We start from the raw sequence: 60948 nt of genomic DNA, 5'->3' as shown, positions 1-60948 counted from the left end.
GAACATATAAGATGATGATATGTCAAAAATATTATTTTAGGGAACAGCCATCACAAACCTCAAAACAGTGACTGACCAGGTGAGATACCTGGCATTATATAGTTTATATTCAAGGTTAACAATTTGGATATTTGCAATATAGTGACAACATTGTTGTTGTAGGGTGCATGTCACAAAACTATGGCTTTTACGAATGTCTGACAGTATGTAGCTTAAACTTAATGTCCATATGACAAGACCCAAACCACGTTGGGTTTTACGTCTGTAAACAGATAGTTTTTATAGTTTTTCCAATGCGAAAAGCTAGTTGTACCGTTAGTTTGATCAGGGTCGATGAATTGAACCTATTGGAAAGATAAAAGTGTTTCTCGGTGGTGCAGAAGTAAGAGAAAACGCGACCACCTGCGTGCACAACTGTGGTTTTCGATTAAAACCGTCTTCGATTCGACTTGAAACCGATCGTTTCTCACCCAGAGACGCAGCAAGTCAAAAATAACAAAACCAACATTCAAGTCTTGTACGTACCGTCAAAATAGAAAAACGTATGGCAGGACGTCGAAGAGATCGGACGAGAAAGTCGGGCCCGAGTCCGACAAACCCACACGCTGACGAATCTGCTTAAAAGGAAATACTGGTCTCCCCCACCAGGCCATCTAGAAGAAAAAAGACTGGAAACAACCTCCGTCCAGACTTTTCTACCTTTAACAAAACGAGGATTGTGTCATCGTCTCTGCCAGTGGGAAGTCCCGATGGTAATCCTTTAAAAGCCCCCACTTACGAGCCGAACGATACCAATTAAATAATACCTATTAGTCAGGCCGAGGGGAAAAAAGAAGTCTTTCGCGTTTCAAGTGGGGACAAGGTTTGATCGTTCTTGAAAATGAGGTCATTTACCTTATCGAAGAAATCCCTCCTTGATACGAATACTAATCTAAAAATCAAAATTCATACAAGAAGTTTCACAAAGGAAAAATACATTTTTTAATTGTCAAAACTTATTTTCAAACTGACATTTTGGACGTTCCGTTTTTATCAGAAAACGAGGTTTCAACTGTCAACAGTCGTTTTTCGAATGGTAACCGTCTCGTCGACTCCCGCCGCTCGTGTTCGGCATTGTTGACTTTCACTTGTAAACAGACCAAGCAGACTGTTTCCAACTTTACATGCTGGAACGTCGAAAATGTACGAAGACAGGAAGGCTTACCTCAGAGATGTGGCCCATAACGTTGCTGTATGCAGAAACAAACTGGACAGCATACTGAAAGCGATCGGCTGGACGCACTCCAGTCTTCAAGTCCAGGTAAATTAAAGAAATTAATCTTTTTAACTAGCTACAAACAGGTGTAAGATTTAAAAGATAATTTACTTAATGATATTACATATATCATTTATTATATATAATCATATATTATATACACTGACATGCAAAAATTTCCACCCACTTGTAATATAATTTGATTTATATATGATTTTAACAAAAGTGTAAATTGCTAAGGAAAATGAAAAATAAAAAAGAGATGGACAGATAAAATGTGTTTTAATACAGGTACTTAGGAATTAGTATTACACCTAATATGTGTCCCTATAATTTAGGGATGCATTTTAAAGAAAAAATTAGTTGTGCTAAATCGGCAGTTAATAGCACCTGGAAAAGGGTAATAATGAATAGGAATATATCTCTTGATAAAAAATAAGCATTTTTAACAGTACAATACGATCCATTGTTTGTTTTGGGGCGCAGATCTGGGGCTTCTTAAATATGAAGGAAGTAGAGATGATTCAGAAATATTTTATCAAAAAGTTGTTTTACCTTCCAGATAACACTCCAGATTATATGATTTATATTGAGACTTCAATCACTCCGCTGTATATTCATACAATGAACCTGCATTTACAGTACAGTAGCAAGATCTTAATCGCTCACCAAGTAGATTAACACATTTCCTAGCCAATGAGATAATAACAAAACAAATATCATGGTTTAAATATCTGTCAGAAATAGAAAGGCAGAACAGTATTGAAATAAATAGAAGCACTCTAATGACGCTCAGTTGTACAAATTTGCTAAACAATCTAGAGGTGAAACTAAGGAATGATATAGTGACTAAGGCTAGGGATAATGTTTACCATAGATTAAGACCAAGGTAACAATATATAAACAAAAATATAAATATTTATGGCAAGTCATTACTGTTTAGAGTGAGGGGAGAACTCTTGCAACTGAACTGCCAGCCTTGGAGGAGCGATTTGAATTTTACTTGCTCAATGTGCAATCTCAATGTTCCGGAGGACACTATGCACTTTTTGGGTAAATGTCCAGTGTTGGGCGAGTTCAGGAAAATATATATAGGGAAAGTACAATTAGATAAGAAGAAGAAGAAAAATAACTTTATTCTGGGACTGGTGTCCCCTAAGAATAATTTACATGAAATAAATAAAGGAAGTTCCTTCTATGAAGTTAAAAGTAAAAAAAAGATAGAAATCCTGGCACAATGTATACCAATAAGGCAGGACAGAAGAAAAAATTACGAGAATATTAAACAAAAATAACAAATGTTAATGTGAGGTCTCTGCTTGGAGGGAGAGGAGGTGATTGTGCAGGTGGGATTTAAAGGAGGAAAAGGAGGCAGCATGATGAATAGAAAGGGGAAGGAAGTTCCAGAGTTTAGCGGCACGGATCAGAATGGATCTTTCGAAGGTATGGGTTGCATGTTGCGGAAGGATAAGGTCGATTGGGGATGAGCGGGTCTTACGAGTGAGATGTGAGGAGTTGAATTGGAGGGATTGGATGATGTAAGGAGGATGACGAGTGTGGATGGACTGGAAAAGAAAGCAACCTAGGAAATACTGTGCACGGAAGGAGGGGAATAGCCAGGAAAGTTGAAAATACAACCCCGACACCCGGGATCCCCGTGGGGTGCCGTACACAAATCTTACGCAACAATTCATAATACGCTTCAATCGCGCGTTCTCTCCTTCCGAGAGACCACCGTATGCCAAACAGCTATAAGCGAAGAAGGGAAGTATAAGGGAAGATACAAGGAGTTTGCGGGTGGAGAAAGGTGAGAAAAGCCAGGACCGACGAAACAGGCTGAGGGAGGCAATGAAATGGCGGGAAATTTGGGAAATGTGAGAATGCCAGGAAAGGTTTTGGTCAAAGACTACTCCTAGGTTTTTACCGAAGAGCAGAAGGGGATGGGATGGTTATTTAGCATGAGAGGTGGGATGCTGGGGAGGGAATTGAGGAGTTGCCTGGACCCAATAATTATGGCGGTGGATTTGGACGGATTGAGGACTAGGGAATTTTTATGGGCCCATTCGTTGATGGAGTTTAGGTCTTTTTGGATCTTGAGAGTTGTCGAGTGAAGATCGGAATGGTGGAAGGATATGTATATTTGGGAGTCATCGGCATATAGGTGATAGTTACAGGACTGGATGGAGTCGGGCAGATCATTGATGTAAATGGAAAAAAAGGATAGGAGAGATGCTAGAGCCTTGGGGCACCCCAGATTTTAGAGGGAGGAAGGACGGGGTAAGGCCATTGGGAAGGGAGACAGCTTGGTGGCAATTGGTAAGGTAGGAGTGGAACCAACGGATGGTGCTGGCGGAGAAGGAAAATGATTCGAGTTTAGAGAAGAGAAAAGAGTAAGGGACAGAATCAAAAGCTTTAGAAAAATCAAGAAGGACAAGTATAGTAACTTTCCGTGTTGGTCCATTGCTAAGTGGAGGTCACTGGTAATTTTTATTAGTGCTGATTGGGTGGAATAACCTTGGCGGAAGCCAGATTGGAGGGGGATACAACCGAGGTAGTAAATATCCCTAATGTTGGAATTGATTGGGTTCATACAAAAAAATTTCTCGCATGAGCTTTGGAATATAGAAGATATATGATTGCAAATTTCAATTTAAAAAAAAAATCATTCATTCATTCAATCATAAAATTTGTTTTAATTTTGTTTTAGAATTTTAGTCAATATTTCAATATTCAATTCAATTTCCTTCTCTTCTGTTAATTACATCTCGAAGACAATGTAATTTTCTACCAGTCTGGAAATGTCTCTTTGCTGGAGGTTAGCCCATTCTTCACGAAGAGTCGTTAAGATCATGGAGTGTATGAGGAAGTGATGGTCATTCTCTTATTGGTCTTTTGAGGTTATCCCATAAATGCTCGATGGGTTCAAGTCTGTAGGTCGGGTTGGCCAGGCTAAGACCCTCATGTTATGCTGTTGAAGGTACATTTTTACTATGTGAGTGACATGAGGACGGGCATTATCCTGCATTAGAAGAAGGATTGTCGCTGATTTCACCGTGGATAGTCATGATATTCCAAAATTTCATCCAAATAGTGAGTGGCCGTCAAAGATCCTCCACGGACAACTACCAACTTTGGGTGATTCTCCATTGAAATTCCCGCCCATACTATCACATAGCTATGTTGAAAAGGTTGGCTCTGGGAAAAATTACAAGCTTCGTGCCTTTCATTTCACTTTCTCCACACTCTTTCATGCCCGTCTGGAGATCCCAGAGCAAATGTTCACTCTTCTGTAAAAAGTACAGCAGTCCAATGGTTGTTTTCTCGAGCAAATGGGAGCCACCATTTCACGGTGTTGGAGATTCTTCTTCACAAAGAGTCCTTTCAAAATGGTGGAGTGTATGAGGAAGCGATGGAAGTGCTCTTATTGGTTTCTTGAGGTTATCCCATAAATGCTCGTTGGGGTTCAAGTCTGTAGGACGTGCTGGCCAGGCTAAGACCTCATGTTATGCTGTTGAAGGTACATTTGTACTATGCGAGCGACATATGGATGGACAATATCGTGCATTAGAATAGGATTGTCGCTGGTTTCATCGAGGATAGGCAACGCATGATGTTCCAAAATTTCATCCACATAGTAAGTGGCCGTCGAAGACCCTCCACTAACAACCACCAACTCTGTGCGACTCCCATTGAAATTCCCGCCCATACCATCACAGAGTTACGCTGAAATGGTTGGGTCTGGGAAAAATTGCAGGCTTTGTACCTTTCATTTCGCCTTCTCCATACTCTTTCACGCCCATCTGGAAATCGTAGAGCAAATGTACACTCTTCTGTAAAAAGTACAGCAGACCAATGGTTGTTTTCTCAAGCAAATGAGAGTCGTGCAACTCTGTGTGTTCTGGTCAATTCTGGTCCTCTTACAGGGCAAAAAGCCATAGTCCATACTGATTTAATCTTTTTCGAGCAGTTCGTTCAGAAATTTGGACACCTCGAACTAACTGGAGCTGATTGCTTGCGACAAATTTGCATGCATAGTATGCTGTAACTGATATTTCTGTCCCCCCCCCCAGGTCCCAGAAAAGTGTACACTGTAAATGGTGTTAATGTAATTCCTCCATCATGGTGCTGGAGATTTTGTATTCATTAACAGATATTTATTTTATAAAAATAATATTATATATAATCAATAATATTATATATATAATATTATTTATTATATATAATATTATTTTTGTTATCCTAACACTTTCACCTTCTATTTGCACAAATATGCAAATCCATGGAGAAAATAGAAGTGATTTTAACTTCAGATACTAGGAAATCAGCAGGTCCTGGCAATATTCCTCCTATTTTTTATTTATTTATTTATTTTTTTTTTTTTTGTCATTAATGGTGTAAATGTAACTCTCTCAACAAGAGTATTTTTCCTCAGTTCTGGAAACCATCCTTTGTTATTGTAACAATCTTTATTACAGTATTTCCATAATGGATCTTGTAATAATAATGTAGGTAGTTTAGAGGACAAAAAGCTGGGGTCATTATGTTAGGATGAATCCTGTATTCGAGCAGATTGTCAAGAAAGAGAGAGAAAACAATAAAAGACTCAGGCTACAACCCTGTCTAACACCCCACTTTAAAATATTTCCAAATATCTCTTAAGTACCTCAGATTTAGTGTGTGAAAACAGTGATTTTAGTGTGGTTTCTACTGAAAAACAAAGGTTACTAATTTTAAGTATAATGTGCAATATCAGCACAATCGAAGGAAGCCTTGAAATCAACATATGAAAAAACATTACTTATAGCCATAACGTTACAAATGGTATGATTATATGACTTTTTTTTTATTATAATTTGAATTTAATTATAAAAGCTTAGAAACATTTTTTCTTCTTTTAAACAGCCAAACATTGACTGACTGTTACATTTTCTCCTCAAATTTGTACCAATTGCTGAATATTAATTGTTCATATTTATCAATTTTTTCACAGGCTTTTGGAGAATTAGGAAGCAAAACGGACACTTCTGATGAAGGTAAAATTAATATTTATGACAAACTGTAAACAATACGTTATATTAAATTAATTTATCAATTTTTTTTCCAGATCCATCAGGTGTAAAGGATGGAAATATATCCAATCAAGAACAAACACCATCTGATGAACCAAGTACTTTAATTATTTATTTTATAATACGTCACTGGTTTTTTTAAACCGGTTTAGACAAATTTAATACCATTGGAACAGTGTTGATAATATTGGTTATAATATTTCTTTTAAAATTTGCACTTCTTTGCGATGGAACCTCATTATATATTATTGTTTAGGTAAATTCAAAAAGATCTTAGTTCCAGCAGATTTATCTGCTGTTTAAAATCAGAATAATAAATATTGTTTTCTTATAGATATAGATCCTAAACATTTCGGACGTTTAAATTTAAAATATATTTATTCTCCGGAGATAAGGCTTAAAAAGTATAAAATTTATTATGATAGTTTCTAGTTCTGATTTTATGAACTGACCAATAATATTTATCCAATTCCATAATGTTTGTATATTTATATCGTCATTATTCATTTAAAAATTGTTTGTCATAAAATACTTTTAAAAATAGTGGATTTATTTAAGGGTAGTAAAGTATTTATATCAATAAAATAGATTCATTGTACTAATGGAAAATTCTATTATAGGGAAATCAAACCATCTACTATCAACAACTGATATATCCTTTGAAACTGATATCCTTTTTTTTCTTTGTTTTTTAATTTATTTTATGGTTTTAGTTTAATCAAATTATTGTTCTTGTTAATCTTGTTTATAAGCTATTTTATTGAGTTCATAAAATGTTTGTCATTTTGAAGTTAATACATCTCTAATCTATTATTTGATCCTTACCAGTTGGTCAGATGTGTTTCAACATTTTGCCATCTTCAGTGTTAGGTCTGAACGATGATTGTTTCACATGAACAAAAAAGTTATTCGCTGTATTAATTTCCATGCATAGATACACTGAAGATGGCGAAGTGATGAATCATGTCTTGACAGATCAACCCAGCGAGGGTAGGCAGACCATCATGATCGGTAAGGATCAAATCACCCCGTAGACCACAGGAGGAAAACCACGATTTAAAAAATTAACGTTTCTATTTTTCTAGAAATTTATATTCTAGAGGTCATTTAATCGTTTCATTGAGGTGTCGGTGGCCACAACGGTTTAGGCGTTGACTTGGCGCTCATCACTGTAAGGTAAACGTCCCAGGTTTGAATCTAGTGACATACTTACAAATGGGCTTGTTTTTTCAAAAACACCGACACTTCGAGGGTTGATATGACCTAAGTCTGACCTTTTTGTCCATTATTTTCTATTGTATTATCCTTAGCAGCTGAACATTAAGAAATAATATAAAATGGTTCGCTGCGATGTTATTAAGATTCCAGTAATTATAATTCAACTCAGGTGTGACAATTCATCAGTAATATTTACTGATTGCTTTTATGTTTTATTTTTTATTCTTTTGGGATCAATATTGTTTTGATTTATTTCTCAGGTTGTAGCATGCTACCTCAAAATCCTGGTAAAACTTATTCAGAGCTGGTACAGTCGTTAACGAATCTACCTAATGTGTAAGCCGCTGTTTTTCATTTGAGGATCTTAAAAATGAAAATTTAATTTTTCATTCATTTTCTTCTTTTTCTAGAAAAATTGAGAAAAAGAAAAAAGATACTGAACTAATGGTTGAAATGTTGGCAATGGAAAGAGACGCAAAACGAAGAAGAACAAGTTACAAAAACAAAGTTCATACTAAGAATAAATCTCATCTGGAGGTATTAGGCTACATTAAAATGATATTTTCCTTATTTAGAACTTTATATTAAATAATTTTTTCTAGGTTTTACGTGAAGTAGTCGAACAGCAAATGGAATTGCTGAAAGGGCCTGACGATAATGAAACGCCAGCTGAACCTGATGACAAACAAAAGGAAACCAGAGAGGACATGCTCATCGAACTCAAAGACATCAGTGGTACTGGCAACCCCTATCTAGTTTGGCAGAATGTCGAAAAATATCTTGTAAATAAAGAATCTCAGGTTCAGAATATTGCTAAGAGTGAAAAAAGTTATAAAGACAATGAAAAACATCAGCTCAGAGAAGAAAAGACAAAACGTGAAAATCACAGGAAACACAAGCATAAGAGTAGAGACCGGTCACCTAGCAGTCGCCACAGGAAAAAGGAAAGGAAAGAAAGATCTCGATCGAGACATAAACACTCTCCAAGTGCTAAACATCACAAAAGGTCGCCTTCACGTTATGAACATTCACACAGCCATTCAAAAAAGAGTAGACATTCATGATTATTGATTAACAGATATGTAAATATAGTTGCAATAAATATTTTAAACAAAATGCTAAATTATTTTAACCTTGCCATTTTTAAATTAGTTTCTTTTCTTGTTTATAAAACAATTATCAAATTAGAACAGTCGGACTTTTCGGGGAATTGTTTCTATTTCTAAAATTGTGCATGGCATGATAGCAATTTATAATTGTCACTTCTTGTGTTATTAACGGTAAATAATATTTTTTATGGGGCTCATCAGAGATATGTTTTATCCGTGAAATTTCTCTTTTGGCCGAGAGGCCAGGTGCCACACTCTTCATTTAGTAAATAAATAAAACAGGAGTCGATGACTCAAATGCTTGTTTCTAATATTGCAGATGAGAAAGATAAGTCGGATGTTTTAAATACCATGAAGGCTATAGGGAAGAAAACCTGCGTTCACTTCACACCAAAGACTCAGCTAGATTTTACTTAAATATCCATCATTCAAAAAAACAAAAGGTGTTATTCCGAATAGGTTACAGGCCTTTCCTTTTGTCAGACCATTAAAAATGCATCTGCACAAACCAGGCTGCTACCACAATGGCACAATCCAGCACAAATTTGTCCATAAACAATCTAGACCAGATAGGGATGAATATGTGTGGGACAATATGGAAGAGAGTAAAAAGTATTGAATTATAAATTTACAAACAATAGGAAAACTAAAAAGAAGTGGTTTTCAGAATATCGTAGTCAGTTTAAGAAAGGAACAATTTCTTTTAAAAATAAATAACATTAGTTATGATTACAAAAGTGTGATGCAGTATCTTAACGGAGCCTTTTGATTGGCAAAGCCATGAATGTTGCAAAGGTAATTTCTATTAATTCTTTCTTATTCCTTTTTATTAATTGTGATTTTTATTTAATTTCTTGTTTTCTTCCTTCTTGATCAGTTTATTTTCCTTTCTTTTGTGCTTTCTCCCCTTTCATAACAGTTTATTGTACTTCAGTGTTGCTTTCTTGTTCTTGTCCATTTTATTTTATATCTTCCTAGTGTACTTCTTAATCAGGTTTTTTTTAACTTTCTTGTTTCTTCTCCTTGATCAGTTTATTTTACAGTTTTGCTTTCTTCCTTGTTCTTATTAATCAGTCCATTTTATTTTATTTTTTCTTATTGTTCTTCTTAATCAAGTTTGTTTTACTTTCTTGTTTTCTTCTCTTGATCAGTTTATTTTACTCAGTTTCGCTTTCTTCCTTGTTCTTATTAATCAATCCATTTTATTTTATTTTTTCTTATTGTTTTTCTTAATCAGGTTTGTTTTACTTTCTTGTTTTATTCTTCTTGATCAATTTATTTTAATCAGTTTCGCTTTCTTCCTTGCTCTTATTAATCAGTCCAATTTATTTTATTTTTTCTTATTGTTCTTCTTAATCAAGTTTGTTTTACTTTCTTGTTTTCTTCTCTTGATCAGTTTATTTTACTCAGTTTCGCTTTCTTCCTTGTTCTTATTAATCAGTCCATTTTATTTTACTTTTTTCTTCTTGTTGTTCTTCTTTAACAGGTTTTTTTACTTTCTTGCTTTCTTCTTCTTGATCAGTTTATTTTACAGTTTCGCTTTCTTCCTTGTTCTTATTAATCAGTCCATTTTATTTTTTGTATTCTTCTTCTCAACAGTTTTTTTGTTTTTTACTTTCTTTTTTCTCCTTCTTCTTCTTGATAAATTTATTTTATATATTTTCTTTCTTGTTTTTTCCTTCCTTTTCTCAATCAGTTTATTTTACTTTATTGCCTGCCTGCTTCTCTCCTTCTTGATCAGTTTGCTTTACTTTCTTTTCCCATACTTTAACATCCCTAACCATCTTGAGAAAATAAGGATCATGTATCGCTGTTAAAAAGGGAAAACATTTGTTTAATGTATCTCTCTCACTTCATTCAAACAATTATGAAGTTGGTAGTGCTTGTTTTATTTTATTTATTTATTTATTTTTTTTGCCAGACAGTTTTATTAATTAAGAAATTTAACAGTAAACCATTTAAAAAATATATTTATTTAGTAATAACATGGCATGCATAAAACATGGTATAAATGTACAAAAATAATTCAAAACTCATCCTCCATATCACTTAATGGCTGGACAACAAACTTGTCCATAGAAGTGCAATGGTAGCTACAAAGTGCTAAAGACAATTCACAAGCTAGGACGTGACTGCATATATTTTTGACTTTGTTGTCATCTACACTTTTCCTGAATTGATCACATTTGCAGAAAGGAATATGCTTGTAAAGTGTATAATAAAATCCTTGATCTTCAACCTGAAACGGTATAAATGAGCACATTAGAGTTCGACAAACTTGTTATAAGTTACCAAAAAATATTTTCTCTGGCTGTTAGTTATTGTTATAAGTTCAATGGAATCCTTGTCTAAAAGCTCTAAAGCCTTAAAAAGAATATCACCAAATAAAGTGTAGAGCAAATTTACGTCCTCTTCTGTAACTGAACAAATGTAAACTTTTAGTTCAAAATGTTGTTTACTTTTTGATTGACATAAAATTAATTACGTGCAGTACTGTTGTTCTCCCTGATTTGGTTGCATATGACATGTAGTGAGCTTTTACACAAAAATGCTAATTCTACATTGGAAGAAGTCAAGTCCACTCCTGAAAAACGCAAGATTTATTTTCCATTTATTAAATATGAATATTTATTTCAGTCAATATGAATGAACTCCTTATCCTCACTGGAGTCTGTCAGTCATGTTGTCTGTCTCTGATCTCTCATGAGCAAATTACAGAACACAGACACACTGACAGTGCATCTGACAGATCTACCCAGCCAGAATAGGCAAACAAAGATGATAGGTAAGGCTCAAATTATAGGGTTCATCACACCCCGCAAGACACATGAGGAAATCTCAAAATGTATGAACACATTTTATTTGAAACAAAAAAAATATTTGCTGTAAGTAATAATCTTTTCAATTGAATAATTTTGAATCGTGTGCTAATGATAGAAAATACGAAAAAAATTAATTTTAATACTGCTTTTTTTAAGTTTTACCAATAATATAATAATAATGGTGGTTTATATGTCACATCTAATTTCATATAATATACATCAACAAAACAATAGTAAAAAAAAAGATTAAATTAAACTTCACTAATTTCGTGGTCCGCTTGACCAATTAATATATTATAATTAATTAAGGTTTTTAGTTGGGATAAAAAAGTCAATGACACGAGCGGGATTCGAAAAATTGAAAAATGGCAAGAAGGAGGGAAAATTCAAAAGGTGGGGTTGAGATGGGAAGTTGGTGTCCGAGTGGATCGAGGTCACGATAGCTCAAGTGGTAGAGCAGCGGCGTATCTAGCTGAAGATCGTGGGTTCGAATCCCGCTCGTGCGATTGACTTTTTTATCTCAACTAAAAACCTTAATTAATTATTAAATTAAACAATACAGAACTTTAAACAGTAAAGTCAAAAATTGAAATAAAATAGTACAACCAGTTTAATATTTAAGTTCAGTAAAAAAAATCATACCTATATTGCCAATCATGTCTGCAATATTTTGTCGGTTTTGCTGTTCAGTTCAAACTTTAGCTTGAAGAGTAATTCACTTCAAGATGGGAAACGAAGACAATTTTTTTTTTATATAGCACATTCACCGAGGAAGTTTAACACATCTTCTTGACCTTTGTGTACATAGACAGCATGAGTTGTAGGGTCATTCCATCCATATGGTATAATTTAATCCTATTTAGCTTGCACCCCGCAACTGCTGCAAAACACCCAAAATCAGATCCCAATTAAAATCAAAAACGAAGTGACAATATGGAATGGTATGATCAAGCTGAAACAGAGTACACAAATCAAAATGAAGAGTACAGAACAGAATACATCCCTAAAAAGAAAAAAAGGAAATGGGAACAAGAAAAGGAAGAGGGAAGAAAATTCATGTAATTTTTAAAAACTCAGATGGACCTGAAACAAGCCAGCAAGGAAGCAGAACGTACTTCCCAGGGAAGCAAATTCCATAGTCTTGACCCTGCAATTCTGAAGGATAAGGCTAAAGGTAGAGAAGTGATAAGCTGGATAAGGTATAAAGGAAAAAGTTGACTGATACTGAGGACATTTATTTGATTTAATTTTAAATATATGTATTAAAACTCTAAGTTTATAAGTGCTTAGAATGTTATGGTTGATGAAGACATTAATATAGGAAGAAATATGTTCCCTTGGTTTAAGATCATAACAGTATCAAAGGCAGGAATGATACGCAATTTGAAGGTGATGAGCAGATGGAGAGTCTAAGGAAAGTGAAAAAATAGTGCTACTGTCAGAAAATAAAGGAATTATTAGTTAATAAGGAGAACTCTAGTTTTCTATGGAATGAAAAAGCAAAGGTGTCGAAGAGAATAAAGGCTTGAGTAGATATTTTTAATAATAAAGCTCACATGGCCCTGCCATGTAATCTTGGAGTAAAAACCGTGATTTTTAACTTTAGGACAAAAATTAAAAGGGGAGCCATTGATATGAAAAGGAGGTAGGCAATCTGTACTAACGGGTTTGATGGAAATTAATAAGGACTGGGGATTTGTTAGGATATAAAAGAAAGCTGTTATTTCTTGACCACTGGTTAAGAGAATGAAGATCATGGTTGAGCAGAGAGATAGCTTGTAGAAAATTGAATCTAAAGCTGAGTGTCATCAGCGTAAAGATGAAATGGGGATAAATTAAGAACTAATGTTAGATCATTTATAAACATGGAAAAGAGTAAAGGTCCAGGAATAGAGCCTTGGGGTACACCAGCTGCAATGGAGAGAGAAAAAAAGATAGAATTTGAAGCTTTAACTCACCGAGTTCTGTCAGACAGATAGGAGGAAATGAGATTAGAAGCAGTAGAAGAAAAAAAGATGCGTCAGTTTCCAAATTAGAAAATTATGATTTATGGAACCGAATTGGAAAAATCATGTAGAACAACAATTTATATATATTTATAGTGCAGTTTTGGTTTGCATACCAATAGGTCCAAAGAGGCTAGTGCAATAGTCAATAGTCTCTATAAACCACATGTAAGGAAGTAAGGAGGGATGGCCAAAAAGCTTCAAATGAAAAACCTCTAGAACTTCTCTACTACGTTCTACCGCTGATAACCAACTGCTTTTAGCCAGCAAAGTGTTATGTGGATATCTGAGATTGTTAATGCTTCTTCCAGTGATTTGAAACTCCACCTTGGATTCCTCAAGCACAGTGTCACATGATAAGTTCTGCGTACAGGATGAATAGGTAAGGTGAGAGTATACAACCCTAACGTACTCCTTTTCCAATCTTAAACCAGTCCATTGTTCCATGCCCTGTTCTTACCATTGCTACCAGTCCTTATACAGATTCCTCAAGGGGCCGACAAGATGGTATACCCATACCATCAAGAACTTACCATAATTATGGTCTACACAATCAAAGGATTTAGAATAGTAAATAAAACAAATACATGTTTTTTCTTAAACTCCCTGGCTTCAGGTGTATCTCACTGTCGAAAGACCTAAAGAAACGACTCAAAAATTCTTACCACTTGATAAAATTGTCTGTAAGATCTTGCTCTTTCAAGGTTAGAAAATTGAATTCACACACTCTTTCATTTTAAAGGGAAATAAAATTTTTTTGGAAAGTTTTGATTTTGTGAAATATGCTAGTACAGTTGCTATGTTTGTTTTTCATTCAGTTGATCTTAAACTTGTAAGATTATTTTTAATAAAAAAACAATCCCACAGGGAGAAATTACGATAAAAGTGAAGACTTGTATGATAATAAATCATTTGAATTTTAACATTTTAACAATAATTGGAACTTCTAGAAATTATTCTTTTAAGAATTATAATATTATTAAAATTATATAAATAATTTAAAAACTGATTCGACACGGACCTGTTTTGAAAGATGTTATCCCTCGGCCTTCCGCTGTCAAATGTTCAGATTGGAAACAGAACCCGCCCGAGTTTAACCTACTGTTGCCAAATCTCAACCGAGTCGGCAACTCGCCTGTTAATGTTGGAAAATTCGTCAATCCCTCCGGTTTCTGAGTGCTGTCTGGCTTTGGAACTAGAGAAAATTTGGCTTTGGATTACGTTTCAGAGGAAAAAATTCCGCTAGTAAGAGGTAAGTTGTCGCCAAGGCACACTTTCCAACGGAAGCCACGTGCTTCCGGGAAAAGTTCTGTTTCCAACTCGATTGCCTTTTAATTTCACCATTCGGGATAAGTTAATATAGAAAAATTCTTCTTACTTTATCCAATAACGCTCACGTACAGTCAAATCTGTCAAATAAAAGTTTTACGCTGAAAGATCTAATAATAAATTGATTAAGTATGGTAAAGATTTTTGGCAGATTTAAAGGATTATAAATTAATCAGAATTTTCTGGTTTAGAACAACTAGATTAACTTACTGGTGTTTCAGCATTGCAGAATATGCATGTGGATTACATAATTTTACCATTGAGATATTCAAGCGTATTTTTTTTTTTTTTGAAAACGTGGCAGTTATGTGATCATTAAAGAACTATATTTGGTTTCTGGGCTAAAGGGTTTTAAAGCCCTTGGAATGACCTGCTGCGCTGATTTCAAGACAGCAAGATTCTCGGGAATATTGTTATGAAAAAACTCCCTCAATTTTTAGAGTATTTATTATTTATTATTCATGTTTGCTACAATTTGTTAGCATAACAGTTTTGCTAAGGGGCGTTGATGGCCACAATGGTTTAGGTGTTGACACGGTGCACATCACTTTAAGGTAAAGATACTGGGTTCGAATCCAGCGGCCCTGCATTTGAACTCAACATACCTACAACTGGGCTTTTTTAATGGTTGAAATGACCTCAGCTGTTGCAATCATGATCAATCTTCAACTAATTCTATTATATTCTTATACGATGAGATATTTTGTTGAATCGTGAGATTTCCTGCTGTGGACGGTGGGGTGATGAATCCATAATTTGATCCTTAATTATCATCTTAGTCTGCACATCTTTGCTGGGTTAGTCTGTAATGTTGGCATTTCATCATCTTCAGTGTAATATTAACAATACTAGGGACATCGGTGGCTGCGATGGTTTAGGCATTAACACAGCCTCATCACTGTAAGGTAAAGGTCCCAGGTTCAAATCCAGCGCCCCTACATTTGGACCCAACGTATTTACAAATGGGCATTTTTTCAATGTTTTTGGCAAAAACACCAACACCTCAAGGGTTGATATGACCTCTGCTGTTCAATCATGATCAATCTTCAACTAATTTTATTGTACTCTTATATGATGAGATATTTTGTTGAATCGTGAGATTTCCTGCTGTGGTTGGTGGGGTGATGAATCCATAATTTAGATCGGGGGCTGTGACGGTTTAGGCATTGACACAACCTCATCACTGTAAGGTAAAGGTCCCAAGTTCAAATCCAGCAGCCCTGCATTCGGACTTAAAAATGGGCATTTTTTTTTCAAAAACACCGATACCCTCAAGGTTTCATAGTACCTTGTGGTTGAAATACCGTCATTAAAAATAATGATAATAATAATTGGTACTTCATTTTTTATAATACAGTAATATAAAATAACTACACAATAAATACAGTACAGCATGAAAAATTCTCTCTGCCAGAGGTGAATGAAAACATAAATAAAGGAACAAACGAACAGAACAAAACAAAAAAGAGAAAGAAGGAGACAAATTAAAGACCACGAAAGTAAAGAAAAAAAAATCTCTGGACTCTCAACACGACACACAAGAATGGCACAATTACACAGAAAACAAACACTTTGAGTGAGTAGAAATACTTTGATTGAATATTTAAAAAAAAAAAAAACAATATTTTTTGCATTGTATAAATTCACTTTTTTACACATGTTTGTAAACCCCAGGTCTGAAGATGATCTCAATAAAGATCGAAATGTTGACACGATAAGGAAAATGTTTTTCTGAAACCTACATCATACCAGACCGCATCTCACGATTTCTGAGTATTTAATTCTTTAACATAAATATACCTGTATTGCCATGCATGTCTGCAATATTTTACTAGTGGAGTCAGTTCAGAGTTTAGCCCAGTAATTATTCATCTCAAGGCAGGGAAATGTGGCCTAGATGGGCCATACGAATTTCTTTTAAAATCGAACATTCTGAGCACAGGATAGAAAGGGGTGTAATTTAGCCAAAGTAACCCATACCTCATTTTAAAAACCAACCGCAAATCACCCACATTCAGATGCTGATTAAAATCGGACAAGAAATGGCAGTGGAAACTGTACAATTGAGATCACTTTAAAACAAAAAACAAGTTGTCAGAGCAAGCCACACAGACTCCTGATGACTGGTCTTTGCAAGAAGTAAATTAAGAATAGGTTCCAATTCGAAAGTACAGTAGAAATCTGTTTATCCGGACTTGAAGGGACTGGGACTTGTCCGGATGATTAAAAGTCCGGACAATCCAAAAATTTGTGATTTTATTTGTATCGTGACATAAAAACAGAAAAAACACATTACGAAAGTGAACACTTTTATTCATATATCAGGTTACATTTTAAAGTAATAGATAGTTTTATTTTTGTTTAAATTCACACACGTTTCTCGAAAAATTTATACATAAAAAATACCTATTTATACATAATAAAAAAAAAACCTTTTCAATGGAAGCCAACAAATGAACAACACGACACAACAATTTCTTGTCTTTTAAAATAGTATACACCTTTTTTTTCTCTTCTTTTCTATTTTTAATTTATTTATTTTATTTATTTTTTTAACAAAAACATGATTGTTGGCCTCTCCAGCCTCTTCGATCATGTGACTAGTGGTAGGGCGATTTGGTGGCCTTTATGAATTTCAAACGATGAATAAAGGTCCCATAGTGGAATTATGAATTTAAAAAAATTAATATACATACATTGAGAATTATAAAAAATGTGTGGTGTTTAGTGACGGTTAATTAATGATTATTTGGAGATCTGGGACTATATCACTATACACTACTGTATCAGATCTCATCTCATGATCTCCAAATAATTTATAAAAAAATATTTTAACAAACAGGTCCGGAAAATCTGGAGTTCCGGATAATCAGGGTCTGAATAAACGGGTTTCCACTGTATTATTAATATTTAAATTATGTGGGGTGAGATATTTGATAAATACAGTATCCACTGGGAGAATCATAACGTGTTGTTTTATTACAAAGAGCAGTCATTTTTGGAAGATGGGAATTAGGGTGATCAATTTTCAGGACATATGTGAAGCCTCAGTGTAGATACCATCAATGTCATACTGTTGATATCCCTAAACTTGGCGTGCACAGACCTTGAGACAGCATCAAACATGTTGAGTTTAGCTTTTAGTGGTTTGTTGTAATTTATCATTAAGCCAGCATAAATTTTGTTAAATCTTAGCTGTAGATGACACTTGCCTTCAAATGATATTAGAAGGAGAGGCAAGGTGTAAGAGTAACTTCAAGATATTTGGAGGTGTATTAATGTAATAATAAGTGTATTTCAGTGATTGGACAGACAAGACAAAAAATATGTGATTGATATTACAGAAAGCCATCTCGAACCCATAATGAACTACTTAACCTCATACAAAAAAAGATAAAAAATTGAACTACATTTTTTATCTAAGGTTTTGTTAGAGATGAAAAACTTAGTGTCATGAGACAGATTTGAACCCACAACCTTTGTCTCAGTACGCTGTGTCTCTAACCCCTTGAGCTGTCATGACTTTTTTTCATCTCAAACAAGACCTTAGATAAAAATCCAGTAGGATATTTAATCATGTTAAAATTAAAATCATACAAATCAACTGCCACAAGCTCTTATGGAAAATTTGTAGGCTTCTTTTCTACCTTTAGATTAAGAAATACCCTGATAAACTATCTCTGGGCTACTTTCAGATTTGAAATGTTTGAAATTTTCTATTACAAACTAATAGTTATACCCAAGAGATCTTAAATCAAGATCCTTTTTATCTTTCTTCATAAAATCCTAAAGCTAGTGTTGTAGGTTTGCTTTTGTTTGTTGATTTGACAGTGATTTTGCAAGTCAAAGTTAACAGGTCGTGGTCTCCAAATTATTTTATTTTCCATCGCTTAAAAGAAAATCTCTCTGGCTGTTACTAAAACCTCAAAAAGCATTTAGTAGACTCTGAATTTTCAAATTATTTATAATTAATGAAAGTAGATTGGCTGGCAGCCAACATACTAAGCTATGCAAACATTCTAATTCTGCCTTTTTGAGAGTGTGTTTCACGACTAGTTTTACTTTACTAGTCATTTAGCTGTTGCTAGTCCCTAATTTTCAAGTTGGGATTTTTTAAAATTTCGAATAACAAAATCTGTAGTTAAAGTTAATTTGAACCTTTAAAGTTAATAAAAGTATAAAAATAAAAGCTTGTAGCAAAAATGTCAAAAAGTCTTTTTCATAAAATAGTGAGTATTTACTTAAAATATACCAATAAATTATAATTAAAACTCAATGGAAAACAAAGAAATTAAAAAGATTATAATTAACAGTTGGTTAATTTTCACCCCATCCATTTTTTGTTACAGAATTTAGATGTCTATCTTAAATAGTGCCCCATCGAGGGCGAGCCTCGGTGCTCAGCCAGGCGCCAAGGTGGTAAGGTTCCAATTGGACTTTAATTTGAAGTCTCTCCTGTTGGATTGTCTCAACGAAAAAGACAACAAATTGTACGAAGAGCTTGTGTGTAAAATTAGAGATGTCGGGCAAGAAATAAGGGTTTGTATAAATTATCAATGTTATAACTTACAAGGTTGTGATATTAATTCTTCTGACCCATTAGGATGATGATTTGCTTCAACTTTTGAAAGAAGCAAGAGGATGCATATCGATTATAGATAGAAACTTTAGGCTTTTTGTCCAAGTTGTTTTAGTAAGTTTTAATTTGGCCATTTTCCATTTTGTCGTCTGATTTAAACTATTAAACCTGTTTTTTTTTCTTTTTTCTCAGATTTTACAGTGGACTCACAGATGTGAGGAAGTTGTTAATGAATATAAAGGTTTCCTTCAGGATTTATGTGCAGCACATAACTATTATACAAAATTAGTAACAGACCATTTAATTTCTTCATTTAAAACAGGTACCTATTTTTGTTATGTTCATTTCTATATTAATTAATATTATTAAACTGTTTTTATAGATACTGAAGTTTGGAAAGATGGTGTTCCCAGTGAAAAGAGCAGACAATGTTTTGAACACATTCATCAAGTTATTTTATCAATTTTAACAGTAATTCCTATGTACGTACATACTTTAATTATATTGTTATGTTTCATATTTTATTGATATTTAATTTTAAGGTCGAGAGATATTCTACTTTCATCTATACAGAGTTGTTCTCCTTACATAAAAAAACCTGCCCATGAACATGAAGCCTACATGTACAACATACTTCTAATTTCTATCAAAATCCCACAATTACGTTACGAACTTTTGAACTTTGTAATTACAAAGTGAGTTGTAGTTTAAAATTGTAACTGTATGGTTTGTTAAAACGAATGTTTGATTTTTCAGAATTATCGCTCTCGATGTCAACTCGCCGAAATCAGAAATAGAGAGGGCTTTGGAGACGGAAGAACATGGCGGAGTGTTCCATTTAGAAGAGAATACTAGTCACCAAATTAGCCAAACGTTGGACGTGTGCATGTTAATGATGTTCAAATATATCCACTCTTTTTGCCATGAAAATGATAATCTTGTAATTGAAAAATTAAAAACTCTTTATCTAGATTTAGTAAAGGTAAGTTCTTTCCTCACTTCTAAGCTAATTTGTATGAATTTTAACAAGTCAAAGCCAAAAATTAATATAGTTTTAAAACTGTATCTATTGAATTGTTATATTTTTTTTCTAGATATTTGATAACATGATACTCCCTACCCATTCCACACACTATGTCCAATATCTATTGTTTTACTTGCTGGGACTGAAGCCAGCTTTGTCAGTATCTTTCCTAAAAACTTTGTGGTCGAAGCTAAACAATCCCAGTGTACCTTCGGTACTTAGACAGGCAGCAGTTTATTACATTGCGAGTCTTTTAGCTAGAGCGTCATACGTATCAATAATGTTCGTATTTTTATACATTAAACATATTTTTGTTTTAATTGAAAAGTTATTATTTTTTTATTGAACTAATTCTCTCGTTTCAAATTTCCAGCTCCGTTCAAGAAATGTTACTAGATATGGCAGTCTGGATCCATTCTTACATCGTGAACCAGGATGAATCGAGCAATATTTCAAGTCAAGACATGAGAGTTCATACAGTTTTCTATTCAATTTGCCAATCTTTGTTCTACGTCATTGCTTTCCGATACAAAGAGTTTATTCAAACCAAAGGAGGTATGTGTTTTCTAATAAAAAGTTTCTCTTCCTCTTCCAGATTTTAAAGCAACTGTCATATTTACTCCCACTACTTAAATGAACATGTTCTTAATTAGATTAACATTATTCTTTAAAACAAATGAAAATGATCAGAGTAATTGGTGCACATCTTCTGTGTTAGACCGCATGACGATCTTTCTTCAGTCTTCAGAAAGCAGATCCAATAAAACAGAATGCACAGCAGAAGTTGTGACTCAATGGGATCTGACACTGAAAAATGTTCAGCTAGCAATTCGACTGATGGATCCAAAATGAGAAATGTGCTTGGGACTTTTGTTGAATCCAACCATCACTTCAGAATGATATCGATAATAAACAATCCACTACAGAAATTTCAGTTTACCAATTCCAACATTCATTTTAGACAATTTGGATCTGATAGAGGAAAATGTTCAACTGTTAGATGGATCCAAAAATGGAAAATATGGTTCTGATAATTTCAATGTTGAGTCCATCAATCACTCCACAATGGGAACTGACAGTGGAAAATGTTCAGTTGGCAATTCGACTGTTGGATTTAAAAGAGGAAATAATGCTTCTGACAATTTGAGTGTTGGGTCCAACAATCACTTCTGACAGTGAAAAATATTTAGCTGGTAATTCGAAGGTCGGATCCAGAAGTGGAAATTTTGCTTCTGACAATTTGAGTGTGGGTCCATCAATCACTCCAGACTGTGACATTTGGCAGTGGAAAATGTTCAGCTGGCAATTCGACTGTTGGATCCAAAAGTGGAAATTATGTTTCTGACAATTTGAGTGTTGGGTCCAAAATCACTCCCGACCGTGAGATCTGGCAGTGGAAAATGTTTAGCTGGCAATTTGACTGTTGGATTCAAGAGTAGAAATTATGCTTCTGACAATTTGAGTGTTGTGTCCAACAATCACTTCCGACAAGGACAAAGTTTAGCTGGTAATTCGAACGTCGGATCCAGAAGTGGAAATTTTGCTTCTGACAACTGGAGTATTGGGTTCAACAATCATTTCTGATGGTGGAAATTATTCCGGACATCGGGATCTGATAATGGAAAAAGTTCAGTTGACAATTCAACTGTCAGATCCAAAAGTGGAAAATGTGCTTCTGATCATTTAACTTCCGGGTTCAACAATCACTTAAGACAGTGGGATCTTGAGTGGAAAATGTTCTACTGGCAATTTGACTGTTGGATCCAAAAGTGGGAAAGATGCTTCTGACAATTTGACTGTTATGTTCAACAATCACTTCAGACATTATGATCTTACAGTGGAAATTGTTCTGGTGGTAATTGGACTTTTAGATCCAAAAGTGGACAATTCGACTGCCGGATTTAAAAGTTGAAAATGTGCTTCTGATCATTTAACTTCTAGATCCATCAATAATTTCAGACAATGGGATCTGATAGTAGAAAAAGTTCTACTGATAATTCGACTATCAGATCCAAAAGTTGAAAATGTGCTTCTGATCTTTTAACTTCTAGATCCATCAATAATTTCAAACAGTGTGATCTGATGGTAGAAAAAGTTCTACTGACAATTTGACTATCAGATCCAAAATTTGAAAATGTGCTTCTGATCTTTTAACTTCTAGATCGATCAATAATTTCAGACAGTGGGATCTTATAGCGGAAATTGTTCTGCTGGTAATCCGACTTTCAGATCTAAGCATCCATTCGACTGTCGGATCTAAAAATGGAAAATGTGCTTCTGATATTTTAACTTCTAGATCCATCAATAATTTCAGACAGTGGGATCTGATAGAAAAAGTTCTACTGACAATTCAACTATTAGATCCAAAAGTGGAAAATGTGCTTCTGACCATTTGACTTCTTGGATCCAACAATCACTTTTGACAATAGAATCTGAAAGTGGAAAAAATTGAGTCAGAAATATCACTGTATTTTGCTATTTACTGTCATTTTGGCCTGCCTATCCTAGTCGGTTTGCTTTAGGCTGTCTATCATCTTTAATGCTGTTTTGCATTAAAAAAATGAAACAAGAAATCGCAGGCAACAAATCAGTTAGGATGGGCAGACCAGATTCAGCTTTCATTTGGTTATACTGAATTGTCTGGCCTGTCGTCCAATTTTTATCCTAAGCAAATCTTGAAAGGATTGTTTTCTTTTTAAGATTCATAGGTACAAATTGCCTTCAACAAGTAATAAAACTTGCATGACATGAAATTGATAAGATTATTTTAATTGCATTTGTAGCATAATTACTTTGGCTGTTAATGCTAAAGTCCTATGCACAAATTGAGAGTAATAACTAGATGTTTTATTACAGATTTACACTAATTTTAACCTTTAATAGGTTGTTTTCATCACAAATTCATGAGAAACACAAAAGGAACTCAATTCTTTTAAGCAAGGATCTGAGTTCCTTGGAGGAACATCAAAACTAAGGGTTCGACTGAAATATGGATCAGTTCTAAACGGATGAACTGAAAAAATATTACCATCAAACAAGGTGAAACACAATTTGAAATTGTTTGAAATTTGCGAACAACCAGCTCTTTCAGGCTAAAATGCTCGAATTAAAACTGGTAGGGTTGGATAAAGCTGTTTTATTTAGCAGCTATATTCAAACAGCAACAAACTATTCACAATTTGTTTAATATATCAGGTTGCAAAATAAGTCTGTAACCCAATTAAAATTTCAGGTACTTCACCTTTAGTCAACAATATTTTAACGATTTTTTTCACTACCTGTTACCATCTTTCATATAATTTTGTAATTACAGCCTTCCAGAACTTCTCAGGTTTTTGGGCAGTGCACTAACTTTTTAATTAATCAAGGTTTTTAAGTTGAGATAAAAAAAGTCAATGGCACGAGCACGACATTTGAAAAATGGCAAAAAGGAGGGAAAATTCAAAAGGTGCGGTTGAGATGAGAAGTTGGTGTTCGAGTGGATCGAGGTCACGATAGCTCAAGTGGTAGAGCAGCGGCGTATCAAGCCGAAGATCGTGGGTTCGAATCCCGCTCGTGCCACTGACTTTTTTATCTCAACTAAAAACCTTAATTAATTGTTTGATATTAATTAGTCACACGAAACTAGTGAATTTAATAACTCTTTAATGGTTTTTCTGCATCCTTCTTGTGAAGTGAAGATTCTTCATTATTAGAGTTTTACATTTCACATGGCGTATACATTGGGTGGGGTAGCACATCCCAGCTGAGCTCCTACAATTTTTGGTGTATTCACAAAGATTTATGTGGTGAGCATTATTCTGCTGGGAAACAATCTCCTTGAGCCAATGCCAGTCGTTTTTAGTCAAATGCTGATTTAATCAATGTATGCAATCTACATTATAATATTTGGTTGTGTAATAGAAGCTAGATAAAGTATCAATTTACCAATCCAACAAACGCAAAGCATTACCTTCTTGGGATGATTCAGCTTTTGGAGTTAATAACAGGGGGTTGCTGCATTTTCCACAGGAAATAGACGGCAATGGACAGAGGCTGCAATCGCTTGATCCGAATGATGGGATCCACAGGCAATGCGTTTGTTGCCAATAATGGACACCAATCTAGAGATGTAATCGCAAAGTGAAGCGCCGGAAATGGACGAAGGCTGCAACTGCTTGGTCCAAAGGAAGGGAACCGTCCAGCCTCAATTAGCAGCGATTGAAGTAGGGCACGTCTGCCACTTTGAAACATTTCCAGGTCAGATTTTCCCCTCCCTATCGATCATCAATAGAAGAATAGTCTACTCGGACAGCCAGGTGGCACTGAAGGAAATTGCCGCACAGATGGTTAAGTCCAGAATTGTTTGGGACTGCATTAGAGCCCTGTCATACATTGGGGAAAATAACAAAATTACCCTTGCCACGGCAAGGAAAGTTCAATGAGGACACCTATTGGCTCTGAACCCTTTTGTGGCTTGCCAAACTGCCAAAAACACGGATAGATTAGACAATGGATTAATAAGTCCTCTACTCAATAGGAATGTAGCCCATGATAGAAGCATGCAAAAAAATTTATTAAAGGACCATTGTAACACTTAATAGAAGAACTACTAAATCTACTATGTGCCAGGGCTAGAATAATAGTTGGACTGCTAACTGATCACTGCAGACTGGAGGTAATCCAAAAAGAAGAAACAGCGGAACACATCCTCTGTTGGTGCAAAGGCTTTATGTAGGCTGAGATACCTAATCGTGTGAGAGGAAAAGCCAGGGCCTGAAGGAATACTGGAGTCCTTGAAAAGGCTTTGGGGGTCAAAAAGCCTCAAGCTTAACAAGGAGTGCTAGGCAAAAAAATGGGAGAGTACAATAGACCAATAATAGTCACAGTGTAAAAGAGGTCGGCTCTAATATAATCTATCTTCCCCTCTCCAGAATTCCCATAAACTAAGTACTAAACAAATTTTATTCATAAACAATTTTTGCTACACTAGTCCGTTTAATATTGTAATAACAAACAAAAAGGACCAAGGCAAGTCAGCCACAACTCTACTTCTCACACTAACCAGCGTGACATCCTCGACGGTCGGCTATTCGACTTGTATCAGTGGCTAGGCCCTTGCTGGTTGAGTCCCAGACTGCATTCACTTTTCAAGTCATCCCCTTTTATACCAGTTTCTCAACCCGGATAGAGGAGGAAAGGAAAAGCACAAACTGCTGGGCCAGATGTTGCCAACTTCCTTCTTGCAAGGGTTGGCCATGCAAAAACTCATAATTCTCAAGAGTTTTCATTCTCAGCCTCTTAGTCCCATGTCAATGGATTTTCAGCGAAGAGTGTACAATGCCCACCCCAAATTTATGGTGTATACAGTTCGGTATAGTGGACAGACTGTTCATCTCTTGCATTTATATGACTTCCAGGTTTGTGGGGAAACGTTTCTCGGTTCCTCTAGATTTACGACCTTATTTCCTACATTCGTTGAATTTCCTTTCGACTATTTTTTACTTTCAGCAAATATTCCTAACAAGGAAGACAGGGACCAGTTTACAAATTACCCTATGGATTTACTTTTCAACATTCGGAGTGAAAAAATAAAACTTTTTTTTTTAAACAACAAAACGGCAAACTTTGACAAAATGTAATACAAGTTTATACTGAAATAAATAAGGCAGGTAAACTGGCCTAAGTTAAGCCCTAACCATCCTTATAGTACCTATTATTAAGGAAGCAGTAAAAACTTTGTGAGGCTTCACTGGTGTGTGTGTTAACAGCAGTCGACTATTGAAAATAACTTCGATGTTTAGATCCACTATTCTTACTTTGCTTAATGGGTAAAAAAAATTACGGTTTGTTTTAAATAAACCACATTAGTTGGATAGAGCTCATACCAACAATTTTTCTGCATCCCCATTGAAATATGGTGATATAACATTTATTTGAACTTATTTCTTTTCACCAATGGAGGCCAGTTTTCTTTAAAGTTCTGAGTTTAAACCAGTATTTCCTTCACCAAATTATCATCTCTGGGTAAATCACTGGTGCACTACAGTTTTCATTACTTATTATTAATGATGGCTGTGAAACAGAAAAATAAGTTAATCTAAATAGTAGATATTCAGAAACCTTCTTCTTATAATAACTTAATATATTATATGTTGTCAAAACATTTTCATGGGATACTACAACATAAAAATTGTAATTGTAAGAATTAATTGATTTTTTTAAACTTTCAGGTCTAGCTTTTCTTCAAGGGCTTAATCTTTCAAAAATAGTTACAAGCAGGTTGAACCCATTAAAGGTTTGTATGCCAGTTATCGTCTCGCACTTTGCATCTGTAGCGAGAGCGTATCAGTTGGCGTACTGTTACACGGTGATAGAAAGGAATTCTAGGAGCACCTTGCCGCAAGTTTATATGGACAGCACTGGAGCTACTACATTGGTCGCCAGTGCCCACATAGACACATATTTTCCATTTGACCCTTATTTGTTGCCAAGGTAAAAAGCACAGAAACTACTATTTTCTTTTTGATTACATAAAACTAAACAACTTTTTAATTTCAGTTCAAAACCTTATATTACACCTTTTTACCGGGAATACATTGGACCTCAAGATAATGACGTGACTGAAACAAATCAACAGAATAAAACAGAAAATGATGATGATGATGACTTTTTGGTGTCCAGCACACCAACTGAATCGCCAGCATTAGAAACATTTTCATATAGCACATCTCCTGGGTTTTTACAATAACTTATAATTTTTAATTGTCTTATAATCTATATTTATTTTATTTACCCTGATTTGTTTTTGCATTTTTTAAATTGGCTGTGCATTTTTTTTTTGTGTGTAAAATTGTTGATTGATTCAACGAAAGTGTAACCGTGTCAACCAAGGTTTTTCAATGTGAGTCGATTATCATGTAATGTTTATACATGGTGCAGATTAAAGAAAAAGTTTAAAAATTGTTTGTTTATTATTTATTATCAAAAACCACATTTCTTGCACATTTTCATAAAATGCATTTGGAGTGAACACATCTGCTGCTGCAAAATATAAAAAACTTTGATTCAGACTACTCATGGTTATTAGTTTTTTAATTTTATTTATTCATTCCATGTTTATTTTTGTAATGATTACTTTGTCGCGAAATTCGCCGCAGATCGTCCTGGAAATAAGTGGAGGCTGAATGGAACTGTGTTCTTTTGTATCATCCCCCTTCAGGTACAACCATCAAAAAATACACCTAAGGAGGATTGACAAGGAAAATCCACTTATCGCCTTTATGAACGAAACTTTGTCAGGTCTGCTGGAAACCTAGTGAAAACCTGTAATTTCAATTCAGTCATATGATCGAGCATATAAAATCAGCAAGAATTCAGCAGACCAGAACGACACACTACTTTTAGTTGCCATCTAATCTAACCATTCAATAAAAAGGAATATGCACGAAAAAATGATAAATCTTTATTTATTTAAAATGTATTTATTAAAATTATATAATACATTAGAAATTGTTGCTATATACAGTTATTTGCTGATGAAGTTTATGCTTGTATTACCATCTTATTCATTATAGTTTCCCTGAGCTCTAAATTAAAGATTAAATTAAATTTAAAAAAAGATGTAAAATTAATAATTATATCAATCGATGGATTACTTACTTATTGAAAATTGCTAAAATTGTTTTAAAACTTTCAGAGTATCTTCCTTCATTTTTTTCTGCAGCGTTTAACCAATTTTGTCTTACGTTTTTCCAATGTTTCAAATTATCTCTTAAAATTGTGTCTTTGTTTGGTGCTTCTTGCCCTTCCTAAAGTAAATTAATTTGTGTGTAATTTTTTTTTTTTTAATGTCAATGAGGCAAAGAACTATACTTACTTTATAAAATTTCTTGTACTTTGTCACATACACTATAGGCTTGGGAATTCTAATCTGGACATTTTTCGGTGCTGGCACTGGTGGAGGTAACCGGTACACATTTTGACCTGAAATTATGTCCTTTTCGGTTTTTATTGTATTTTCTTCTTTTACCTCTTGGGGCTCGGGAGATGATTGTTTCTTACTAAAATGAAATGGTTCATCAGTATGAGGAAAGAATTACACAAAAAATCGTTAACCTGTTGTAAATTTGATGCGGCTGGTTGGCGATCCATGCTCGGCAGATTGGATAGAGCGGTGTGTTTTCGCTGAACTGTGCCAAGTCAACACTTCTATCAAAAAGTTTCATAACAAACGCTTGTTGGAATTTGTTAATGTCTGGTTCCACTGATTTTTCATTTGTCTGTTTTTTCTTCTGAAGTGATAATCGTTTAGACCTTTACAGAAGTCATGAATATTACTTATTTATTTGAATATCATAAAAAAATTGAAATACTTTGATGCCCATTTTTCTTCATCACTGCTCTCAGATTCTTCTTCTGAATGGGGTAAAAGGTCTTGAAGTGCCCCTTTAAATCTGTCTCTAGCAGATATGACTTCATCTGCACCTGCAAATAATTCCTTATGATCACATCATAGACTTTTATAACAAAAAATGTAAAAATCATGGTTAAGCATTTATGCATTGTAAGTTAAAAATATGTAGCTTGATTTTCCCTAGCATTTGATTCTTTGGTTAAAAAAATTACTTAAAAAATAAAAAATTGCCTTATATAATAAAAGGCCCACTAGTCAACTAGTTTTTGGAATTTGGTCAATTTCAATCATTCTGGACTGCCTATTCTCAGTTTTGATCAGTCAAACAAGTTTTGGTATTACATCATCTTCAGTGAAAGGGAGAACAATCAGAAATGTTCGAAACACTCTCGCTTCAGGTCTCTCAAGAAGAAAGCGCAATTTAGTTAACTGGTAGAAAATTAAGATTAAGAAACTATCCAAATGGATAGGGTAAGCCTTTTAATTGTAGATGGTTTCTGTTTAAGAATTTCTGTGAAGTTGCTGAAGCACCCTAAAAAAAGCTTAGACTAAGCTATATGGTGTTATACTACTGCTGTAGACTATTATGACTAACTAAAAAACAGCTAAAAAAATGCTTAACTAAAGAAACTACCCAAATGGACAGGGTAAGCTGGATAATTTTTTAAGACATTTTTAAGAAAAATTTCAGTGGCAAGAGGATTCGTTTAAATAAATCAAACAAACTTGTTTTGACAAAATAAATAAAGAATCTATCCAAAATATAGGGAAAGCTGCATAACTTTTGATGATTTCTTTTTAACAAGATTTCCATGGCAAGAAAAATTGGATAAAAGAATCAGATGAACTGAATGGCATAGGAAATAGAATTTTTTTTTGGAGACAGCTAAGTTTTTAATGGATTAATAAAACTTCTTTTTGGTCCCAATAAATAAAAAAAACAGTTCTTGTTGATGAATCCCAAAAAGCTTCAGGGCTTATTGAATCTTCATAATTAGCTTTATAACTAATTTTTGTCAGTTTCTTGTAAAAAATAATTTCAGAGGCAAGAAAAGTAGGATAAATGAATCAAAAGAACTAGTTTTGACTGTTTGGAAATGAATCACAAAAAGCTTTAGGGCCTTTTTTGAATTTGTCTTAATTAATCATTGAATAAACATAATTAGCTTTATAATTAATTTTTGAGTTTCTTTTTAAGAATAATTTCAGAGGCAAGAGAAGTAGGATTAATGAAATAAAAGAACGAGTTTTGACTGTTTGGTAATGGAATTTTTCAGGAGAGAGGTCACTTCTTTTTAGATCCATATTAAAAAATAAACCAGTTCTTGTTGATGAATCCCAAAAAGCTTCAGGGCTTATTGAATCTTCATAATTAGCTTTATAACTAATTTTTGTCAGTTTCTTTTAAAGAATAATTTCAGAGGCAAGAAAAGTAGGATAAATGAATCAAAAGAACTAGTTTTGACTGTTTGGAAATGAATCACAAAAAGCTTTAGAGCTTTTTTTTAATTTGTCTTAATTAATCATTGAATAGACATAATTAGCTTTATAATTAATTTTTGACAGTTTCTTTTTAAGAATAATTTCAGAGGCAAATAAGTAGGATTAATGAAACAAAAGAACGAGTTTTGACTGTTTGGCAATGGAATTTTTCTGGAGAGAGGTCACTTCTTTTTAGATCCATATAAAAAAAAGTAGATGAATCACAAAAGGCTTCAGGCCTTATTGAATAGTCATAATTAGCTTTATAATTAATTTTTGACAGTTTCTTTTTAAGAATAATTTCAGAGGCAAGAGAAGTAGGATTAATGAAACAAAAGAACGAGTTTTGACTGTTTGCCAATGGAATTTTTCTGGAGAGAGGTCACCTTTTTAGATCCATATAAAAAAATCAGTTCTTGTTGACGAATCACAAAAAGCTGTAGGGCTTATTGAATCTTCATAATTAGCTTTATAACTAATTTTTGACAGTTTCTTTTTAAGAATAATTTCTGAGACAAGAGAAGTAGGATAAATGAATAAAAAGAACTAGTTTTGACTCTGGAAATGGGATTTTTCTGGGGAGAGGTCTTTTCTCAAATTCAAAATATAATAAAGAAAAGAATTACTTGTGATTTTCAATCCGTCGAGGAGCTTTCATGCAGCAATTCAGTTGATAATGACCCAATATAAATGAAATATATATTTAAATAGCAGTCACACAAAGCTAGATTAGTTAGCAATTAAGACTACAACTTTAAAAAAAGGCAACAAATCTTACTTTGCGGAGACCTCTCGACGGTTCGGCCTTTGTTCGATGAAGGCAGACGTCTTTTCTTCACCATTTGGCACCGGATGTTTTGACACTACTGTCTAGTTGGAAAAATAAAGTTGAAATTTTCTGGAGACAGGCCCACTTTTTAAAATCAAAACTTGAGAAAGTCACGACAAGATAGGGGCTAGCGTCAACGGATCTCCTCTTTACCGCCTCGAAGTTGGGAAGCACGTCACACCTCGTCACCGATAGCTTTTGGTGATTTACAACCCCCAACCAATGTCGTCTTAATAATAATAATATATTTTACGGAATTAATCGAATTTACAAAAATGCCTAAATATAGAGTTATACAATACATAATATATAACAATATAATAGCTTTTCTATAAGAAAACAGGAAAAATTACACAAGTACTAAGCAGTATGTAAAAATGAAAATAAGAAGAATGTTATGTTGTTGTTAAAAGAATGTTTCATATAAATACACCTAAAAAAATTGTTATTGTAAATTTTTGAATTGTCGTTGTAAATTAATTTAACATATTTAAAAATATTATGTAAGAAAACAATTACATAAAAATATGTTAATTTAGTCAAATAAATATTAGGGTATTTTGTGCATACTTAGTTGAATTATATTCAGTAAAAATTTTAATTAGAAATTGTGTAAATTTAAATATGGAAATATGTACATATACATGCATATATAGAAGTGAAAGTTAAATAATATGTATTAAAAACATTTTATTGTTATAAAAATAATGAAAGATAATTATGAATAAGTATTAAGTAAGTAAAAATTAGGGTATTTTGTGCATACTTATTTAGTTGAATTATATTCAGTAAAAATTGTAATTAGAAATTATGCAAACTTGAATATGGAAATATATGCATACACATGCGTACTTAGAAGTGAAAGGTAAATAATGTGCATGAAAAATATTTTATTGTTATAAAAATAATTAATGATAATTACTAATAAGTGTTAAGTAAAAATTAGGGTATTTCGTGCACACTTAGTTGAATTATATTCAGTAAAAATTGTGAATGCATACATAAAAGATAAAGTTAAATAATGTGTATGAAAAACATTTTATTGTTATAAAAATAATGTAAGATAATTATAAATAAATAGTAAGTAAAAATTAGGGTATTTTGTGCATACTTAGTCGAATTATATTTAATTAAAAATTATGTAAATTTAAATATGGAAATCTATACATATACATGCATACATAGAAGTTTAAGTTAAATAATGTGTATGAAAAACATTTTATTGTTATGAAAATAATAAAAGATAATTACTAATAAGTATTAAGTAAGTAAAAATTAGGGTATTTTGTGCACACTTAGTTGAATTATATTCAGTAAAAATTGTGATTAGAAATTATATAAATTTAAATATGGAAATCTATACATATACATGCATACATAGAAGTGAAAGATAAATAATGTTTATGAAAAACATTTTATTGTTATGAAAATAATAAAAGATAATTACTAATAATTATTAAGTAAGTTAAAATTAGGGTATTTTGTGCATACTTAGTTGAATTATATTCAGTAAAAATGAGAAATTATGTAAATTTAAATATGGAAATGTATACATATATATGCATACATAAAAGTTAAAGTTAAATAATGTGTACTAAAAACATTTTATTGTTATAAAAATAATGAAAGATAATTATTAATAATTCAAGATTTAACATATCTGCACATCTGTAGAAAAGAAGAATTAAAATTTGTAAGATGTGGAAAGTTATTGGCTAAACGCATTATTCTGTAGGAGTACTTTTACTACAGCTAGTATAATGGTAGGAAATATAAAAAAGTTTATTATTCAGCTGGGTAAAGTAGGTACTGAAAAGTTAATTTGACTAAGTTAAAAAGGACTGTCAATATAGTAGTTAATTTTTTGGAAAAGAGTAATTAAATCACAACAAATCTGTGTGTCTTTAGGGGAAGTAAATTAAAGTACTGTTGAAATTGTTCATAGTCAGTAATAGTTACTTCTATTTTATAGGCAGAATTTAATGTTTGAAGACTGCCAAATGTTATTTTGTTGAAATTGTCTATCTCCTTACATCATAACAGTCCAGTTCAAAACAAGGCTAATCTTGTTTAGACCACATCGTCAAGTTGAAAACAGTAATTTTAGAAGCTTAAAAAAAGGAATATCTTCATCACCCTGTTTCTGGTTATATAAAGAGCTAGTGATACGACTTGGAGAAGAGGTATCTTGAAAAACTTAAGAATTTAGGAATCAAGGGTAGAATAATTCATTTGATTAAAAAATGAATGAACAATTACCATCAAACTATAACAAAATATAATAAAGAATTCAAAATTTAGTGAACAGCAGACATATTTAAATCTTAAAACAGTTCTAGGGGACATGTGTTGGTGAAAATGGGGGCTTAATAATAGACCTTTTCCTACCATTAAACTAGCTACCATTTTGCGGATTGGGGGGGGACTTCAGGGTGAAATGTCCAGGACCCCCAGAGGTTGTAATCTTTTCCATAGGTGTATATTGTAAATGGTTTTTATCTACATCCTCCAAAAGGTGTTCCTTTCAGCATGTAAATGACAATGTTTTTCGAAGATGGAGGGACCTTTTGGTCCTCCCTGGCCAGTGGTGGTGACTGGTTGGCAGGCTAGCTGCACATGCCTCTTCGAGTTGGGTTCATAAAGGCAATGATGGGCTCATTTTGGTTTTTTACCTATAAAGAAAGGAAAAACATTAAAATGCTTTGTAAAACTGGATTTGCCATATTGCTTGTACCTTTAAAATTTTAAAAGAATCCCACTATTTCACTTGCAAAAATCCATTTTCAAACATTTATTTAGTTCACATTTGCTTAAATAATTTTTCAAGGAGGACAAACACTATTAGTTTCCTCTGATTCCTTTTTATTTTAAGAATTTGAAAAATTTATCTCTGGTCTCTTGCAATCAAAACTGCCTTAGAAGTTTTCTGAGATTTTCTTCTAATTTTTACTTCTTAAAGCAAATTTATTTTTTTAGAGAAATGAACCTGATGTTTTTTTAGTTTTTTTAAACTCCACCTGATTGAAAAATGTTAGAATAATACAACAAAACACTTTGTTTACATAAGTTACATTAGCAAGTCACTCTGCCAGCAAGTCTACACATTCAAGGTAATTGTTTTAGTCAAAATTCGAGTTTTAACGTACAATTCATTAACTTTTATAACTTTAATGTGTTGTTTATTGCTAAGCAAATAAATTTTTGTCAGACTAGTTTTTCTATAATGGAGTATAGAAATACAAAACTTTAACGCAACGAAAAAGATTTATTTTTATAATTAATTTGAATATTCAATCCCTAATATATTACAGGTTTATTAATTTGAAAATAATTTTGAATGTAATAATAAAGGGAAAAAGCATTAATAAACCTTTAAAATCAAGATTATTAAGTTCAGCACCTCATTGCGTTATGAAAAAGAATTTTTAAACATTTTAAAAGTATAGAATAAAATATAAAAATTCAACTTCAAGAAACTCTTTATAAATTAAAAATAGTTGCTTCTTCTGTTATTGTTAAATTATCATAGCTGATTTTTAATTTTTTGAAAGTCAAAAAGTTGAAAATGGAAGGAGCAGACAGAAACTCTTCAATTAAACAGTTCAATTAAATCATCTCTATTTCCAAAATGTAATTAAACATTATTACAAAAATTTGCGAAATCACTTAATTCCTATATTAAAAATTGCTTGTGGATATTTTTCTGGAAGTTGAAACTTTTTCAGGCCTTTCTTTTTTTCAGCAAGATCACACTATACAAACATGGTTCTCCCAGGATTTACACCAAAAATAACCACACATTTAGCTGCACTCAGCATGAGTAATACACAATTCAGTCTCAAAAAGGAATTGGTAAGTATGAGGGCTATGTACTGTTTTAAGTAATTATATAGTCAATAAAATTTAAAAAATAATCAATATGACTGAAATATTTTCCATTTTGTAGATATCCACAGTAAATGGTTGGTTGCATTATTTTTCAAAGAGTAAAGTTTCTTACCCAGAGACCGTGCCAAAGAAAGAACTTCCAAAAAAGGCTATTTTAAGTAAGCCTGTGAACAAATATGCTCTTTGCTCTAAAAGAAGTAGGTTCTTCGTGAATCCATTTCCAGAGGTGGAGGCATGTGAGAACACTAGCAAGACTAACAAATGTATATTAGATATTATAAAAATGGTAAAAGTGAATTTTGAAAATGGCAAGTGTTTTTCAGCAATCTGGGCACACAAAATGTTTTGCAATCTTCCTCATTCCATTTCAAAATCACCACAAGGATCTACGCATGCATTGAGTAAAGCACAGGAATTTTTGTTTAGCTGGAAAACAAGACAAACTGGTACTTTGTGTAATACCCAATTGCGCCATTATAGCACAGCTAAAACTTGTATGCCTACTCCTTCTCCCCCTCCGAATCAAAAATGTGTAATTCCACCGAAGAAGAAAGAAGAATGCTTAAAACAAAAACAACACGAATGGCAACCTGTCGATACGATTAAAATGCCATGCTGTTGCTGTCCGACAAAAGATGTTCGATGTTATACTGATGTCCAACCAAAGTTGAATCTGTGTAAAAAGACTGAATATAGAATACCAGCGTTTTCTGAATGCAAGAAGTCAGCATTGATTAAGATACTGCCAAAAGAATGCTGCTACCAAGCACTATTTTGCCCCTTGGACGGAAAAAAATGGTCTTCACCACAATTGATGACTACTAAAATGAGGCAAGAATTAATCCTGGGACGCCGCCGAAACAATTCAGTTTCTTCACAAAGTGGCTCTACTTCTAACTCTACAAAAAAAGACAACGGGTGTAACAGGTCGAAATAAGTTGTGATGTTATTGTTCAGATCAAGGGGTGCAAAGTGTAGGGTGCAAACTGCAAATGATATCAAAGTATGTCTTTTCAGCCCTGGATAAAATAAGAATACTTTTTTTTATAAATGTTTCCGTGCTACAAAGCTTTTTTTTCCAGCTTTTCTGTGGGTGAATTATTACTCAAGTGATATGTCTTATTGAAATATCATTGCAGATTAATGTACAAAGGCAGATTGTTTGACAAAAAAGTATTTGTTAAATTTTTCTTTTCTTTTTTTCTTTTAGTTTAAAATTTGCTTAGTTTGATAGAAATTGTTCTTTTTAGAATACCTTGAAAGATGATACATATGAAAAAAAATTTTTTTAGAATCTACGTAAATGTATACATTTATGCTGATCACTCATAATTTATTTTAAATTAATTCAATTTATATTTCCTCAAAACGTTATTATTTCAAGCATTTAATTTTTAATCTGAAATCTTGAGTTCTCAGTGTTTTAATAATTTTAAAATTAAAATCTTACAAGCTACGATTTCATAACCCAGATATATTTGTTTGCTTGTAATAAAATAATACTCCAAGGTTGACGACAAGAGCGTCAAGGATGTCCCAATATACTGAAATATCAGATGGTAGTATCTGACTCATATTCCTCTCAAGAACACTTTCTTGTAAATAAACATGAATCAAAAGGCTAAAAGGAGTTGGACTGTAGAGTCTCTTAAGATCTTGGGCACAAATATTAATCTATTGTGCAGTCTTAAATTTTTTTTATCAAATCTGAATTTTGGTATCATGGCGTTGACACACGTCCTCAGAGCCTTATCCGCCTGATGTTCTCGAACCTTTGTCTCTTTATGTAGACCGGCTTGGGTAAGCCAGTGGGTTGTGGCTTTAGCCCGTCCCTGGACGAAGATGTAGTGTTGACTTTCCACGGTGGCAGTACAAGTCATTCTCATTGTCCCAGTAATGTCCAGCCATGGACTCTGGGTGGCATTCATGGACTAATGAATACTTAGGATTGTATAAGATTTTGGCCAATTGCATTTCTCATTATTTATGGTTCGTACAACCTAGGCGATTGTTGGAAACAACGGGACTCTAATGGACCGAAAAAAAACCAAAGAAACGTGTAATTTAAAAATTTTAAGGAATATTGTGTAAGCAAGTATTAAAAAAAGGTAACTTGGTTATTGGGTGAGTGGTACCTTTTTACACCTAGGAAATTTGTTAAACATGTACCAAAGAATGCAGTTTGAAACATAAACGTTAGACAAAGAGTATTGTTGTTTTCAGTGAGGCTGACATCTATCTCTAGAACTCTGAGATTTCAGGGTTAAATATAGACCATAAGAAAATATGCAATTTTCCCTCAAAACTACGCTTTTTTTCAATGCCTCTTTACGTATTTCTTGATATGAGAATTGCCTAACTGAAATGGTACACCATCGCGCTAGTACCTCACATTCACAAAATTCTTTGCTATCCTTGACAGATTTGTTGACAAGTTTCTGTTTCTGCTTTGCACATCTTATTTAGTGGCAGTGGTCAATTAGAGGCCTATAATTTTCCTCCTTAGAGTTCCTTTACCATCCTGTTTGAGAGATTTATGAATCTGGTATCTTACCTCATACCTTGTGCTTTATCCAGTGCTTGAGTTTTTCTTTCTCAATCCATTTTTCCAGCTCCAACATTAGCACACTCTCCGGTGTGCCTAGTTTGTGGTACTTCATACCATGAGTAAAAGGGCTTCTTTGGTTAGTCAGTGTATTTGTTTTCTTCATACTTCACAGAACACCTCAAGGTAATCTTGTCCATCTAGGGCCATTTGGCGATTCAGTCTTTCCCAGACTAAGTAAACACTTTATGTCTGACTGTCAAAAGTATGTAAATCTGCACAACTTTCCTTTTCTATTTTTGTGTTTATTCTTTCCTTACCACAGAGTTGGCATGGGCCTCAGCGTTTAATATAGTTAGAAACTGTATAATAGAGCTAGGGTATGGTATGGTATGGTGCTATACTATTTGTACTATAGTATGTTATGGTTAGGGATGGTTATGTTTAGTATGTTAGTATGTATGGTTAGTATGTGGGATGGTTAGTTTGTTATGGTAGTATACTATACTAGGAAGTGGGGTTTGTGCCCCCTAGGCACTGCAGCCTTCTGGCTTATTGTGTCTTCCTTGTTCCTTAGTTCAGTGCAATAGACTCAAACCTTCTTCTTAGAAGTATTAGGTCATTGACCATCACTGCTACACTTTCATTCCCTAAATTTTTTCGTATGTTAGGTTAAATTTCCATTGACTGTTGCGTCACATTCGAAGATGATATCGGTGGCTGTTTCCTCCTCCTAATGAGTCAGTGTACTTGTTTTCTTCATACTTCACAGATCTACACAAAGTTAGTGCTAAAAGTACACACATATATGTCTGACTGTCATGATTTAATGACACAATCTGCAGATGGGATCATCGTTGTATATGCCCATGTTGTGCTTCTCTAATTGCAGCAGTCATTTTCCCAGTATTGGTGAGGGTTGTTTCATCATAAGTTTGCTGTGTCTAGTGCCGTTAGAGTTTATCCACTTCTCCTTTTGTTTGGATCTATTCTGCGATGGAGGATTCTATATTTGTTTTTGTTATCCCAAGTATAGGTTCGGGGCCTATGTATGGTCTTGCAGATCCTTCGGCCAGTCTGTCTGCTTTCTCGTTACCCAAAATTCCTCTGTGCCCTGGCACCCAAGATATCAAGTGTTTCCCCAGGTTTTGGGGTTTTTGGATGCATTCACTGACTAATTTTGATGTGATTTTTTTTTACATGTCAGTGTACTTGTGAATAGCAGCATTGGCTATCAGATCTTATAATTGTTTTGCCAGTGTAACCTCTTTTAAGATTTTCCAGGGCACAAGCAGAATAGGGCTAGGGAGTAATTCAGCCCCTTTACCCTGTAGTGTCAAAATTAGTTTTGCAGGCGGAAGTTACATAGCTGGGATCATCAGGTCTGATTCTTATTTTAGAGGTTTGATTTCTGGCATTAGCTGAATAAGGCTACATTCACAGGAGGCGATTATAGTTGATTCATTTAACTTAGTTGTCTGGTTGATCCTCAACTAGTTGCTGCCATGTAAACTTTTCTTCGTTGGTTTCATTCTACACAACTTGTGAAATCAACTTCCCTTCCCAATGGGAGTTTAGTATAATTCAATAGTTTCGTGGTCCGCTTGACCAATTAATATCTTACAATTAGATAAAAAAGTCAATGGCACAAGTGGGATTCGAACCCACGATCTTCAGCTAGATACGCCGTTGCTCTACCACTTGAGATATCATGACCTCGATCCACTCGGACACTAACTTCCCATCTCAACCGCACCTTTTGAATTTTCCCTCCTTTTTGACATTTTTCAAATGTCGTGTAATTATTTGATTCTCGACGACAAATGAAATGGCCACAGAGAGCTTTAGTGAAGGTATACTTCATTTTAAACTTATTAAATTCACTAGTTTCGTGGTCCACTTGACCAATGAATATCTTACAATTAATTAAGGTTTTTAGTTGAGATAAAAAAAGTCAATTTTTACAAGCAGGATGTTCTAATCTGAGGAAGCAGGAGCACTTCTTTTTCTACAAGATTCTCAGTGGTTACAAATTCGAAAAATGGCTTTTTTAACTACTGCTGGCCACTTCCTTTTAATTTTGTCACAATTCCTCACACTTATCTAGATATTAAAAAAAAAAAAAAGACAAGATGCAATTACGAGTACGCTTTTTACTGCACTGAGATTAAATTATAGCAATTTAAATTGTATTTTCTCCAAAGTAACATTTAGAGTTTATTATGATCGTTTATTTAATATTTTAATTTTCCGGCAGTTTCCAAGCATTTGCTACATTCATTAACAAATAACTAGCGGTCTCATGTGAAACAGGTCGAATTTTCTGATTTGGGTTTATAATAATAAATTTATTAAAGAAAAGTGTTGTCAAACAGCACGACACCTTGATGAACCATGCCCAGGGTTTTAATGATTAAAATCACACTAGATGAAATGATGCTCACAATATTATTAACAGATTTTTATTATAAACCTTACTACATGAACATTATTATAAAATGGTTTTATTAAAATGGGTATTAAATAATTTACTTTCTTTTATTACCATGTAGTCAATTAAGGACTGTTTAACAGAACCTTTTTGCAGTTTGTAACTTGTATCTAATGAAAACAAGTTATTTATGTCAATACATAAATTTTTATATTTGGCTGTAAAATTATAAGCAGTTCTAATAAATAATCAAAAAAATACATATATAATTGTACATTGTTTAAATTTTATAGTATGTACAAGACAAGAGAAATTCGATTAAATCTAAATAGCAAACGCTTCACAGCAGCACCGAACAGGCTATAAATTTCAAGCATAGTTGAGCTCAGTAATAACAGTACACTAAATTTAATGAAGGGTTTATATATAAAACAAGGAAATAGTGATTTTATTTTTACATAAATAATATATTATTGGCTATTTAAACCTACAATTATCCATGTTGTGTATGAAATTTAATAAATTTTTTATATGAAAGCTTACAATTGCTGCATAAAATTGGCGTACATTCAGAAAAGGAAAAAAAACACTGATCTTTGAAATCACAAAAGCCACTGTTCCACTTACAAAGCTGTGCAATTATATGTGAGTCAACACACAACAGAAATAAAATAAATTCATATCTAATAATAGTCTTGCAATTATTACCAAAGTCATTAACCATTTGGCGCAAACACAAAACAATTCAGTATCGGAGTATTTGTCATGACGATGAATTCGCTGTCCTCTTAAATGACGTTATAACGGATGAATCAAAGAAAAAAAGACACCAGTCGAACAAAAATAGTAATTAGCATTGAAAACTGCACACTCTAATATAATTTACTATGTAGCTTGTAATTTATTTTCATCTCTTGTTATTTATTGCGAAGGTCTTGCCTCCTATATGCGGAAACCAACCAGCAGCAAATGAGCGGGAAAAGTGACCAATGCGCCTTAAACGACCTGTTAAAAACAAAATTCTTTAGTATCTATTACTAACTTGTTTTACACAAACAGTAAAATATGGAAATATATTCCAACGGTTCAAACAAAAAGAGTCACAGTTAAAAAACAAAAACAAAATAAAACAAAGTTGATGAATAATTGATAGTAGTGGAACTTTAGTCAAAATAAATTACATTAAGTGATATATAATTATGTCACAGTAAAATATAATAATGGTCAAGGATTTGTTTAAATAATTTATTATAACATCCTGTTCCAAAGAATTAATTATTACTGATGATATATATTCATCAACTTTCCATTTGAATTGAGAAACATTAACATAAGGTAATTAATTACGGTAGGTACACTCAAAGTGAAAAAATCCTGCCCATTGGAATTTATTGGATGCTGCACAGTGGGTTGGATAGCGATATTTTATGAAATAGAAAAAATAATCAAACACCCTAATAAAAATTGCAATGTTTAATTATTACATAACAATATAAGGGGCTACAAGATATTTTAAAACATTTCAATTTTGGGCTCAGAATTTAACATTTTACATGAACATACCGGGTGTCCCAGTTCCATGTGACGAAACTCAGGGAATCGATTCTGCTTTCGTTTGGAGCAAAAAATGCCCAGGAGAAAATTTTCGGAAAGTTCTCTATTTTAAAGATATTCGTCAATTTAGGTTTTTTCAACTTTTCACCACCTTACCACATAAAAACGCTTACAACTTCCAAAATGTTGAGACTACAACAAATCCAATTACACCATTTGAAAGAACGCTAAATTTGCTGTAAGATACTTCTATTTGCAATAATCTGAATGACATAAAATGTTAGCCAATATTGGTTGAAGCATGTCAAAATTTAAAATTTTGGTCATGATTGCACGTTCTACTGAGGTTACAAAAAAATACCTACAACTTGTCAAATTTCACAAAAACTTCTTCATCTAACATGCTTTACGTTGATATATCCAGATTTTTAAATAGAGTTCTAGTAGAGTTGAAAAATAACAACTGAATGTTCGAAAATGTGAGCTAAGGTAAATTTGAAGGGGGGGGGGAGAAATAAATCAATTAGAACTTGCTTCCTTCCTAAATATCTTCAAAATGGAGAACTTTCCGAAAATTTTCTCCTGGGGATTTTTTGCTTCAAACGAAGAGTAGAATCGATTCCCTGAGTTTCGTCAGAAGGAAATGGGGGACACCCGGTATAATCGACTCATGAAAATTTGCAACTCAAAGGGCAACAAAAATAATTCACATTATCAAGAGGAAAGAAAATCAAATTATTAAGGGTCGATGTGCATTTTTACGTTAATAGGGAAAGGGCATAGGTCAACTAGGCTTTTTTAATAATAGTTGGTCCTAGATGGAACTTACAAAATGTAATTAACAGCTCACTGAAGTGGGAAAAACAAAAATGTTTTGTAGACTGTTAAATTGTGAGCTCAAAATTAAAATATTTCCCATATCATCTGTATTTACCTTATATTGTTACCTAAAGGTAAAATCATTGCCCTCAAAGTCAAGTTTTTGCTAAGTGGTTCTATTTTTGTCTAAAGTATCGCAATCTGGCCAACTGAGTGCTTTTTGTGTTACCGTCTCATAAAGTTTTAAACTTACTCTCAATATTGGAAATTGCACGTGCAATTATATTAGATATTTAAAATTATGTAAAAAATAATCATTTTCCAAATGAGTGGATTTTTTTTTGGCCCATGAGTGTATAACATCATACATTGTCATACCTGTTCGTGTGCAAGTATAACAGACATATAAATTAATCCTTTGGCAAAATATGAGTTCTGAATCATATTATGGCCAAATTTTGGCAATATTAACAAGACAATAGTTCACTAATATTAGTACTGAGAATTTGCTTTCCAAATTATTTTCCGACATTGAATTAAGTACTCTTAACCCCCAAACACCACCCAAAAGCCAACGTGTATTTATTTAATTTTTACTCAAATTCCACAAATGAGAAATAATAAAGTTGATACAAATACATTCGAGGGCTATGATACAGAGAAATTTAAATTTTTCATAATTTATCATTGGTTAAATATTGTTACATAATCATGCGAAAAACCATTCTCAGTAATAACATTATGTTCACAAAAAGAATTAAGCGAAAAACCATGCAATTAATAATTAAACAAAGTAAAAATAAATAAACTAGGATAGTATCAGGATAAAATCAGTACCTAGATTTAGGAAGGGCCTATGAAGTTGGTGCGCCCACCCGTGATTGGCGTACTGCAAACAAGGAAACACAGATGAGTGTTGTCCCATGGCAACGATTGCAAAAGCAAACTTTTCTTTTAAATTATATTAAAAGTTAAAAAGGATAAAGAAAAAGTTTGCTTTCGCAAATTAATATTTCACATGCTGAAAGGACCCTCAAACATTTTATAAATATGTTTTATTAGTAAAAATGAAAATAAAATAAGAAGGGATTTAAATCAAAAGTTGCACTTTGAATTTAAACCCGTCATGCTTTCAAATGCACATTAGTAAAATTGTAAAAAAAAATTCAATGAACTCAAAATCAATTTATAGTCATTTATATTATTTTTTAAAACTTTAAAGCTTAAGCTATTTTATATAACAATTTTTACTTTAAAGTAATAAATTGTTTGACCTGCATCCTTGAGGCAGTAATTCAAAACATTTAACGTAAGCTTTTAAGTTTTTATCCGTCAAGCTGGATAAACAAGAACACGGGTTAATTTAAAATCTGTTTCTAAAGTTATTGCACTAATAAATAACAAAGCAAGAACATGATATCAATCTTAATGTTTGTGTAAAAATAGACTGTGTTTTATAGGGTTTCATATTCAAGGATTACCGAGAAACCGAAAAATATTTGCTTGATTAAATGTCCACAGATAAGGACAAAAGTAACAAAAAAAAAAAAATAATAATATAGAACATTAGTCGTTATTATGTCCGTTATGTTTTTAAAAATACATCTTGAATGCAATATTAGTAAAGTTAATAAGAGTCATGAATTGTATTTCATGAAAAAGAAATTTCTTTTAAAAATTAAAAGAAAAAAAATCAAAAATGTTAAATTCCTTTAGATTTTACATAAAAAAAGCAAAAAAAACAATGTAAAAAAAATAAGTATAATGGGATGAGAAAATTAAGCGGAAGAATAACGCGGCAACTGTCTTTGTACCTTAGACAAATTAAATTTGATGCACCCCCTACTTGATCAGTTTTTTCTGTCGGAGCGGATTGTTAAAGAACCTGAACTGGAGTCTCAGTGAAAGGTCCTTCCGTACTAAATCAAATAAGAAATAATAATTAAAACGCATTTACCCAGAATAAACACTTACGCCAATTTGTATGTTGAATTATGCTTAATATTTTGGGTGGCGGGTGTATGAGCACTTTTGGAAAACTGTTTAATGTTTGAACATTGATCGAATGATTGTTATGCAAAATGAAATTAATTCCCAGAAGAGAACTCAAGAATAGTTATTACATTTGTTTAATATTATGCAATTGCTCAAAAAATTTTCATGTTGCAAGATTTAAAAAAAAAGAAAAAAAACAAAAAACTTCCGAGTCTCTCATTGAGAATTAAGCTTTTGTTTTGTCAATGTTGAAACAAGAGCAGAACATACATTTTAAAAGTTTTTGTTCCTTTGTTGTGTTGGATTAGTAAAATAATGTCAAATTGTTTCATGACACACAATCACGCTGTAGTTTTCTTATATTCTTTCTTTGGGAAAAGTGACTATTCCATTGAATTGTATTTTAGGCTCAAATAAAAACAGCCTGAACACGAATAGCCTTTTCTCCTTGTGTCTATAAATGAGTCGTGTATAATTATTCTCTCAATTCATCGCACAACACATCTGTCCTGGAAGAAAATAATAAAAGGAGGCCTGGAGCGTTTCTGAGTTAATTTCGCCTTTGGAGCAATAAATGAAAGATAAAAAGGTCAAGCATTTTAACCAGGTGTTCCACCGACGAGGTGATTATTTTCTGCTGCTTATTTGGAACCCTTCAGGACCACCACCGAGCCGTACGCTGAATTGTGCCTTGGTATCTCGATTCAGCCTGACATCTTGGGCACATTGAATCAAATATATAAAATATGCAAGAACAAAGCAAACATTTTTATCAATAATTAAATGCAAAAAAAAAAATAAATAAATAAAAAATAAAATAAGATAATAAAATAAAAAAGATGGAAGTTAATAGGGGCAATGCAAGCAAAGGTGGTTTGTTGTTAAAAAAAAATAATTAAAACATATAAGGGAAAAAATTAGGCATAAAGCAGTGAATTTAGTATTAAAAAAAATAAAACAAAATAAAAAAAGCATATAAAGAAAAAAATGGTATTTTGAAGCAAGCCGTATTTCTTTCTATCCCATTACAAAAAAAGGTATTCAGATCAATTGGTGCACAAAATCTCTTTTAGATTTCATTCATATAATGCATTTTTTTTCCTAGAAATAAACGGAATCGGGCATTCTAGCTGGACATTAACACAACGAACTTTTTACTTTAGCTGTACTAAGTTGTGCAGTGGAACCAGTTTCTCTTCTCATCACAGTGCATAATGATCATTACAAAAAAATCACACACTTGTCTTTTCGTTTCATTCCGCTATTCCTTTTCGCGGGATATCATGGATGATGAACGTTCGACATTTTTAAATTCACAAGGAGTGATAAAATCTTCGACCGAAGAGACGGGCTTTGTCGAATTTTTGTCCGATTTGCATGTCGGGTTCGGTTTCCATGAAACTATTTTATCAAACACTTCGTCGGATATTTTAGGCTCGTACATCGGCCTCAGATGTTTGTGTTCATGTGGATCTGATTCGTGAAGGTGGTAAACTGTTATAAAGCGAAATCAAAATTAGGAAGGCTGTTAATTTATGGAAAAGGCAAAGAAAAATAATATATAAATAAAAAAAAGAATTAAAAAAAAAAAAAAAAAAAAAAAAAAGCGATGTGATGGATGTTTGGTAGGATGGATATATGAGCCAGCAAATGGCATACCTGAAAATTGCATCTACATAGAGAAAAAACACACAGAAAAAAGTTATAAATATTTTCACAGTATGTTTTGTTTTTATTTAGTCTTACAATCCTAGTTTTTTTTGTAGGTATTAACTTATATAAAAAAAGTTAATTTAATTCATCCAATTTACTGTTGATATTAAATTACTCGAACATACTGATTTTTTAGTACTTACTCCTATCAATGTTTCGTTGGAGGTGATTTGCAACCCTCTGCCTGGCATCATTATATTCGAGATGAAGACCTAATCTGAGAAGTGTAGGGTTTTGTTCTACAAGATTTGTTATCTCCATTTCAATTTTATTGCCAAGCACGTAACATCTCTGAAAAGAAAACAATGGTAAAATATATAAATTGAATAACAACAAATATGATGTGAGAATTGATTTTTCTGAGGAATTGATCAATGACTTTTCCATCTTTGTTTTGATTTTTTTTGTTTCTCACAAAATTACTATTGGACTTTTTATCTGACAAGAAAGGGTATAAGATTAACAACAAAAAAATTACTAAATTTATTTCTATAATAATTCTAATTTGTTGAATTTGATACTTGATTATTATAAATTATAAACTGAAAATATAAAAAAACTATTCATTTTCAATCAGATAAAATAATAAACCATACCTGATTGGCCCCTCGGAATTCTTCTAAACTTTTTTGAACTAGTAATGCCTTTATGAGTCGGAGGATAACTTGTGGGCTGAGGAAATTTGTCTCCACACTGATACACAAGAGGTAAAAATTAGAAAACAACCAAATTCGACTAGTTTGACCACATACTTCAAAACTTTGAGTGTGCAGTTCTTTTCGATGGCTTCTGCAAGCTTTAACGCGTGTCTGTCAAGAAGGCCGACATTGGTGAGGCTAAGTGTTTCCAAGTGGGTATTTTCTCTGAGAGCCATGAAAAGGTTGTTGAATTTCTCATCAGAGATATTCTGAAATGAAAAAAAGGTTTTGTAAAAAGGAAAAAAAAAAATTCAACGATAAAACAAATACCCTAATATTATTCCAATTCAGAGTGAGAAGCTCATGGTCGTCGTCTTTAACCATTTGTATAGTCTTGTCCACATCGGTATCGTTCGGAGGTTCGACTGGGTAAACTTTCTGTTGTGTCGCTTTGGTGATGCCGTCCCAACCGAGTCCAAGCGGCTGTCCTTTGTTCAAGAGAGAAGCATGGTACTGATCTTGGTTCATCATCGAATGGAAACCGAGAATAGCTGTAAACAAAAGTACTTATTATCTCTGCGATGCGCTTTTAACATTTTAAGATCTAACCGGCCAAGTCAATAATTTCTTCTTGAGTCGCATCGCTTAAAGCTTGTTCATACTCATCTCCCAAGTCAATGGCGATCTGTTCTTCAGCCTCTTTCAATTTGACTGACACAGGTGGTGGAATCCACTATAAAAATTTTAGATAAACAATTTCATAAGGAACTTTTTTTTTGTTTTAATATAGAATTTTTTAAAAACCTTTTTGCCTCTAATTGTTCCAGCAACGAATGGTTTCAATTCAGGTTTATCTGGAGTTTCCAAGGCTTGCTTGTTAATGTGCTCAATCAACTTTTTCCTATCGAGAGGCCCGGTAGGACTCTTTTGACATTCGTAAGAACATCTTTGTGATGGCGGTAAAAGAGTATCCTAAAAGAATCATTTCAAATGTTACATTTCTCAATAAAATATATTTCAAAAGTTGTTAATCACTTACATCCGGGTCGACTTCTTTTACAAGCATACTGATTTCTTCTTGCGTGAGTTGTGATAAGAGTTGGTCAACGTCCATTTCGTCATATTCGGACAGATCTTTACCATACAACTTGGCTGCGGTCGTCATTGTCGACGTTTTTGTTGTTGAAGACGTCTGGAAAATGTAAAAATAACCCATGAAGCCTTATAATATTCAATAGGTCTGGAAGGTCATAAGTTAAGTGTGTTAAGATATGCAATGACACAATTCTTTGGTTTTCTCTAATTGGGAATCAGCTTAAAGGCAGTTAAAATTACAATTATATTAATCATTTCTTAAAATTACATTAATATATTTTGGTTAAATTTATCCTATAAATTCAGCATGAATTGTAAATGAACTGAATATAAAAAATGCACGATATTCTACAAGATCTGCAAAGAATTATGTTCTTATGTGGCTGCTATAATTAAAAAATTATTAGAATTTACAGCATTGAAGGAAGAGAAAATTTGAACTTTTAAGAAATAAAACCAATGATCAAATGAGATTTTTGTTATCTGGATTATGAACCAACAGAATGACCATTTCTGATCATACTAATCAACCAATCCTCCTTTTTTTTTGGTTTCTCAGGCAAATTTTGACATCTTGCCGGCCATTTACCGGCTCTTATTAAAGGAAAACATGACTGACTTATTTCTTAGTAATATTAGTCAACTCTTAGAGTCAATGAATATATAAATATTGGCTGAAAATTTGTTCCTAGGTCTTGCGATATACAGAAATAGTTGGAAAAGGATTGTAGACAGAACTTAAATACTATTTTCACCCTATAATTCAAAATATTCAAATGAGATTTATGTGCGATGTCCTCTTGAGATGTGTGGGACCTGTTTGTTAATTCTGATCTATCAATCCATGTTGTTTTGGTCTGTCCGACACATTTCAGCATTTTGCTAGTCTTTTACTGGCTCTTATTCAAAGAGGAAAAAAAGCGATGGCCTTATTTCTGTTTTATCAACAAAAAAAAACAAAAATCCTGTGATTTCCATTAGAGGATTGCAAGATGGTGAATCTAGTTTGGTTGTTTCCAATCATTTTGGTCTGCCGATCAGAGAAGTTTTGATCTGTCAGGCCAATACAGTAAGAACAGGCAGGTTCAAATAATTGGAAACACCAAAATTAGATTAAAATTTTTAAATCCATTGTATTTTTGATAAACTTATTATCAGCACAATTTTTTGAAAGTCTCTTAATCCCATGAATAACTAAATATTGGCAGAAAGTTTGTTTCTAGGGCTGGCAATGTATAAAAATAATCAGCAAAGGATTTCTGGCAGTACTTAAGCACTAATTTAATGAGTCATGTCATAAATTTTATCTGGAATTGGACAGCATTCAAATGGTGTTTTTGTGAAATTTCCTCCTGAGATCTATGGGATTATGAACTTTCAATTTGGATGATTCTGATCGTTTTGATTATTTGATCTGTCCGGAACATTTTGTCATAACGTCATTCACCGGCTCTTATTCAAAAGGGAAAAGAGACCGAATTATTTCTGTTTTATCAACTGAAAAACGGAAGAACAAAGATACTGTGAGATTTCCACTAGAAGGCTGCAAGGTGGTGAATCTGCAATTTGGCTGTTTCCAATTATTTTGGTCTGCCTATCAATGAAGTTTTGATCTGTCAGGCCAAAACAGTGAGAATAGGCAGGTTCAAATAATCGGAAACACAGCATTAGATTAAAAATTTTAAATGCATTTCATTTTTTTAAAATTATTAATTCAACATGGAAAATTGATTGAATTATTTCTGTTCTATCAACTGAAAAATAGAAGTATATAGAAACTGTGAGATTTCCACTTGAGGGGTCTGCAGGGTGGTGAATCTGTAATTTGGCTGTTTCCAACCATTTTGGTCTGCCTATCTGCGAAGTTTTGTTTTGCCAAAAACAGCGATAATAGGCAGGTTCAAATGAATGGAAACAACAAAATTAGATTAAAATTTTTTAAATGCATTTTACTTTGTTAAAATGAGTACAACTTTGACTGACTTAATCTAATTGATAACCAAACATTGGCTTAAAGTATGTTCCTAGGGTCTGGGTAATGTATAAAAAAAATTGGCAAAATATTTCTGACAGTACTTAAATATTATTTTAATCAAATCGTGTCAGGAATTCTGGAATTGGGCAACATTTAAATGAGATTTTTGTGAGAGTTCCTTTTGAGATCCGAGGGATTATGTGCCTACAGTTTGGTTGTTTCTGATCATTTTGGTCAGACAGATATAAACATCACAGGCAGACCAAATTCATTGGAAACTAAACAACAGATTCTGACCTTACAAGACCTCAAACAGAAATTTCACAATATTTATGCTATTTCTTTGTCGATATATTTTTTAAAATTTATTATCTGCACAAGTTTTGATTTACTCTTAACCTAGTGAATAATTAAATATCGGTTGAAATTTTGTCCCTAGGTCTGGCAATGTATAAAAATAATCGGCAAAAGATTTCAGAAAGTGCTGAAATACTATTTTAACCAAATTGTATCATGGTTTATGGCAATATTTAAATGAGGTTTATGTGAGATTTCCTTTCGAGATCTGAGGGATTATGAATTTACAGTTTCGTTGTTTCCGATCATTTTGGTCTGACAGATAAAAGCATCACAGGCAGAAAAAAATCATTGGAAACTAACCACAGATTTACACCTTGCAGACCTCATCGAGCAGAAATTTCACAGTATCTATGCCATCTCTGTTTGTCAATATTTTTTTTTTTTCTTTTGAACTTAGTATCAGCACAAGTTTTGATTTACTCTTAACCTAACAAATAATTAAATATCTGTTGAAAGTTTGTTCCTAGTTCTGGCAATGTGTAAAAATAAGAGGCAAAAGATTTCTGGCAGTACTTTAATAGTCATATCATAAATTTTGTCTGGAATTGGACGGTATTCAAATGGTGTTTTTATGAGATTTCCTCCTGAGATCTAAGGGATTATGAACCTTCAGTTTGGAAAATTCTGATCAGTTTGATCTGAAGGATATAAACATCACAGGCAGAACAAATTCATCGGAAACAACTAAACTACTGATTCGCCGCCCTGCAGACCTCAAACGGAAATTTTTTAATCTACGTTCTTCTGTTTGTCGATATTTTTTTTGTTAAACTTATTATGAGCACAAGCTTTTATTTATTCTTAATATAATGAATAATTAAATATTGGCTGAAAGTTTGTTCCTAGGTTTGGCGATGTAACTAACCGGCAAGGCATTTCAAGAGTACTTAAATACTATTTCTGTCAAATCATGCCATGATTTCTGTCTTTGACACAACATTCCAGTCTAAAAAAACAAAAACCATTAAGATTACAGGGCTAATGGTGAATAAGGATTTGACATTTGTTTTTTATTTATTGGTTATCCTTATTTAGCCTGTTTATTTTATTATATGTAATTATGGAAATTGGCTTGGAAGGGTTTATTTGTAGAAAAATTATTTGACTGCATCTGTTTCCAACTCATTACGACCCACTAGGCCAAACTGTCAATACATTTGCCGACCACGCCTACCCAATTGGAAGGTCTTTTGACAGAATATGCCCTGATGAAAAGTTCAGGTAGACAAATCGAAGTTAAAAGCGATGAAAGATTCCAAGGAAAGTTATTTTGAGGCTTATCTTTTTATTTAAAATCTCAACTTCAGCGGAAGGTGTCGGTTTCATTTAAAACTGGGCGTTGTTTTCATTATTGATTTTTTTTAATGAGTTTTAAACGCTGGGGATTTATCTGGGTCTCGTTGTTTAAAAAAGAATTGAAATAAGAATAGCTTTTTAATAGGGAAAAAGAAAAACAGATGGGTAAAATCAAGTCGTTTAATATCAACACGATAACCTGCCCGGGCGTGCTGTCACAAGAGCGGCTCACCTTTTATATTTGACTCCGTGTCGGCCTGGTTTGGGGCGGCGGCAAAGGGCCGAAAGGACGTGCGGCAAAGACGAACCGTCGGCGACCCGGGGGACAAGAAACACGCCCACTTCCAGTTCCAGGACAAACGGCAACTAGCACTCGGCGACTCGGTCTAGCGATATGACTTCCAGTTCCAGGACTCTAGCGCAGGCAGAATAAGGCGACGGTCAAAAGCCGAAAGCGTCGATACTAGCGACTCCACGAGGGGCCCGCCAGCGATTTTCGACCGAGATGCCTATTTTTTTTTAATTCACTTTCACACAAAAAAGGTGAAAGTCGGCTTACGGTCTGAAATGTACGGTAGATTTGGTATTTGCGCTATTTACCAAAAAAAAAAAAAAATCATTCCGGATGAATAATTTTTACTAGGCACATTTTAGGACTCAATCCACAAAAAATCCTAGTTTGGGCAAAGCCGAATCGACAAAATTGAAATCGATTCAAAAAATAAATATTGGGAAAAATATTACCTAAAACTACATAAAAATCTTCTAATTTAATTAGAAAACCTCAATACAATTAATTTATTTTCTGTAATACAATTTGAAATGGAAACATAGCTATGTTATGCCCCAATAAAAATGAGGGGGTACAAAAAACAACAAACAAAAGAGCATCCGCAGACCCATCAACCAGAGAAAATATACAAACACTGAAAAAAAGTCCATCCTGGCCTGGATTTGAAGATACATAGGTAATCCGGGAACGATGACGCATATAAGACAGCTTATATACTGGTACAAGTTGGCCACGATACCACTCGACCCCACTCATGAATTTAAAGAAAGAACGATTGCCAATGCAATAAAAAAATGACTGGGAATCTGCTGGAACGAAAAAAAGTATGTTTAAATTATTCCCATTTAAAAAGACAGGTCCCTGGACTGCAGAGACCAGGAATGGAGATAATTCCAGGTTGCGCATCCCATCTGCAGATTATGTAATGAGGAGGAGGAAACAGCCACTCATATCATCTTCGAATGCGAAGCAACAGTTCAATGGAGGTTTATCCTAACGTACGGAAAAGACTAATGGAATCAAATTGCAGCAACAACAGTCAATGACCTGATACTTCTAAGAAGAAGGCTTGAGTCTATTGACTGAACTAAGGAACTAGGAAGGTACAATAAGCCAGAAGGCTGCAGTGCCTGGGGCATACAAACCCCGCTTCCTAGTACCCTTTCCACCATACCATATCATACCAGGTTGTGCATAGATCGTACAAATATACACGGACATCTTCTAATGGGTTAGACCACTCAGGTGCCCAATAAAAATTGGGTGTTAAAAGCAATATAAAAAACAAAATACCATTCGCAGATCCATTAACCAGAAAAAATACGAACAACTGAAAACAGTCCATCCAGGCCTGGATTTGCATACACATAGGTGTAACCGGGAAAGATGACGCATATAAGACGGCTCATATGCTGGTACAAGTTAGCCACGATGGCACTCGACCCCTCTGGCGGATATAAAAAAGAATGATTGTCGATGCAATACAAAATGACAGGAGAATCCGCTAGACCGAAAGAAGGTTAAATTATTCCCATTTGAAAAAGACTTCGGTCCTTGGACTACGGAGGCTGTGTCTAGAATGGAACAGGTCTACCAGGTCATAAAATATCACACATGGACATCTTCTAATGGGTTAGACCTCGCAGGTGCCCAATAAAAATTGGGTGTTAAAAGCAATATAACACAAAATAGCATCCGCAGACCCATTAACCAGAAAAATATATTCGAACAACTGAAAATAGTCCATCCTGGCCTGGATTTGCAGACCCATAGGTGTAACCGGTATGCTGGTACAAGTTAGCCACGATGGCACTCGACCCCTCTGGCGGATATAAAAAAGAATGTTTGTCGATGCAATACAAAATGACAGGAGAATCCGCTAGACCGAAAGAAGTTTAAATTATTCTCATTTAAAAAATACATCGGTCTAGACTGCGGAGGCTGTGTCTAGAATGGAACAGGTCATACAAATATCACACATGGACATCTTCCAATGGGGTGAAGCCACGCAGGTGCCCAATAAAAATTGGGTGTTAAAAGCAATATAATAAAAAAAGAGCATCCGCAGATCCATTAACCAGAAAAAATATATGGACAACTGAAATGGATCGAAGTCAGTGGAAAAAAGTCCATCCTGGCCTGGATTCCCAGGCACGTAGGTATAACTGGGAATAAAGAAGCATCCAGCGAATTTAGAAAAGAACGATTGCCAATGCAATACAAAAAGACTGGAAAATCCGCTGGGCCGAAAGAAGTACGTTTAAATTATTCAAGACATCGGTCCTTGACCTGCGGTGGCTGGGTCTAAAATGGAACAGGTCATTACCAGGTGGTGAAAAAGTCATACAAAGACCATACCTTTTAAAGCCACGCAGGTGCCTGTTGTGTGGAGAAATTATTTCGGTAGAGCTCATAACAACGGAGAGCAAAGACTACTGTGGTGTAATGCGAATGAAATGTGGTGTGTGAATGCAATTTATGAGAATGATGAAGGGACTTATCTTTACTCCGAGGAATATCGAGAAATCTGAGGTGGTGTGAATGAACGGCGGTGTGTGAATGTACTTTATTAGTATGAATGAAAGACCTTATCCCCAATCACCTCGATGGACATCGAGTATTCTGGGATACTATGAACGAAGTCTAATGTGGTAAAGTAATTTATTAGCGTGAATGGTGGGGCTTATGTTCAATTACTCCGAGGAATATCGACTATCCTGGGTATAGGGACTAAGTCTGATGTTTGATTGCAAAGACTTATCACGAATTACCCTGAGAAATATCGAGTACTCCAGGGTAGTGTGAATGAATTGAGATGTCTGAATGTAATTTATTATCGAAATCGAAGGGCCTTATCTACAAATATTCGAGTACCCAGAGGTTGTGAGAATGAATTGTGGAGGGTAAATGTAATTTATTAGCGCGAATGGAGTTACGTATTTAATCAAAAAAAATCTTAGTACTCGAAGAAGAAGAAACGACGAAATACGAAAAATAATGTCTTCTATTGGTACGAACAGATTCCAAGACCAGAAGGATACACACAGGAAGAAGAAAGCTTAATAAAGGTTTGGGATATGAATAAAACCCTTAAGCTCTTAATATTAACGAAGAGCTCTAGATAACAACGAAGATTGGTCATTTGAATATTGGTCGGGAAGCTTAACATCGTCAAAAGGCTCTTTTTAACCTCAACCTTACATTGGTCAGAACCTATCCCTTCTGTCAAAGTTAAGAAAAATGTAAAAGATAAATGGAAACAACGTGGAGCATGGAAAAAATTTATATCGTACCAGCCCGTCAACATTTTGATTGAATTATCAGCGCTGATTAACTGTGATCAAAGGTCAAAAAATACAATTCACAAGCTCCTATATGTTTGCTTTTTTTCTGGATCAGAATAGTTTGTTAGGGCGAGTAAAATTCGAGTGAAGAGACTTTGTTTGAATGGTCACATATGATACCTTTAGGTTAGCATTAAAAGTTATTAAATTCACTAGTTTTCGTGGTCCGCTTGGCCAATTAATATCTTTCAATTAATAAAGGTTTTTAGTTGAGATAAAAAAGTCAGTGTCACGAGCGGCATTCGAACCCACGACCTTCGGCTAGATACGCCGCTACTCTACCACTTGAGCTATCGTAACTTCGATCCACTCGGACACTAACTTCCCATCTCAAAAAGGAGGGAAAATTCAAAGGTGTGGTTGAGATGGGAAGTTAGTGTCCGAGTGGATCGAAGTCACGATACTTTTTTATCTCAACTTAAAACCTCAATTAATTAAATGTAACAATTAAACTTTCTTTCCGCGCTTTTATGACCGATTTCCCCAAGAAAAATCATAAAAAATCTAAATATAACTTACAAGGGGAAATTATAGCCGTTCCAATTAAATATTCTTATAATGACTCAAAAATCAGAAAAATTTTAGTGGTAAAAAATCGATAAATGTAAACTTAATCACAAATTTATATTTAAGGTAGGTGCTAAAACAAAATTTCATTTTAGTTTCACGCCAAAACGAAAAAAAAATATAAACTAGTTTACTGGAAAAATATTTCGTTTTTATAAATATTTTGGTTATTAAATTCATTAGATTTCGCTGTTTCTAATAATTTCTGCCCATCCTCGCTGTTGTGACCTGATCAAAAACGACCATCCTATTTTTCCTTATTAATTAAATCCTTAATTATACAATTTAATGATATTCCTGTCCTATAATTCCTTGGAAACAACGATTTAAATTTGATTTTCAAATTGTAAAGCGGGCAACGAAACTGCGAAAAAATGACAAAAAATATACTTTTGGTTAGTTTCATTTTACAAAAACATCGAAATGGATACAAATTTCAAAACTGGAGTAAACCTATTTTTCACTTCAGAGAAAAAGCGATTCGTCAGGTACCGGGCCCTGCTTTCCGTGTTTTCACAAACAATTTTCCCGAGTGGAAATCTCACGAAAGGTCCTGGGATGAGAAAGTCCAGGAGAACTGGGTCATCCACAAGGCCGGACCTACGTACGCGTATCAAGAAATCAAGAGATGTACAGGCTCAATGAACATCTCCTAGTTGACGTAATCATCAAATCAGACCGGACGGCGAGACGGACGTGACAAAAGAGCCACTTGTAGAAAATGTCTAATTTTTCTCTCAAATGAACCGAAAAGGATCCTTAATTGAACCTCGTTCTCGAAGGTCCTTGATGATTTCGATCTAACCTTTAGCGCTGTTTCAACCTACAAAGCCACGTGTACTAATATCGTAAAAATTGCACTTAGTTAAAAATCAGTACAAATAATTTTTTTTTAAAGGCAATATTCGTATGATGAACATACTTAGGTGTAATTTGAAAGAAAATCTTTACCATTTTGACCAGTGATCTTCGCTCCAGTTAAACGAACCAGTTGGAGTGAATTTCGGTAAAATCCTTTTGGTCCAACCTAAAACATACAGTGTTGATTTCTTCAGATGAAAAATTGTTCTGGCTAAATCGAATTTCCATTTGGAATAATCGCGACCCGGAAAGCGGTCAGAAATTTCTGTCAGATAAGTCCAATAAGATTCATGAATTGTTTGTAATTCTAATACGGAGTTTTAATCTAATCTATTCGTCCCGATTCTATTTTTTTAATGGATAATCCTTATCGCGGACCCACGTTTGAGCTGTCCTCAAAATACTTTTAGGCCGTTTCGAAAAATCCACAGGCCCGAAGTCTTTAATAACCGATCCGATTGCAGAGTCGGCCTTGTAATTTATTCAAACATAATCTCCTGTAACATAATTGACGTTCAAGGAGCAAAACTGCCTTGGGAACAGTTATCATTGCGATATTGGTTAATGACTAATTTTTAAAATAATAGACGATATCCTACGACGGCTTTGAACTTCTCTGCTCCCAAGGCATTGCGAAATATGCCACTTCAAAACCCACTGTTATTATCATTATTTTGATAGACTTTAGATCTTTTATACAAAAATGATTATTTTGAACAATATTTCAAAACGGATCGTTTTTATCTCAGAATGGAATGAAGATCACCATAATCTGATTTTAGTGTGAGCTAATCAAAACAAACAAACGGGATAACCTTCAGATTTATAAAAATCTAACTGTTTATATATTCTTTATCTACTATAAATTTATAAACAAATAATAAATTATAAACAATTTTGATAATCACAAAGCCTGAATAAAAACTATTTTACACCTTATAGAAAATTTTTAAAATCCTCAACTTAACAAAAAAATACTCTTTACCTTATTATATTTATTAAGGTACAATGATAATTTATTTTTTCTGTCAGCTACCAGCAAACCAAAATCAACTGACAATGTAAAATTAACAAACGGTCATTCTAGATCAGATAATGGAATTAGAATATTTTTTAGGTTACTTAGATAGCTAGATTACATGTTAGGATAAACATGTAGATTTTATGTATTTAATAAAAATACACTTTTGGCATTATAATATGAAATGGATGAAAATTTGTTTTTAGATTCATTTAGATTTCGTGGTCCGATTGACCAAATAACATCTTTCAATTAATCTTTATGTAAGGAATTGGTCGAAATAAAAAAGTCAGTGTCACGAGCGGGATTCGAACGTACGACTGAAGTCACGATAGCTCAAGTGGTAGAGCAGCGGCGTATTTAGCCGAAGGTCGTGGGTTCGAATCCCGCTCGTGACACTGACTTTTTTTATCAACCAATACCTCAATTAATTTTTTTAGGTTGATCTCTTTAATGATGACGACACAGATGTGAAATAGAGGGTAGTTCACTATGAGATTTAAAAATATAAAAATAAAAAATGTGTAACGATAGACTGTAAATGGATTAAAATGCTGCAAAAATGCGTTTTCTAATTCTCTCTATGAAGAAAATACAATTTTTTTTCAAAATTTTCCGAAAAACGGATTTTTTCCACAAAAAACAACAACATATTTTCTCCGTTTAACTATGCAATTTTCATCGAAAATGAGATTGTTTTTCAAATCTTTAAATCGGCAAAAGACTGAGACATCTACTGGATCATTTCATTTCAACTGATAGCCGTTTTACCGGCACAAAATAGTAAATTTAAACACTCGAAGATCTTTGAAGAAATTCAAAAATTCACAAAACTTTATTGAGATTTGCGAATTTCGCAAAAACCGTTTCATTTTCAAAAACTTTAGACGTGGCTTGCTTGATAGTATCGGTACATTTTTTATGAGTATAATAGATCAAACCCCATAAAAACCTCGATTCATGTGAAAATCGTGATTTTAAGCAAAGTGGAAGATTTCATTCTTATCAATGGCATAATTTTTTGATGGAAATTAAAATAAAGATCGACTTAATTTGGTAAAAAAAGGGCACCAAAGCTAAGTTCACACTTTACGAATCTTGGCACTCTACTGCAGCAAGTTCTCGAAGTGCATTCCGTTACTTCTGACGCATTGTCTAGCACGTTTCCTTATTACTGCACATCGAAAGTAAACAATTCTCTCAGATACGAAGCTGCATTTAGTAGATTTATATTACACATTAAATAATTTTGTTGTACTAGGACTGACAGTCTAAAAGTCGGCTCTTTTCTAGATACAGAAAAAACAATCTGTTATCTTCAAAACCTTTGAGCTGTTTTCTTTTGTTTAGGTCAATCATTATTTCAATTTTATACTGTAAGACTCAGTTTTTCCTTTAAGAAGACATTTCTTTCATCTGTTTGAATTAAATCTTCCAGTTTGCTAGAAACCATGGAGGAGGTTTGACCAACCACATATCAAAAAAGAATTTTATTCTAAGCAGGTCAAACGAAGCTTATTAAATAAAACATTTTTTTTTTAAATTTGGGCAATGTCTAGGTTTTGTTACAGACTACAATTTTTTAAGTTCTTTAAAGATATTAAAATGTTTAAATTTTATAGGTTTGGGTTAGCGAAACGACCATCAATTGGGCTGAAAGGGGTCAGTTGATGTCTCATTCTTTGGACAATTTAATGTAGATTTTTAAAAAGACCTCACTTTTGATAAAAAGTGCATAATTAACGGAGAAGTTGTTTTTTTTTTTGGGGGGGGGAATCTGTTACTTTAAACGAATGAAAATGTCAGGTTTGATGATCTATTTTTGCTTAGAATATTTCTTAAATGCTCAGCTTAAATAAATCTAAAATAAAGTAGAAACCTGTTATTTTAACTATATTTTGATTTTAAACGATAACTGCAAAGGTTAAATAATTTATCCGCGTGTTATTTACAAAAAGGACGTTTTAACTGCGCTAATCTTAGAATTTTTTCGTCCTTGTTTTGACAAATTATCTCTCACTTGGAGACACTATAATTTTAAAAAAATCTGTTTCAAAGTTTCAACACATATTGGAAAATATATCAAAAAAATAACACATTAATGAAAAATAATAAATCTATTTATATGTACAAATTTTTAAAATATCAACTTGTCCAATAATCTTGACCAAATTATAAAAAAAAGATGACGCTCGGTCAAAAACTATCAGTAACTTACATTCATAAAATTAATTTATCGTAATGTCCGCTTGAAAATTTAAGAAAAAATCCGTTAGGCTAAATAATTTTTTCGATTCAAATTTTTCCGAATGCCAGAACAATAACTAACAGCTAAATCTAACTGATAAATTAATATATATTTTTTAACTAATAAAAAATCATCAATTGATGAAACGAGATTCTTTGTAACCATTTAATAAATATATATTGATATTATTTAAATATTTCGGTCGCTGTAAACAAATAAATCAGCACGGTTTTCACGGTGAATGAATAAAAAAAATGTTATCACAGGTTAATCTTGCTTTAAGATAACTCTTTATGTTATAAATTGTTCATAAATTGATTAATTGTTATAAAACTGAAAGAGACCAAGTTAAAAAAAATATATTAAATGAAATATATAAAGCTTCAAAATTTTTTGATTGTGGAAAAAGAGCCGTTAAAAGTTATATATTGGATTTACATAAATATTAAAAAAAAAAATAAATAAATAAATAAAGCACATTTTTAGATGGCAGATGGAAAAACATGAGTTGTTTAAGGAACAACGTTATTTTCTGAAATCGTTAATTATTTTAATGGAAGTTGTTTTATGCTTTTTTTGTAAAAAATAAGTCTTTCTGCACTAATGATGTTATTTGATGTATGAAATTTTTGTAATAATCGTTAGAATAATAATAAAGACATTAATAAAAGTGGAAATATGAAAAAATACCGTATAAAAAGTAGCCCAATTTATTATTGTCAATTTAAAAAATAAAATTCCAGCTATATTTTTTATTTCACGGCAATTTGATCTAGATTCAAGGTAAAGATTGGGCTTATTGAGTTAATGTCGGTCAAAGAATTAGTCAAAACACGCCACGCCCTGATGTTTTGCACGAACATATACGTTTCATCACGTACCAGAAACAAAATATACACTGGTTAAATTATCCACAGGAAAAATATAAAAATGTAAACAAAACTTACGTATAAAACAACAAGCAACCAATAAAATCCTTTTAAGAACAAGTGTACTCTGTCATGCCAAAGACGCGACTGGAATGGTCGTTGAAAGGCCGCGGTAAGGCAGAAAGCTTTGCTGGAGGGGATCCCCGTGAGAAGGGAGCGAGAGGCCAGTGATGGTGTCGTTAGGTAATACAATAATTACACATCCTTTACATCACGCAAATAATCGGGGCGAAATGTGTGCCATCTCGGTGGTATGGGAA

General features: G+C 33.3%; 6 protein-coding genes across 28 annotated transcripts in view; 3 read left to right on the top strand and 3 right to left on the bottom strand.

The window, feature by feature from the left end:
- Positions 1 to 525: 525 nt before the first annotated feature.
- Positions 526 to 8658, top strand: LOC106669932 (glutamic acid-rich protein-like). Of its 2 annotated transcripts, XM_014399822.2 has the most exons (7): positions 1012 to 1300; positions 6246 to 6288; positions 6360 to 6422; positions 6945 to 7335; positions 7803 to 7878; positions 7953 to 8079; positions 8145 to 8658. In XM_014399822.2, the coding sequence occupies exons 4-7, from the start codon at positions 7251 to 7253 to the stop codon at positions 8604 to 8606; spliced, it is 750 nt and encodes a 249-aa protein (XP_014255308.1). In that variant the 5' UTR covers positions 1012 to 1300; positions 6246 to 6288; positions 6360 to 6422; positions 6945 to 7250; the 3' UTR covers positions 8607 to 8658. The 2 variants fall into 2 exon arrangements, with proteins under 2 accessions (XP_014255307.1, XP_014255308.1); XM_014399821.2 differs by lacking the exon at positions 6945 to 7335 and having other exon boundaries at positions 526 to 1300.
- A 1945-nt stretch (positions 8659 to 10603) lies between these two features.
- On the bottom strand, positions 10604 to 14590 carry LOC106669939 (zinc finger SWIM domain-containing protein 7-like). Of its 6 annotated transcripts, none has more exons than XM_014399832.2 (5): positions 14501 to 14590; positions 12116 to 12353; positions 11137 to 11235; positions 10944 to 11071; positions 10604 to 10890 (listed from the first exon to the last, which is right to left on the bottom strand). In XM_014399832.2, exons 2-5 carry the CDS (start codon positions 12129 to 12131, stop codon positions 10678 to 10680), a joined length of 456 nt encoding a protein of 151 aa, XP_014255318.1. In that variant the 5' UTR covers positions 12132 to 12353; positions 14501 to 14590; the 3' UTR covers positions 10604 to 10677. The 6 variants fall into 6 exon arrangements, with proteins under 6 accessions (XP_014255318.1, XP_014255322.1, XP_014255320.1 ...); XM_014399836.2 differs by having other exon boundaries at positions 10944 to 11065; XM_014399834.2 differs by having other exon boundaries at positions 12116 to 12350; positions 14501 to 14586.
- On the top strand, positions 14558 to 27355 carry LOC106669938 (RNA polymerase I-specific transcription initiation factor RRN3). Its single transcript, XM_014399831.2, has 11 exons — positions 14558 to 14731; positions 19158 to 19347; positions 19412 to 19501; positions 19580 to 19709; positions 19770 to 19869; positions 19930 to 20082; positions 20144 to 20369; positions 20482 to 20693; positions 20785 to 20966; positions 26624 to 26885; positions 26952 to 27355. The coding sequence occupies exons 2-11, from the start codon at positions 19165 to 19167 to the stop codon at positions 27139 to 27141; spliced, it is 1728 nt and encodes a 575-aa protein (XP_014255317.1). The 5' UTR covers positions 14558 to 14731; positions 19158 to 19164; the 3' UTR covers positions 27142 to 27355.
- Positions 27356 to 27868: 513 nt separating this feature from the next.
- On the bottom strand, positions 27869 to 31335 carry LOC106669961 (protein lin-37 homolog). Of its 2 annotated transcripts, XM_014399887.2 has the most exons (6): positions 31067 to 31335; positions 28766 to 28877; positions 28509 to 28706; positions 28270 to 28453; positions 28053 to 28201; positions 27869 to 27979 (listed from the first exon to the last, which is right to left on the bottom strand). In XM_014399887.2, exons 1-6 carry the CDS (start codon positions 31128 to 31130, stop codon positions 27955 to 27957), a joined length of 732 nt encoding a protein of 243 aa, XP_014255373.1. In that variant the 5' UTR covers positions 31131 to 31335; the 3' UTR covers positions 27869 to 27954. The 2 variants fall into 2 exon arrangements, with proteins under 2 accessions (XP_014255373.1, XP_024085024.1); XM_024229256.1 differs by lacking the exon at positions 27869 to 27979 and having other exon boundaries at positions 28049 to 28201; positions 31067 to 31291.
- Positions 31336 to 34129: 2794 nt separating this feature from the next.
- LOC106669944 lies at positions 34130 to 36196 on the top strand. 7 transcript variants are annotated; one of them, XR_002910732.1, is made up of 4 exons: positions 34130 to 34227; positions 34860 to 34969; positions 35064 to 36008; positions 36088 to 36196. XR_002910732.1 is itself a non-coding variant. In XM_014399852.1 (4 exons), the coding sequence occupies exons 2-4, from the start codon at positions 34880 to 34882 to the stop codon at positions 35940 to 35942; spliced, it is 909 nt and encodes a 302-aa protein (XP_014255338.1). In that variant the 5' UTR covers positions 34132 to 34227; positions 34860 to 34879; the 3' UTR covers positions 35943 to 36191. The 7 variants fall into 7 exon arrangements, 6 of the variants coding, with proteins under 6 accessions (XP_014255335.1, XP_014255338.1, XP_014255337.1 ...); XM_014399852.1 differs by having other exon boundaries at positions 34132 to 34227; positions 35064 to 35268; positions 35329 to 36191; XM_014399855.1 differs by having other exon boundaries at positions 34139 to 34227; positions 34864 to 34969; positions 35064 to 35268; positions 35329 to 36191.
- A 3871-nt stretch (positions 36197 to 40067) lies between these two features.
- LOC106669910 (tropomodulin) overlaps positions 40068 to 60948 on the bottom strand; it is a 126897-nt gene continuing 106016 nt past the window's right edge. For 4 of the 10 annotated variants that reach the window (XM_014399766.2, XM_014399763.2, XM_014399768.2 and 1 more), the window contains exons 2-9: positions 47740 to 47892; positions 47505 to 47672; positions 47310 to 47433; positions 47031 to 47251; positions 46815 to 46969; positions 46659 to 46755; positions 46206 to 46353; positions 40068 to 40986 (exon numbers count right to left, since the gene is read on the bottom strand). In XM_014399766.2, the coding sequence (XP_014255252.1) occupies positions 40889 to 40986; positions 46206 to 46353; positions 46659 to 46755; positions 46815 to 46969; positions 47031 to 47251; positions 47310 to 47433; positions 47505 to 47672; positions 47740 to 47892 (1164 nt within the window). In that variant the 3' untranslated portion in view covers positions 40068 to 40888. Of the gene's footprint in view, positions 40987 to 43191; positions 43244 to 44168; positions 44274 to 44953; positions 45066 to 46205; positions 46354 to 46658; positions 46756 to 46814; positions 46970 to 47030; positions 47252 to 47309; positions 47434 to 47504; positions 47673 to 47739; positions 47893 to 51658; positions 52013 to 56580; positions 56657 to 60706; positions 60723 to 60948 lie in introns of those variants that run through there. The other 6 variants (XR_001341006.2, XM_014399769.2, XR_002910723.1 and 3 more) reach the window with 6 other exon arrangements.

Source organism: Cimex lectularius, unplaced genomic scaffold, assembly GCF_000648675.2.
Source record: "Cimex lectularius strain Harlan isolate CLEC.00 unplaced genomic scaffold, Clec_2.1 scaffold20, whole genome shotgun sequence".
Lineage (NCBI taxonomy): Eukaryota > Metazoa > Arthropoda > Insecta > Hemiptera > Cimicidae > Cimex > Cimex lectularius.
This window is presented reverse-complemented; position numbering and strand designations above follow the sequence as displayed.

What these genes read in the sequence shown, in the direction of transcription:
- LOC106669939 (XM_014399832.2), bottom strand. An exon ending in GGAGAACAACAGTACTGCAC is followed by an intron (nt 11,072 to 11,136) that starts GTAATTAATTTT and finishes ACATTTGTTCAG; the next exon opens with TTACAGAAGAGGACGTAAAT. An exon ending in GCCAGAGAAAATATTTTTTG is followed by an intron (nt 10,891 to 10,943) that starts GTAACTTATAAC and finishes ATACCGTTTCAG; the next exon opens with GTTGAAGATCAAGGATTTTA.
- LOC106669961 (XM_014399887.2), bottom strand. Translation starts at nt 31,130, where the DNA reads ATGGTGAAGAAAAGACGTCTGCCTTCATCGAACAAAGGCCGAACCGTC. An exon ending in AGTACAAGAAATTTTATAAA is followed by an intron (nt 28,202 to 28,269) that starts GTAAGTATAGTT and finishes AATTTACTTTAG; the next exon opens with GAAGGGCAAGAAGCACCAAA. An exon ending in ATTTTAGCAATTTTCAATAA is followed by an intron (nt 27,980 to 28,052) that starts GTAAGTAATCCA and finishes TCTTTAATTTAG; the next exon opens with AGCTCAGGGAAACTATAATG.
- LOC106669932 (XM_014399821.2), top strand. Translation starts at nt 1,181, where the DNA reads ATGTACGAAGACAGGAAGGCTTACCTCAGAGATGTGGCCCATAACGTT. An exon ending in ACTCCAGTCTTCAAGTCCAG is followed by an intron (nt 1,301 to 6,245) that starts GTAAATTAAAGA and finishes ATTTTTTCACAG; the next exon opens with GCTTTTGGAGAATTAGGAAG. An exon ending in TTAACGAATCTACCTAATGT is followed by an intron (nt 7,879 to 7,952) that starts GTAAGCCGCTGT and finishes TTCTTTTTCTAG; the next exon opens with AAAAATTGAGAAAAAGAAAA.
- LOC106669938 (XM_014399831.2), top strand. Translation starts at nt 19,165, where the DNA reads ATGTCTATCTTAAATAGTGCCCCATCGAGGGCGAGCCTCGGTGCTCAG. An exon ending in TTTTTGTCCAAGTTGTTTTA is followed by an intron (nt 19,502 to 19,579) that starts GTAAGTTTTAAT and finishes CTTTTTTCTCAG; the next exon opens with ATTTTACAGTGGACTCACAG. An exon ending in TTGAACTTTGTAATTACAAA is followed by an intron (nt 20,083 to 20,143) that starts GTGAGTTGTAGT and finishes TTGATTTTTCAG; the next exon opens with AATTATCGCTCTCGATGTCA.
- LOC106669944 (XM_014399849.1), top strand. Translation starts at nt 34,880, where the DNA reads ATGGTTCTCCCAGGATTTACACCAAAAATAACCACACATTTAGCTGCA. An exon ending in TCAGTCTCAAAAAGGAATTG is followed by an intron (nt 34,970 to 35,063) that starts GTAAGTATGAGG and finishes TCCATTTTGTAG; the next exon opens with ATATCCACAGTAAATGGTTG.